Raw genomic sequence first — 60948 nt, 5'->3', positions numbered from 1 at the left:
CGTCCTGGGACTGGAGAAAACATATATTTAATGGAAAGCCAAGATGCGTAGTTTCTGGTGAAAAGTATTTTAATAAGTTGATAAAATCATATGAGTTAGGTTTGATAGCACACCATCTATTAGGCCCCTTCCACACCTATGCGATCTAAAAGTCGTGCGATTTTACCACAATTTTGGCACCACGATTTTGACCGTACTTGAAGCAATGCCTATGTCTTTGGACCTCAAAATGCAATAAAATCGGCCCCATTGTGCAGGGACTACTTTGAAGTCATTGTGACTTGAAGTCTTACAGATATGAACGGTACTCATTGGAAATCATAGAGTACAAGCATGAAAGGGGCCTTATGTGGCGTTTAGTTGTAACAAACACAAAGTAGAATCCTGATGGGAATGGGTTAGACTATGCCCCTTTTACTAAACCTCCTGGAGGGTTTACCACCAAATAAAACAACCTCTGTAATGACAATGGGCATTCTAATAATGGAAGGGTAAAGGGGCAATGAACACTTCATATAAAAGTCCTACTTGTCTGGGGGCTTGGTGATAACTCAGCTAAAAGGTTATATAAACCTAGAAATTACAAACTTATTGAGGCTGTTCCTCTTGGCATGATCGGAGGAACTTAGCAGATGATACGTGAAGTTTTGAGTCTGAAAGGATCAATCCATGGTCAGAAATATCTAGGTTTGGCTCCAAAACTGTGGCTTCTTTTCACTGCTGGTCATACAGAGGAGTGATTGTGCCGTCCTTCCACTCTATCAGGATTTCTCCGTGCCTCAAAGTGGAAGAGTTGGAGTCCAGCCCTGGGTAGTCCGCGAGATCTCCTTTGCTTGTTAATGGTGACTGCTCATACGGTGTACCAAGTTTATGATGAGGTTTACCATGGCTCGGTAAGGCAGAGAGCTTTCTTTTCCTAATAACATGAATTAAAACACCAAAACATGTTTTTAACATAGTTGTTCAGGTTAAGGAAACATCATAATGTCCTGAGAAAAATGCTTAAGAGCCTCCTGTACAGTTTATTTGATAAGTCCTAGGACAACCAACTGAACTGCACAACAGGCACATGTGCCCTTTGCATGACTTGCATGACTTGTGAGTTCTAGAACATATGAAATATACTTCTAAATAGGAATTTATTAGAGATATGCAAAAAAAATGTATTTTAATTTTTTTTAAATTTTGGCAAACATCAGAAGACTTTTCTGAAATTTTACTATTTTGGCAAAATGCAAGTGCAAGACGCTATAAAATAAGGAAGTTATTTTCAACGATACTGGAGCTGGTCTTGTGTTAAAAACAATGGCCCTCATTATCCTTATTATTTCATTTTTTTTTTTTTCATAGAAAAGAAAGGAATGCAAAAAAAAAAAAACAATTGACAGTAAATAAAACAAACTTGACAGTATGCAAATAAAAAAAAAATATATATAAAATCACAAATGCAATAATCATTGAATAAAATACATTTAAACTATTTTAGATACATCGACTCCAAAAACCCTCTCTAAATAAATTATCAAAAATAAATAAAAAGTAGACAAGAAGCTATAAAATAAGGAAGTTATTTTCAACAATACTGGAGCTGGTCTTGTGTTAAAAAAAAAAAATGGCTCCTCGTTATCCTTATTATTTCTTTTTTTTTTTTTATCATAGAAAAGAAAGGAATGCAAAAAAACAAAAAAAAAAAAAAAAAAAACTGACAGTAAATAAAACAAACCTGACAGTATGCAAATAAAAAAGGGGAAAAAAATCACAAATACAAACATTAAATGAAAAAAATTTAAGCTATTTTAGATACATCAACTCCAAAAAGTAGACAAGAGGCTATAAAATAAGGAAGTTATTTTCAACAATACTGGAGCTGGTCTTGTGTTACAAAAATGGCCCCTCATTATCCGTATTATTTAATTTTTTCTTTTTTTTTATAGAAAAGAAAGGAATGCAAAAAAACAAAAAACAGTTGACAGTAAATAGAACAAACTTGACAGTATGCAAATAAAAAAAATAAAATCACAAATGCAATAAACATTGAATAAAATAAATGTAAACTATTTTAGATACATCAACTCCAAAAGCCCTCTCTAAATAAATTATCAAAAATAAATAAAAAGTAGACAAGAAGCTATAAAATAAGGAAGTTATTTTCAACAATACTGGAGCTGGTCTTGTGTTAAAAAAATGGCCCCTCTTTATCCTTATTATATTTTTTTATCATAGAAAAGAAAGGAATGCAAAAAAAACAAAAAAAAAAAAAAAAACAACAATTGACAGTAAATAAAATAAACCTAACAGTATGCAAATAAAAAAAGGAGAGAAAAAAATCACAAATACAAACATTAAATGAAAAAAAAAATAAGCTATTTTAAATACATCAACTCCAAAAACTCTCTCTAAATAAATTATCAAAAATAAATAAAAAATAGACAAGAGGCTATAAAATAAGGAAGTTATTTTCAACAATACTGGAGCTGGTCTTGTCTTACAAAAATGGCCCCTCATTATTCTTATTATTTCATTTTTTTTTTTTTTTTTTTATAGAAAAGAAAGGAATGCAAAAAAAAAAAAAAAAAACAATTGACAGTAAATAAAACAAACTTGACAGTATGCAAATAAAAAAAAGTATAAAAAAAAAAAATCACAAATACAATAAACATTAAATAAAATAAATTTAAACTATTTTAGATACATCAACTCCAAAAACCCTCTCTAAATAAATTATCAAAAATAAATAAAAAGTAGGCTTTTTTTAAATTGAGAGCTCCTGATTGGGTGAAATGTAATCAATGGGAAAATTAGTAATTATGTGGTGAAATCCTTCCGCTTACCCTTATTTTGTATCTTGATTTTTTTTTTCGACAATGGAAAGTACAACAGAAAATACAGTTCACAGATATATTTAAGTTTCACAATGGTTTTGTTGGACTTACTTATTATTGCGGATATTTAACACCAGCATAGCGACCCCTAGTAAGAAAGTTAATGGACTCAGAATCAACATAGCCGTTTTCCAACCAATACCTGTGGAAAGATCAGCTACTATTAGCCTCATTCCTATTTATGTGGTCATCAAAATAAATCTTAAAGTAGAACTATAGACAAAACTTTTTTTTTTTTTTCATTTTAGATAGAATACGAGAGTGTTGTAACCCTGTTTTTTTTTTTTTTTTTGGCCATCTGTGTCCCATTGGGTAGATGTACATGTAGCATCCCAGTCTTAAGGCCCGTACACACAATAAGAAAATCGAAAGGGAGATTTCGTTCGACAAACGATCTGCCAATTTTCAGATTGTTAGTATAGTGCTTTCGACAGCCGATTACGGATTTTCGGATGTCAAAAACTGGATGTGCAGGCTATAAGAGTCACAGTCCCGCTAAAAATCTCTGATCGCTGCCATTACTAGTAAGAAAAAAATAAATAAATAAATAAAAATGACATAAATCTTTCCCCTAGTTTGTAGACGCAATAACTTTTGCGCAAACCAATCTCAAAATACGCTTATTGGGACTTTTTTTTACCAAAAATATGTAGCAGAATACAAATTGGCCTAAAATTATGAAAAAATTAGATTTTTTAATTTTTTTTGGCAATGTTATATAGTAGAATGTGAAAAATATTGTTTTTTTTTTTTTTTTTCAGAATTTTCGCTAAATTTTGTTTATAGTGCAATAAATAAAAAAATCGCACAGGTGATCAAATACCACCAAAAGAAAGCTCTATTTGTGGGAAAAAAAGGACATCAATATTTTTTAGGTACAGCGTCGCACGACCGCGCAATTGTCCGTTAAAGTAACGCAGTGCTGAATTGCAAAAAGTGGCCTGGTAATTAAGGGGGAAAAAATCCTTCCGTTCCAGAAGTGGTTAAGGTGACAGGGTCTCTTTAGCATAACATTAATGCTCAGAGGAATTTGTCTTTTACATTTCATAAGATACTTTGTTACTTACTGTTTTCCTCAAACACATAGATCTGCTCCCAAGAGCTGGCCGATGGCTCATCATCTGAAAGAATCAAATAGATACTGAAGAGAATTTTCCATTTTTTTCTGGGGGGGGGGGGGGCACTGTAAAGAGATTGGAGGGGAGGGGATTTGTGTTGGGAGGGGCAGCAGGGGGTAAGAATTGCTAGGAGTGGTGATTTGGGGTGATTTGTGTTGGGAGGGAGGATTGGGAAAGAGGATTTGTGCAAGGAGTGGGGATTAGGGGGGGGGGGTCGTGCTAGAAATAGTGACATGGCGAAGGGGGAGGAGAATTGTGCTAGAAGGGTAAATTTTTGTTTGGGGGGTTGTGCTAGGAGGGGGGATTGGTAATGGGGGCAAAGATCTGTGCTGGGAGGGGGGATTTCAGCAGGGGGGTGGATTTTTACTGGGATGAGGGGGAATTTATGCTTAGGGGGTAAACATGCAGATTAGTAAGGGATAAGCATGCAAGGGGGGGGGGGTCTGCAATGGGCACTGTGGTTTCATGTGAAGTGGGGGGGGGTGCTGTGAGGAGATTGAGGGGATTTGTGTTAGGGGGGGCAATTTAGGGGGAGGCAGGGGGTAAGAATTGCTAGGAGTGGTGATTTAGGGGGATTTGGGTTGGGAGGGGTGATGGGGAAAGAGGATTTGTGCAAGGAGGGGGGTTTGTGCTAGAAAAATTTATATGGTGAAGGGGAGAGGAGAATTGTGCTAGAAGGGGAATTTTTTGGTTGGGGAGGGGGGGTGTGCTTAGAGGGGGGTGTGCTAGGAGGGGGGATAAGGAGTGTGGGGGGGGGGTGTACTCATAGGGAAAATTTGAGGGGTAGAGGATTTGTGCTAGGAGGGGTGTCTTTTTTGGGGAGGGGCATTTGTGTTGGGGGGATTGGGAATGTGGGCAAAGATCTGCCCTGGAATGGGAGATTTCAGCAGTGGGGGGGGGGGGATTTGTACTGGGAGGAGGGGGAATTTATGCTTATGAGGTAAGCATGCAGATTAATGCTCAATTTTTTTTTCTGGGGGGGGTGTTTGCTGACACATAATACTCATACATCTTGAGGGGAGGGGTGCAGTTTGGCATGTTCAAGCTGGGCTCTAGATGACCTTGTCCCGACACTGTCTGCATGCGTCCCTGATGGGGAAATTTCACCTACTAGACACCAGTGGTCTGAATGAAAAGAAAAAAACTAAGGAGCAGATCCTGTACTAACAACCCAATGTTAGTACAGCGATCTTCCTGCTGAGCTATTATGTTCTGACAGGGGTGTGCTAATTTTTTTTTATTTTTTTTATTTACCTAGCTAGATGCGGCATTGGTCCGATGCTGAATTTGTCCCCCCCCCCCCAGCTCTAACACTGAGACCTGAACGATCAAACGCCGCAAATCGGTTCTCAGGGCCCTCTGAGCAGAGAGCTGGTGACTGTCAGTGGAGGGGACAAGAGTGGCCAGCTCAGGATGTCAGCGGCTCACTGAGAGGCTGAGCCAGTCGCCGGTCCAGGCATGTGGGCGGATCCCGACTTTATTGTCGCAAATCCGAGTCTGGACCGGCTCTGTGATGCCAGCAGACAGCGGACCTCAACCTGCTGTCTGCTGAAAACAGGTGACAGGAGTGCAGAATGATCTGCTCTCCTGTGATCCATAGGAAAAGTACAGGCAAACATGCTTTGGCTATACTTCTCCATTAAGAATCAATGAATTTCCCCCATCTGTGGATAATCCCATCACTAAATCTAGCAGAGTTGTCATGCTGGTCCTCTGTGTGTATGGAGAAGACTCACCCGTCCCAGTAACTCTTTGCTCAGGTTGTTGGGTTGTGGTCCTCATTCCCGTCACAAGCGGGGAAGTTCCCAGAGTCATGCTGGTGTTTCTCAATTCATCTTATGTGATATAAAAAATAAGTTTAGATAGACTGACCTGGACAGAGATACATATAGCTGGGCTTATGCACTAATCTGAGAATACAGTCTTCATCTATTATTATTATTGTTATTAGCCTAAAGCAGAACTCTAGGAAAAAAAATCCCTTGCTGTTGGGCGCCCCGGAACTGCAAGGGTTGGAAGCTCATTATGTCTAGAAGTGCACAGATAAGAAGAAATACTTACTTTACTCCTGGGCAGGGCTGCTGTTAGAAATCACGGAGCCCCAAACAGCCTACCTGGCAGCCCCCCCCCCCCCCAAAATATATCAAGACAATATTTCCACTATAAATACACTAAAATCATTATTAGCAGACACAAACATAACAGAGAACCTGTGTGAATTAGCCCCTTTTAAATATTTTTTACATAAAAAAAAAATATATATATATATATATATATATATATATTTATTTATTTTTATTTTTTTTTTAAGGTTATAAGTGTTAACAATTATATTATTTTACAATTTTTTAAAATGAATTACAATATTTAATTATTATTATTTTTTATTATTATTATTATTATTTTTTTTACAATTAATTTTTTTACAGGACAGGGAAGCCTGCTGCGGGAGGGGGGGGGGGCACAGTGAAAGAGGGCACACAGGGAGGGGGGGGTCAGATGCAGGCAGAATAGGGAGAGCGAGGATCGGTGTCAGCAATTCCAAGAACGATGCCCTGTGTCTCTCTCTGCAGCAGCTGAAAGCTGGCAGGAGGGAGAGAAACTGGCTTTCAGCTGCTGCCTGAAGAGAACCGCTTAGGGCTACCTTCTGTAATTGCCCCTCCGCCCAACCGAACCGGTTCACCGTGCTGTCGGGGGCCCCCTTGTGTGCCCCGGGCCCCCTACAGGAGGACTGGTGGTCCCCCCCCCCCCCTATCAGCTGCCCTGCTCCTGTTCCCAGCAGTCTCCCTTTATTTGTCTTTTCCCCCACAGCCTCCACTCTTTTACATATACTTCAGTTATAAAAACATTTAAATTGTGAAATAGTTAGCTTCACTTTTTTTTTATTTTTTTTAGTGAGTTTTAGGGCAAAAAATTTAAATTTGCAAATAGGCAGGCCCTTTATGATAGAAGAGAAATGTAATGTCTCTCCTGTAATAAAATATACTTACCTAACAATAAAATACACCTGACCTACCTGCCTGTTTGCAATCTCCTGCATCACTTCTGCACTGCGCATGCTCAGAAGTGATGTCATTCCATCAAAATGGCTGAAAACTGGCACCCAGTAAAACCCGGGAGAAGATGCCAGCACTGAAGAAGGACCTAAGGGCATTGGTCTATTGGAGCTTAGGTGAGTTTTTCTGTCCCTTTAGTTACGTTTTAAACTGGAGTGTTGGAGGGCCCAGGGGCCTGAACAGTAGTCCCATAATTGCTGGTCTGTCAACAGCTCTGAGTTTTTCAAAAAGGATCAAAATATAAAAAAATCCAGCAAGTAATAAATCAAAATATTTACAAATACTAACTGGGTAATTTAGTAGAAACACCTATACACCTGATTATTCGTGTCATTAACAATCATTGAGAAGTTGGCTAATACATAAACTCATGCAGGCACAGGTCAACAGCTTCAATTAATGTTCACATCTAACACTAGGATGGGGAAAACATGTGATTTTGACTTTGGCATGAATGTTGGTGCCAGATGGGCTGGTTTGGGTATTTCTGTGACTTCTGATCTCCTGGGATTTCCATGCACACCTGTCTTTGGAATTTACTCAGAATGGTGCAAAAACCAAAAACATCCACTGAATAGCAGTTCTGTGGATGGAAACACCTTGTTGAGAGAGGTCTGAAGAGAATGACCAGACTAAATTAAGCTGACAAAAAGCTATGGCAACTTAATTAAAAACTCTTTACAAAGCTCTAACGAGCAGGGCATGGGCGTCCGCAGAACTTTTTTCAGGGGGGGGGGGGGGCATAATTTTAAGGTCACCCATGCTATGCCCCTTTTCAACAATGTCATGAAGGGGAGGGGCTTAGTCGTTATACTTATTATGAGTATTTATTTTTGAAGAGCAAACAGCAGCATTTATTTTTAAAGCATTTGTTAACCTAAAAAAAAAATATTGATCCTGTTTCCTTAAAGCATGTTATACAGCACAGTGTTGTGCTGTGTAATTTGGCCCCTTCTATCACCTAAAATACTTGGCTGATCCTGCCTAGTTATGTCCTCCCCTCTGTAACCTGACCACGGTATACCATGGCTGCTGAGCCCTGACACTGTGGTCAGTTTACGTGCCTCCGTCATACGCAGCCCTCCTGTCCTCCTCTGTCCTCTCTCCCCCCCTCCCTCCCTGCCTGTCTGCTTCTGTATCAGTGCCCCTCCCACCCCTCCTCTCCTGCTGCTGTAGTTTCATTTAAAGTTTCATATCCTGTCTACAGTCTGTTTAATAATCCTGTGTGCCCCTGTGTCTGTGTTTTATAAAAATAAGCCATTCTTTACAAGTTTTTAGAGTGCCACTCGCCACTCATGTGACTCGTCGCCTCTCTCCTCCTCTCCCCCTCCCCTCCAGACTGACACTGGAGGGGAGGGGGAGAGGGCCAAGGATTCCTCACCAAGGATAGTGAGGAATCCTTAGCCCTGCAGGCAGCTGTCAGACGGGGAGAGGAAAGACCTGGCGGGTCACGTGAGCAGCGCTCGGCCCTTTAAAAACTGTCAAAAAAAGGCTTATTTTTTTTTAAAACACATACACAGGCACACAGGATTATTAAACAGACCAGACAGGATGGTATAAAGTGGCTTAACAACCACTTGAAAGGGGAAGTTGAGATTCCAGAGGGGGGCATTTGTCCCCCCTTGCCCCTATCTGCGGATGCCCATGGAGCAGGGCCCTCTAATTCCTCCTGTATTGAAATGTATTGTAACTGTATTGTCTTCCCTCACATTGTAAAGCGCTGCACAAACTGTTGGCGCCATATAAATCCTGAATAATAATAATAATAACTGTAGAGAACAGAAAGGATCTCAGAATGCACATGGTGAACGTTAAGGTGGGTGGGCTACAACAGGAGAAGACCACATTGGGTTCCACTCCTGTTATCCAAAAACAGGAAGATGAGGCTGGAGTGGGCATAGGATTGCCCAAAATTGTACATTTGAAGACTCAAAATCTGTACCCCAGTCTGATGAGTCTGGATTTCTGCTGAGAAACACAAATGGCAAGCCAGTCATTAGATCTGAATCCAAAAGAACACCACTGTGATGTGGTAGAATGGGGAATTCACAGAATGAATGTGCAGTTGACTAATCTTGGGAAACTGTGTGTTGCAGTCATGCCAACATGTAGTAGAATATAAAAGGAATGCTTGTGGATGGTGGAATCCATGCCACAAAGAATTGATGGAGGCCCTAACCATTAGTATAATGTTCCTAATAACTTGCTCATTGGGTGTGCAATCAAAGGAATGCTTGTGGATGGTGCAATCCATGCCAAAAAGAATTGATAGAGGCCCTAACCATTAGTATAATGTTCCTAATAACTTGCTCATCGGGTGTGCAATAAAAAATATAAAGCTTAACCACTTACCGACCGCCCAACGACGATATACGTCGGCCATTTAAAGCTAAATACCGGTGTTATGGCAGCAGATATCTGCCATAACCCTGGTATTTTTTTAAACGGCGGGCGGCTTTCCGATAAGGGTGGTCCCAGTGGCAGATTTGCTGCGGGATCACCCTTCCGGGGCAGCAGAAGAGGTGCCCCTCCCGCCGTGTCCCAGTCCTTTTCCCCGCTTACCGGACCCGCCGGCAGCAGGGAAAATGATCAGGTCCCGGATCCTCACAGACAGGATGTCGAGCGAGGGCAAGCTTGCCCTCACTCGACTCTATGGTCTTGGAGGACCGGAGCGACGGCAAACGTCGTTGCCTAGCAACCGGTTTAGGTCCCCTTTTTTTTTCTTCATTTTTTTTTTTTTTTCTTATTCATTTTTTTTTTTTTCATTTTTAAGTGTACTTGTGGGATCTGAGGACTTTTTGACCCCAGATCTCACAAAAAAAGAGGTCCTGTCAAACCTATTTCTATTACAAGGAATGTTTACATTCCTTGTAATAATAAAAATGATCAAATGTTTTTTTTTTTTTTTTTTTTAACGGTGTAAAAATAAAAAATAATAAATAAAATAAATAGTAAAAAAAAAAAAAATGTAAGCGCCCTTTCCCCGTTAGCTCATGCACAGAAGCGAACACATACGAAAACCCCACCCACATATGTAAACGGTGTTCAAACCACACATGTGAGGTATCGCCACGATCGTTCGAGTGAGAGCAATAATTTGAGTCCTAGACCTCCTCTGTAACTCTAAGCTGGTAACCTGTAGAAATTTTTAAATTGTCGCTTATGGCGATTTTTAAGTACCAAAGTTTGTCGCCATTCCGTGAGCGTGCGCAATTTTGAAGCATGACATGTTGGGTATCTATTTACTTAACATTTTATCTTTCACATTATGGAAAGAAATTGGGCTAACTTTACGGTTTTCTTATTTTTTAATTAAAAAAAGTGAATTTTTTTCCCAAAAAAAAATGCGTTTGGAAGACCGCTGCGCAAATACGGTGTAATAAAAAATATTGCAACAATCTCCATTTTATTATCTAGGGTCTCTGCTAAAAAAAAATATAATGTTTGGGGGTTCAAAGTAGTTTTCTAGCAAAAAAAAAACCGGATTTTAGCATGTAAACACAGAGTGTCAAAAATAGGCCTGGTGGGTAAGTGGTTAATGAAGACAACACTTACGTTCATAAAATATATCTATGTCTTCCTCTACCCCATGGGTTGAACTTTGCCATATGCCGGTGGTGGTCATAACAACTTCTTCACAGATTGGCAAATCCTTCAGTGTCTTCCATTTACTGAATTTGTCCATTCCTTTAGACAGGATTACTTTTTTGGTTCCTTGCTTGGCACTTAGGTGCAGTTGGTGTCCATAGAGGGATAGATACCCCCTGCTGTCGCAGAACCAGGCCTGGTTCTTCCGGTCTTCGCACAGATCTGTTTTAAGAGTGGGTAGATCTCGTGGCTTGATCACCGTTAGGCACCGTTTACTCTTTACATTGATGATGGATTTGGTGCTCGGCTCCCAGGTCCAGTATTGGTGGTCGGCGTTCACCTTACACTTAGCCAGAGAGACTCGCCCAGTGTCGTCTGCTGCATGAATACACTTCTCCAGTTGCACGTTTTTGATCATGAACATTTGTCCCTGTGTGACTACAGATGAAAATCATAATTATTTAAGGCATGGTTTGTATTCATACGAAAAATTATTCTAACAGGTGTGGGGAACATAACATGGGCAATCACAATGGCTTCAGAGAAGACACAGGAACAATAAAACTATGGCGAAGAAATAATTTAGGCGTATCCAAACCCAGAACGGTAAAATATTACAGCTTACCAGTGTTGGCTGCATTCTTTTCTTTTCAGACTTTTATTCCCTTTATTTTCACCTAGTGATCCTACCAGTAACACACTTCTTATCCCAGGGTGGAGGGTGACTACACTCCCTATTTTTGCTACATCTACAGAGTAAGCAACGATTGTTACTGGAACTTGCCGGACTTCAAACATGTCAAGATCAACAGGGTTTTTTTTTTTGCACTATAAGACCACTGGTCAATGGTATATTGACAAAAAGGAATTAAAAAAGAGATTTTCATTGTTAAGATTTACAAAACCTTTAAAAGGTCCGTCCAAAATAATATAGGTGGATGCTATGCATTACAAACTCAAAAGCAAACTCTCACTTTAAATGTATCTAGCTCTGTGCTGTTGCTAGAGGTCCTGCGAGCTACTACTCGTAAAGGTCTGATATCACGGGCCTACTCTGTATTATCTTCCATCCAGGACCATATTTCATTGAAATGTAGGACCCATTGGACTGCTGATATTGGCGATATAGATGGAGGATCAGTGGGATATGAAGTGCAGCGCAATATTTCTAATAAGGGAATAGTCCAAAAAGTCCCAGAGGATCCGTAAAGTGCATAGAAAGATGGTCACCCAAGTCCCTCCACCAGTGAGGTGTACACCGTGCTCACCTTAGAGAGATACAATAAGCGCCTGAAAAAAGTTATATCCAGATAACCAGGGCATATGCAGGGGGACTCTCCACAGAAAGATCCAGGCAACCAAATACAATGCAGGGGACCTCCTCACAGAATCCAGACTTTGGCCATTCACCAGTAAATCATATAAGGAAAGGACAACATCTAAGTGCTCTCCGTTTGATGATTACTTTATTAAAATACAATAAAATTCACACTCACATAAGATGAACCGAATTCAGCATATAAATTGCCTCTCGGATGGCGTGAGTGGTGCCACTACACAGACCGCGGCTTCCGGCATCACAGGCAGAGTGAGAATGGCAGCGGGTGACAGGCAGCTCCACCTCCCGTTTTATTTTACCAAAAATATGTAGCAGAATACAAATTGGCCTAAACTGAATTTGATTTTTTAAAATATTTTTTATTGGGAATGTTTTATAGCAGAAAGTAAAAAATATTGCGTTTTTTTTCAAAATTGTCACTCTTTTTTTTTGTTTATAGCGCAAAATCTAAAATCCGCAGAGGTGATCAAATTCCACCAAAATAAAGCTCTATTTGTGGGAAAAAAAGGACATTAATTGTATTTGGGTACAGCGTCGCTCGACCGCGCAATTTTTTGTTAAAATAACGCAGTCCCGAATCGCAAAAAAATGGCCTGGTCATTAAGGGGCTAAAACTTTCCGGGGCTGAAGTAGTTAAATAAATACATGAGTTTTTTTTTTTTTTTGTTAATTCATTAAAATGTAAAGTATTTTTTCCACGAAAACAAAAAATTGTGAAAAACCGCTGCTTGACATTAAAAAAGTGCAACAACCGCCATTTTATTTTCTAGGTTCTCTGTTAAAAACACTGTATAATGTTTAGGGGTTCTAAGTAATTTTCTAGCAAAAAGGGCCAGAAAAAGCCTGGTCAGCAAGCAACAATGTGCTTTACAATCTACAATGAAAACTGTATTTTTACTCGGAGTCCCTGGGGAAGATCCTTGTCTGAAGTTCTATAACAAGGAATTGTGGGCGAGTACGGCAAGAAATGCCAGGGCAACATCAGAAGAAAGTGAAGCGTCTTGGGACAGAGGCTGCCGGAATCTGGCTTATCTTTATAACAATCCATCTCTGGAGGTGAACGGCACAAAGTGCGCTAATCTTCACCCTGCACATTCCCAAAACTACAATCAGACCGAACCCAGATCTCTATGCTGTAATATCCTCCCTATGAACCTTCTATTGTTCTGGTTCAAGAACTAAATCCACCTACCAAAATCTCCATGTGACTGTTTAGAGGGTAATTTCCCCCAAAAATGACATTTATCCATTTGTCTACTGCAGCAATTTTTTTATTTTCTCACATACATGTTAAAATCTGCATTTTTTCTTTTTTTTTGCTAAAAGAATGACTTAAAACCCCAAACATTATAAAATCGATTTGAATGGAATTGTTGGGATTTTAAGGGTGCTTTACATCAGACAGCACTAGTTGCATTAACCAGTTCTGGACCGGAAGATTTTCCCCCTTAATGACCAGGCAATTTTTTGCGATTCGGCACTGCTTTACTTTACCGGACGATTGCGCAATCATGCAATGCTGTACCCTAAATAAAATAAATGTACTATTTTCCCCACAAATAGAGCTTTCTTTTGGTGGTATTTGATCACCTCTGCAATTTTTATTTTTTGAGCTATAAACCAAAAAAAAAGCGACAATTCTGAAAATATATATATATTTTTCACTTTCTGCTATATAACATTCCCAATTAAAAAAATATTTTTGATTAAAAAAAAAAAAAAAAAAAACAATAAGCGTATTTCGATTGGTTTGCGCCAAAGTTATCTATATCTTTTTTTTTTTTTTTTTACTACTATTGGCAGCGATTTTTAGCGGGACTGCGACATTGCGGAAGACAGATCGGACCCCTAACTGATGTGTTTGACACTTTTGGGGGGACCAGTGACATTATTACAGTAATCAGTGCTAAAAAATATGCACTGTTACTGCAATAATGACACTGGAAGGGAAGTGGTTAACCCAGGGGCAATCAAAAGGTTTAAGTGTGAGCCTAGGGGGTGCTTTCTAACTGTGGGGGGGGGGGGTGGGCTTGTGAAATCAATACAGAGACCTGTGATCCTAAATAGAAGGGAACACGGAGCTTTGTGTTGATAGCTGAAAGAACAACAGTCTGCTGTGTTTACAACAGCAGACCGCCATTCTCTCTTCACGGGGAGCGATCATGGGTGCCCAGCGGCAATCGTGGCTGCCCGCCCCGTAGATCGTGGTGAGTGTTGGCCCCCAGGATCGCTCCCGCGAACCGCCGAACAGTTACGGGTGTCGTGGTTTTTTTATTGGAATGCAAATATGTTTTTATTGATGTTTTAAAAAATTATACATTTTTAATGGAACCAGTGTTGTCTGATGTAAAGCACCCTTAAAATCCCAACAATTCCTTTCAAATCTTTTAAAAAATAAAGGGATGTGGTGCAGTACTTAATAAGGCGATTCACCCACATTCACGTCCAATCCCCAAAACATTATACTGTATATTTTCTGAAAGCAGAGGTCCTGGAGAATAAAATAGTGGCTGTTGCAATTTTATATGTCACCTGATATTTCCACAACCATTTATCAAACACAAATTTTCAGAAAAAAATACACCTTAACCGATATTAATACAAAACTGGAAAAGGAGACAGTTTCCCCCAAAATGATCTCCAAGTAAAGGGTTGGGGGGAGAGAAAACAAATTGGACTTTCTCTGTACCTAAAGCTTAATACACACCAGATAAAAGTAACAATATCATTATATTTATACAAATCACAAATCTGGACAGATTTTTCAGGGAGTACAAATAATACATAAAACTTTGGACTAAGTCTACTATATAGCCACTACGGAGATATAAAAAAAAAAATACATAATTATATATTTTATATATATATATAAATATATATAAATATATATATACCATTAATACATACTGTATGTGGGCACATATGTATTAATGATACATACATACACATTTATATATATATATTTTTTTTTTCTTTTTTTTTTTTTATATCTCCGTAGTGGCTATATAGCACCTTACTTTCACCCACTAATATCCCTTGCGTCCGCCGTAGGAGAGTTGTTTTTGCCTGACACATTGTCTAATTTAGGCATTATATGTATGTCTTCTATGGTATCCCCTTTCACTGCTGTTCATGATTTTGAACATTGTCTTATATTTTCTGTATCTTATTGTTACATCTCAGAGCATTTCTACAGTTTCTCCTCCCGAAGAAGCAGGTTTCAACCACGAAACATGTAGAGGAGCATGTGCCCAGTAAGGAGCCATTACTAATTTTGCTTCCTCATTGGAGTGCATCAAGTATTAACCACTTGCCGACCGCCGCACGACTATATACGGAGGTGGTCAGCCCCTCCTGGGCAAAGTGACGTAGGGGTACGTCAGTCGCCCTCGAGCCTGTAGGGGGCGAGCGTGCGCCGCCGCCGGCACGCTCCCGACCCCGCTCGTTCACTAACATCCCCGCGCGCGTGACCGGCGGCTCCGATGTCCGCCGGCCACTCGCGATCTCCCTCAGGAGAGGGAGAAAGGCAGACGGCTGATGTAAACACAGCCGTCTGTCATTCTCCCTTAGATCATCACAGAGGCTATGTGATCCTGCTATGTAGGATCATATGTCTCTGTTATGATCTAACAAGCCATGCCCCTTGACAGTTAGAATCACGCCCCTAGGGACACATTTAACCCCTTGATCACCAATAAAGTTAACCCCTTCCCTGCCAGTGTCATTTTTACAGTAACAGTGTACCTCCGTTTGGCCATTTTAGCCACTAAATTTACAGGTACCTAGTGCGACTCACAGGTAAAAAAGCACCTGGTTGTCGAGGACTATTTGAAACACTACAAAAAAAAAAACTGCTAGTGTCCTAGCAGAGATCAGGCCTGACTCTGCTAACGCTGCGGTTTTGTGTGTTGTGTTTTTGGAAGTGACAGTAATCTATTGATTACTGCACTTGCCTGGGTGGGGTGAGCTGGGCTGGGCTGGGCGGAGGGGCTAAATGCAGGTACTGGCAGGTGTTGTGTCCGATCCTTTTAACGCTGCAGTTTGGGAACCCTAAACTATGGGGGACGCTAGTATAGTTCTGATCAGATCAAAGATATTGATCTGTTCAGATACTATACTAGTAATGGAGGGGTTTGGTGTGTGTATGTGTGTGTTACTGGCAATCAAAGGGTTAACTAATATTTCTAACAATGCGGTGGGGATCTGCGCTGTCCTAGGTTGATGCTAACTAGCGTTAACAATAACTAATATCACCTGTGACACTAATAATAGTGATCAGAAAAAAAACTGTACACTATAAAAGTGACACTGTGAAAGGGCAATGAAGGGGTTAACTGGGGGTGATCAGAGGGTTAAATCTTTATTGGGGGGGTGGCGGGTACCCTAAACATACTTGGGACAGAAACTAACTCGCTAGCGCTAAATCAAGTCACAAGGCACACTATTACAGAAATACAGAAAACCGCTATATACCTGTATATAGTGTGCAATGTGACAGGGGGTGAAAGGGTTACATGGGGATGATCAGGGGGTTAAATCTTTATTGGGGGGGTGGCGGGTACCCTAAGCCTAAAACGAATGGTCGCTAGCACTAAATAAAGTCTCAAGGCACACTATTACAGAAATACATAAAACGGCTATATACTGTATATAGTGTGCAATGTGACAGGGGGTGAAAGGGTTACATGGGGGTGAACAGGTGGTTAAATCTTTATTGGGGGGATGGCGGGTACCCTAAGCCTAAAACTAATGGTCGCTAGCACTAAATCAAGTCACAAGGCAGTGGCACACTATTACAGAAATACAGAAAACGGCTATATACTGTATATAGTGTGCAATGTGACAAGGGGTGATTGGGGGTTAAATGTGCCTATCTAGGTGTGTGAGTGTTTGCTGTTTAGTGTACTTACAGTTGATCCTCTCTTCTCTCACGCTGGAATCCAAAAGGACTCGAGGAGGGAAGAGAGGATCGTTCTTTGTGCCTGTGTTTACGTTACACAGGCACAGCTCAGTCTGCCATTGGTCAGAACCGATCACCAGGTCCAGGCCAAAAATCATTGGCCTGGATCTGATGACTGATCGGTTCTGTACCAAATCAGGCCATCGCGGGGACCAGGGGCATGCGGGAGCGCGCCCCGGGAGCGAGCGACGTAGAGCTACGTTGATTCGTCCAGGAGCTGCTGCCTGCCGCAGTAAATCTGTGGCGGGCAGTCGTAAAGGGGTTAAGGAAACCTCAATGATCAACTCTGCTTTCAGGGGACTCCTTTAAGTGAAATAACCCCCGAGAGCAGAGGTAAACACACAAAAGCAACAAATTATATGGTGGATATCAACTCAGTGAGTTAGCTGCTAATTCTACTTGAAGTGGGCTATATGAGTCCAGGCAGGAGGAGGGTAGAGGAATGACCTTGCTTTCTAAGTCAGTTCTCACTCCAGCATCCCAGTCCCAAATGACCAGCTTGAACACAGTAATCGATTCAGTGCACTGAATTAACCACAACTTAAACCCGCTCATATGATGACTAGAGTCCCAAATGTAGACGGCCCATCAGACTTTAGATGACTTTATGGTGGTGCATTGGCTGGTTCTCTTGTGTGGAGACAGAGTACATTCAAAAAGGGCTTGGTAGATAGAAGGGACTCAGCATTGCAGATTCTCCTAATCAAGCGAGGTAGAGCGAGGTTTAGTGTTCTGGGTTAGGGAGAATTGGGCAGGTCCCCTCACACTAATCCTGCAGTTAAGGCCCAAACCGAATGTCCTGGAAAAGACAGGCTCTTCTGGTAACCCAACTGATCATCTCACCCTGGATGCTCTTCACACAGCCGATGCAGGTGTGGCTGGATATGCACCTGGGATCCCCCTCTCTCAGGCTGGAAGTCTGGAACACAGTGGTGGGCTTACTAGGAAGATAGCACCTCTCTCTTGCATCCAGTCCTTTCTCCTGCCTCGTGGTCAACCTGTCACGGAACCATGAACCAGACGTACAACAACAGATAAGTGAAAATAAGAAGGCTTTATTGAAAATCAAGCAGTAAAGCAAAAGTCCAAACGGATGGCGAAACCGAAACAGAGTCCTTGCGAAGCCAGAGGTCAGGAACCAGCAGGGTAGTCAGACGAAGCCAGGATCAGGAACCAGCAGGGTAGTCAGACGAAGCCAGGATCAGGAACCAGCAGGGTAGTCAGACGAAGCCAGGATCAGGAACCAGAAGCAGCAGCAGTCTTAGAAGCATGTGAACACAGGAGGACCAAGCAAGGAACTGAAGCCACAGACCTCCTATATATATGAGCTAGGCATCCAGCTCCTCCCAGTGGGAAGGAGGAGCCGCAGGGTGGGAGGCTACAAGAAACCCAGAAACCAAGATGGCCGCCAGCACATGTCAAACGAAGGAGAACAGCAAGAAGGTAAGACCATGACAGTACCTCCCCCTCAAGGGCCCCTCCTCCGCGGAGTAAAGAACGGTTTCTGAGGGAAGCGTGCGTGGAAGGCTCGGAGCAAGGCAGGAGCATGGACATCTGCGGAGGGAACCCAGGAACGCTCCTCTGGACCATAACCACGCCAATGAACCAAAAACTGCACCCGACCGCGGACCAGGCGTGAGTCCAGGATATTGCTCACCTCATACTCCTCACGATTGCCCACTTGGACTGGACGAGGCCGAGGAACCGAGGAAGTGAAACGATTACACACCAGTGGCTTCAACAGGGAGACATGAAACACGTTGGAGATCCGCATGCCAGGAGGAAGCGCAAGGGCATAGGCTACCGGGTTTACCCTGCGAAGCACTCGGAAGGGACCAACAAAGCGAGGCGCCAGCTTGGGAGTGGGCACTCGAAGGTTGAGGTTGCGGGTGGACAACCATACACGGTCTCCGGCCTGGTAGGAAGGAGCAGGCGCTCGTCTGCGATCAGCCTGGAGTCTCTGGCGCTGCGCAGAGACCTCAAGAGACTTCTGGAACTGTACCCAAGAAGCACGTAGGACGGAAAGGTGATCCTCCACAGCTGGAATATCCTGGGGAGAGAATACCTCCGGTAACACGGCAGGTTGGAACCCATAATTGGCCATGAAGGGAGACGTCCCAGAGGAAGAGTTCACCGCCGAGTTCCTGGCAAACTTAGCCCAAGGCAGGAGGTCAACCCAATTGTCTTGGTGATCAGAGACATAGCAACGAAGGAATTGCTCCAAGGCCTGATTGGATCGTTCTGCGGCCCCATTGGACTGAGGGTGGTAGGCCGAGGAGAAGGAGAGATGAATCCCCAACTGGGAGCAAAAGGCGCGCCAGAACCTGGACACAAACTGACTCCCCCGATCCGACACAATCTCCTTGGGCAAACCGTGCAACCGGAAGACCTCCCTGGCAAAAATCGTGGCCAACTCCTGTGCAGAGGGTAACTTCTTGAGAGGAACACAGTGGCACATTTTAAAAAACAGATCCACAATCATGAGAATGACCGTATGGCCTCGGGATGCAGGGAGGTCCACAATGAAATCCATCCCCAGGTGTGACCATGGGCGCTCCCCGGTGGCTATGGGTTGCAGAAGGCCCAACGGAAGGTGCCGAGGGGACTTACTCTGGGCACAAACGGAGCATGCCGCTACATATGCGGCGATGTCGGAACGTAGGGAAGGCCACCAGAACAGACGTGAAACAGCCCAAGACAGCTGATTCTTTCCAGGATGCCCCGCGGTCTTGGAGTTATGGTAGGTTCGCAACAACCGAGTGCGCAACTCCTCAGGCACAAAACATCTGCCGTTGGGTCTCCCAGAGGGAGCACCAGATTGAGCCGCCAAAATCTGCTCACCCAGGGGAGAGGTCAGGCTGGTACGAATGGCGGCCAGGATCTGATTCGGAGGTATGACCGAAGTCGGAATCGACTCCTCCCTGGACAGGTCGGAGTACTGCCGTGATAAGGCATCCGCCCTGATGTTCTTGGAACCGGGTAGGTAGGAGACCACGTAATTAAAACGTGACAAGAACAGAGCCCATCTGGCCTGACGTGGTGTCAATCTCTTGGCCTCAGAAAGGTAGGTCAGATTCTTGTGGTCCGTCAGGATGAGGACCGGAACCACCGAACCCTCGAGCAAGTGCCTCCATTCTTTAAGGGCCTGCACGATGGCCAATAACTCCCTGTCACCAATCTGATAGTTGCACTCCGCGGAGGACAGTTTCCAGGAGTAAAACCCACAAGGAAGCAGAGGACCCTCTGGTGTTCTACGCTGAGACAGAAGGGCGCCTACTCCCGTCTCAGACGCGTCCACCTCGAGGACAAAGGGCAACCCAGGGTTGGGATGGGACAGAATCGGAGCCGACACAAAGGCGGACTTTAGAGCCTCAAAAGCTCGGATGGCCTCGAGCGGCCAGACCTGGGAATTACTGCCCTTCCTGGTCAGATCCGTGAGAGGCTTTGCTAGCATGGAAAAGTCCCTGATGAACTTCCGATAATAATTGGCGAAGCCCAAAAAGCGCTGCAGGGAGCGAAGACCACTGGGCTGGGGCCACTGTAAGACAGCCGAAACCTTCTCAGGATCCATGGAGAACCCCTCAGCGGAAATGATGTAACCTAAGAAGGTTACCTGGGATCGGTGAAATTCGCATTTCTCAAGCTTACCGAACAGCTTGTTCTCTCGTAACCATTGCAACACTCGTCTGACATCCAGAATGTGGGTCTCCATGGATTCAGAATATACCAAGATGTCATCCAAATAGACCACCACACACTGCTGCAACAGGTCACAGAAAACATCGTTGATGAATTCCTGAAAGACTGCGGGCGCATTGCACAACCCAAAGGGCATAACCAAGGATTCATAATGACCGGTCCTGGTGTTAAACGCGGTCTTCCACTCATCGCCCGCCTTGATCCTTACCAGGTTATATGCCGCCCTCAGGTCGAGTTTGGTAAAGACCGTGGCCCCTTTAAGGCGATCGAACAGCTCGGAAATCAAGGGTATCGGGTAAGCGTTCTTGATCGTGATGCGATTGAGACCCCTGTAATCGATGCACGGCCTCAACTCACCGCCCTTCTTTTTCACAAAGAAAAATCCAGCCCCTGCCGGGGACGAGGATTTGCGAATGTGTCCGCGTGAAAGCGCCTCCTTCACGTACTCCTCCATGGCCTCATTCTCCGCTACCGACAGTGGATAGACTTTGCCACGAGGAGGAACGGCACCAGGTTGTAACTCGATGGCACGATCATATGGGCGGTGCGGAGGTAGGGCAACCGCGCGCACCTTATCGAATACATCCCGGTACTCCTCGTATTCAGGAGGCAACAGAGAGTCCGAGGAAGTACACAGCAACTTGACAGGCCCATGGATGCAACTAGCCCCACACTGCGGTGACCACGAGAGGATCTCGGCCGATCTCCAATCGAAAGTCGGATTATGCTTCTGGAGCCAGGGGTACCCCAAGACCACCGAGTAGTGTGGAGACGAAATAACCTGGAAGCAGACCGACTCTCTGTGAACGGCACCAATGGCTATCCCCACTGGAAGGGTCTCATGAGTCACGTGTGGCGGCAGAAGGGGTCTGCCGTCTATTGCCTCAAGAGCCAGTGGAGAATCTCGAGCCTGCAGAGGAATGGAATTGGCGGCAGCGAACACACTATCAATGAACAAACCACCAGCACCAGAGTCCACCAACGCCTGGGTCGTCACCGAGCCCCCGACCCAGGAGAGGACAACAGTGATCAGTGGTTTGTCAACACGGGGAAACCGGGGACGAGGAGACTCCACCCAAGATCTGCCCCCGACAGGATCTCAGGTGCGAGCGTTTCCCGGACGGTTCGGACATGCCAACCGAAAATGCCCACCGAGACCACAGTACATGCATCGGCCCTCGCGTCTCCGGAGTACCCTCTCCCCCTTGGACAGGCGAGCAAACCCCAGCTGGACATAAGGAGCTTCGCAGCAGAGGCAGCACGAGCCGGCACATCGAATACCCTCCGAAGAGAAGCAACAAAACTGGAAAACTCGGCAACCACCGGATTGTTGTTCTCCCATAAAGGGCTGGCCCAGGCCAAGGCCTTGTCCGAGAGCAACGAAATTAAGAAGCCCACCTTTGATCTCTCAGTAGGAAAGGCATGTGGCAGCAACTCGAAATAAATGCCCACCTGGTTAAGGAAACCTCGGCACTGAGTTGGCTCTCCCCCAAAGCGCTGTGGAAGGGGGGCAGAACCGGTCATACCCCGAAACACTGCAGGCGCAACAACAGGTGTCGGGGTAGATTCTGGCGCAACAACCGGAGCGGCAGTAGGAGCGGACCCAGGAGCGACAACCGACCCATCGGCAACGGGAGCGAAATGAGCCGTGCGTTCAAGCAGGATTTGCAACGCCACGGCGAACTGACCCAACAGGTGATCCTGCTGATCGAGTCTGGCAACCAACGTGGGTAGCGAGGATGGCCCTGTACCGTTAAAATTCATGGCTTGGTCCTAATGTCACGGAACCATGAACCAGACGTACAACAACAGATAAGTGAAAATAAGAAGGCTTTATTGAAAATCAAGCAGTAAAGCAAAAGTCCAAACGGATGGCGAAACCGAAACAGAGTCCTTGCGAAGCCAGAGGTCAGGAACCAGCAGGGTAGTCAGACGAAGCCAGGATCAGGAACCAGCAGGGTAGTCAGACGAAGCCAGGATCAGGAACCAGCAGGGTAGTCAGACGAAGCCAGGATCAGGAACCAGAAGCAGCAGCAGTCTTAGAAGCATGTGAACACAGGAGGACCAAGCAAGGAACTGAAGCCACAGACCTCCTATATATATGAGCTAGGCATCCAGCTCCTCCCAGTGGGAAGGAGGAGCCGCAGGGTGGGAGGCTACAAGAAACCCAGAAACCAAGATGGCCGCCAGCACATGTCAAACGAAGGAGAACAGCAAGAAGGTAAGACCATGACACAACCGAACTGCTTAGCAGACAAGATGGATGCCTCTTCCCCTCCCCTTGTATAAGTTTTTGGGGCCGTTTTTGGTATGGACTACATGCCCCAGAATGCTTTGCTGATTGCTGCTGATTGGCTCTCTTCTCCCTGCCAATGAGGATGCAGGGGAGGGAGCAGAACAAACTGAGTCAGTGTCAGTAAAGAGAAGGAGGGGGGAGAAATCCGCCACAGGTGCTGACAGGCATTCTCTCCCTCAGTGAGAGCCTCGGTCAGATTGGCATGGCGCGGGAGATGCTAGGCACCCGCTACACACTCCCCCCCACCAAAGAACCTTTGGTCCTCCAAAGGCAGGAAAGTTCTGAACCTCTTACATGCTTTAGTCATACATGAGGAAAAAAAACAGGTTAACATACAACAAACAAGTAATAAACATTTTCATGAACCTGAGCTCAGACTCAGACAGCTCATTTCATGACACAGACTTGACAGAGGAACCTCCCATCAATTGTTTTGGGAAGGGAGGTTCTCCTGCCTACAGACCATTTTAATTGGGATGACACAACCAGATATGCCAGGGGGAGAGTTAGGGTCACTCTGCACCAAATCTGTAGTGGAAAGATTAGGCGCTTCAAGAGTCCTTTGAAAGGTGAGAACAACCTCCTCAGAGCTTTCACCCAAAACTCCATATGTCACTCTCTTGGGTGGGTGAATAATTCCCCTCTCTCTCTGTTCTTTGGGTTCAGAGATCACAGGTTTACCAGCCCCTTTTTCCTCTACTTCAGCTTCAACTTCTTCTTCAATGAAAAGGATGAGAGTCCTCAGAATCTGCTGCCTGTAGGGGAGATTGGGAGTCTTCCAGATCTCCCAATGGCTGATTCTGAGGCACAAATTCAGGAGCTTATGGCTTGAAAATCCCAGTGTCTGTCACTTCGGGAGGAGAAAAAGATAGCACCTCTCTCTTGCATCCAGTCTCTTCCCCTGCCTTGTGGTCAACTGAACTGCTCAGAAGACAAGATGAATGTCTCTTCCCCTCCCCTTGCCAGAGTAACCTGGGGTGTGTAATTCTGTCCTCATATAAGTCTATGGAGCCGTTTTTGGTGAGGACTACATGCCCCAGAATGCTTTGCTGATTGCTGCTGATTGGCTCTCCTACATCCTGCCAATGAGGATGTAGGGGAGGGAGCAGAACAAACTGAGTCAGTGTCAGTGAGGAGAAGGAGGGCAAAGAAATCCCTTGCAGGAGCTGACAGGCTCAGTGAGAGCCTCGGTCCGCTTGGCATGGCGTGGCAGATGCGAGGCACCCGGTACAGAAGCTTTACTATGTTAATGCAATTTCAAAAATCATCTTCTGAATTTTTTTTTTTTTGTTTGCATATACTTTTTATTGAATTTAGAATCTTCTGCATTTTTGAAGCTTTTGTTAAAATAATCCCTTGTTTTCCCGGGAAGAGCTCCTTGTCTAGGCAAATCCTATTATAGGGTGACAGCGCTTTGTCTCTGTCCCATACCATGTCCCGGTGTTGTCATCCTGTCACATGGACTTCTAATAGAGACTGCAAATGGGCATTTCAACACACATTATTCAGGCATTGTCCACTGTTATCATCAGGAAACCCGCTCTGAGAAATGCCAGGCAGCTATCACGGGAGGGCATGTAGACAGGAACTGGCTGCAATTAAATCCCAGGAGATGAACAATACAGTGATGTAACAAGGGATGAAAAATGGTGACATTTCTCCATATCTTTTCTAATAGAATATATATTGTCAGCTCCATCTAGTGGCCAAAATACAGTATAGGTTTCTGAAATACCTCAATAGGAAATACAATACACTGCATTTTAGCCAGGAATACAGGAATACAGAGTAGAATGGAAATAAGCAAAAAGACAAGAAGGCATGAGAGACACACACAGGTGCAGTGTGGGGGGGACATGATAGAGGAAGATCATGGACAGTGGCAGTAGGAAATTCACCAACCAGATGGTTATGGATAGCAAAGGTATCATCCCACTAGGTTGCCACATGCTCAGCTTAGGTACTTTATCACATTGTTATATTTTATTGTATATTCTTGTACATGTATCCTTATTATTAATGTATCTTTATTATCATTATTGTACATGTACTGTATTCATATTAATATTGTTGTATATGCATATTATTATTATTATTATTATTATTATTATTATTATTATTATTAATGGTATTATTGTACAATGTACATGTACAGTATCTGTATCATTATTATTATTGTAGTATACTATATGTATCTTAATATTATTATTAAAATTATTCATGTATCTGTATTATTATTGTTGTTGTTGTTGATATTGTGTTACTATTGGTATTGTACCTGTATCTGTATTATTATGATAATAGTACATGTAACTTTATAGTTATACATGCATTGTATTTGTAATATTGTACATGTATCTTTAAATATTATTATTAATACTATTATTATTATTATTATTGTACATGTATATTTATTTATCATATTTGTACATGTACCATTATTATTATTGTACATTTATCTTTTATTGTTATTATTGTACATGTATCTTTTTTATTATTATAATAATAATAATAATAATAATTATTATTATTATCATTATACTTATATCTTTATTAGCGTACTTGTACATGTACCTTTATTATTATTATTATTACACATTTATTTATTTTTTGTGTTATTATTATTGTACATGTATCTTTTATTATTATTACTACTATTATTATTATACTTATATCTTTATTATCATACTTGTACATGTACCTTTGTTATTATTGTACATGTATCTTTTTTTTTTGTTACTATTATTGTACATATATCTTTTATTATTACTACTATTATTATTGTACTTCTATCTTTATTATCATACTTGTACATGTACCTTTAATATTATTGTACATGTATCTTTTTTTTTGTTACTATTATTGTACATGTATCTTTTATTATTATTACTACTATTATTATTGTACCTTTGTTATTATTGTACATTTGTCTATTTTTTTTGTTAATATTGTACGTGTATTTTTTATTATTACTACTGTTATTATTGTACTTATATCTTTATTATCATACTTGTGCATGTACCATTATTAATATTGTACATTTATCTTTGTTTTCTTTTTATTAGTATTGTATCTTTTATTATTATTATTATTATTATTGTACTTATATTTTTATTATCATACTTGTACATGTATCATTGTACATTTATCTTTATTTTTTTTATAGTAACAATATTATTATTATTATCATGATGATGATGACAATTATTTCAACTATTATTATTATTTTCCTATTATTTCTTATCCTTATATTCTTCAAAACTTATCTAAAGGTTTTTTTTTTTTAAATTCACTTAGCTGGACTAAAATCTGTGAAAGATGATTGGTTAGTCGCTTGTTCTTTATTATCACTTTTCTGCTCAGCTCATTCTGTAAGCTAATTATTCAGCTCATTAAAAAGAATGAACAGCAACGTTTAAAATATAATAATACAAAACAACCGATCAACCAATCAGAATTGTTTTTTTTCTATTTTTTTTTCTATTAACTGTTTTTTGCTTCTTTTTTTTTTTTTGCTGTCCAGTGGAGTGACATACTACAACTTATGCACACCTAACACTGTAATAGCTAAATAAATTATTATTAAAATATTAATACATGACATTGGTGATTAAAAAAAAAAAGTACTTACCTTGCAGGAGGACACAGAGGGTCAGAGCGGCCAGGCCTAAACTGTACATTATTTATTTTTATTTTTTGCTACACTGTTCCCTTTTTTTGAATAGTAGTAGCAGGTTCTGTATCTGGCTCAGAGTGATCACTGTGGAGATGGGGGGTCCATTCCTTTTAGGAGGTGGGAGGTGGGGGGGAGGCGTGCACGAATGGCAAGTAAAAAAATCGCCAACAAAGTGCGTAAAAGCCAAAGAGAAGAAAGTTAGAAGTTTCTCCTTTGTGAGCCGGCTGCAGTCTGCCTGTGAGGGGAGAATGTTAATCAGGCCCATGGTCCTGTGTCCCCTCTTCTCCTCCTCCTCCTTCCCGTCCTCACTTCACAGGCAGGACAATAGATCTGGGATCAAGCCCATTGCACTTTACTTATACTGAAAAAAACATCATCCACTCATTTTTCTAGTACATTCCTTCCCTCTTTTCTTTTTTTTAATAAAAGCATCAGATAAAAAAATGACCTCAGTAAAATAATTTAATACCTGCACATTATGGGTGTCCAGAAAATAGCAGGAAGGATCAGCATACACAGCCAAATTACACATCCCATGGTAATGACTTCTCTGGAAGTGAACAATGTATGTATGGTTCAATGAGTTCAGACGATTGACATGGCAGCAAACCCATGGATTTTTTACCGCTAATGCCTGCAATTACCACATTAGAAATTCCAAAGAACATAACTGAGTTCCTTAGAAGGAATACGAAAGAAAAAAAAAAATTATCGCTGTAAGTAAATCACTCTTCTGACATGACACTCCTTAGTGATGTATTTCCAGCAAAAGTTCATATACACTGTACATTCGTTCTGTGCAATTAGGAAAAAAAACAAATGTTGAATTAAAACATAAAATACAGCATTTGGCCACTAGTTGGCACTAAGTATCTCAGGAACCCGCTTCCTGATTGACCAGGAGGAGGATCTGTGTGACAATAGTGAATAATCATTCCCTATTGTCACACCACTGGGTGGGCTTGGGGCGCAGTGCTCTGCTCCCTGAGCCCACCCTTTTTTGAAGCCTATTAGAGCCTCTGGCTCTAATCATGTGCTTAAAAAAAAAAAAAAACGAAAAAAAACCCCATTGAACTCCATTCGTCCGGCGCCCTGCATATAGATTAGAGGGCCGGACGCATGGATGGGGGGGGGGGGGGAGGCGCCCCTGCGCCTCCAATGGACGGGCCGCCCCTGCTCCGGTTTCCTCCCACACTCCAAAAACATGTTGGTAGGTTAATTGGATCCTGTATAAATTGGCCTTACTATGTGTAGGTAAGAATGTGATTTAGGGACCTTAGATTGTAAGCTCCTTGAGGGCAGGGACTGATGTGAATGTACAATGTATATGTAAAGCGCTGCATAAATTGACAGCGCTATATAAGTACCTGAAATAAATTGGGCAGCAAAGTGGTTAGCACTTTCACCTAGCAGTAAAAGGGTCACTGGTTCGAATCCAACCACAACACTACCTATCTGGAGTTTGCATGTTCTCCCTATGCCTGCATGGATTTCCTCCGGATACTCTGGTTTCCTCCCACACTCTAAAAACATGATGGTAGGTTATTTGGATCTTGTATAAATTGGTCTTACTATGTGTATGTAAGAATGTGATTTAGGAACCTTAGATTGTAAGCTCCTTGAGGGTAGGGACTTATGTGAATGTACAATATTTATGTAAAGCGCTGCGTAAATTGACAGCGCTATATAAGTACCTGAAATAAATACTTCAACGATTTACATTCAATGGGAGAATATGTTTAGTCCTCAGCCCCCCTTATCAGCTTTGTGGCCCTTATCTGGACTCCTTCCAGTTCCAGCACATCCTTTCTGAGTTTTGTTGACCAGAACTGGACGGCATACTCAAGATGTGGCCGGACTAGTCTTGTAAATTAGTTGTATTATATTTTTATCTCTTGAGTAAATACCTTTTATAATGCATGCTAACAATCTGCTTGCTTTGCTTGCTGCAGCTTGGCATTGAGTGTCATTGTCCAGACTGTGATCTACTAGGACCCCCAGATCTTTTTCTATCCTGGATTCACCCAGAGGTTCTCCCTCTAGCGAGTAACTTTCATTCGTGTTTTTTGTCCCAGGACAGAGCTTTGGGGTACCCCACTTACCACTAGTGATGGGCCGAACACCCCTCTGTTCGGTTCGCATCACAAAATCTCGAACAGGGAAAATGTTCTAGCGAACATGCAAATTCTATTAAAGTCTATGGGACATGAACATGAAAAATCAAAAGTCCTCATTTTAAAGGCTTATATGCAATTTAAAACAATCATTTTTACAGGAGCAGTGATTTTAATGGTGCTTAAAGTGAAACAACAAAAATGAAAAATTCCTATAAATATGGTGCCTGGGGGGTCCCCTTAATGTGCCTGTAAAGTGGGGCATCTGTACGATGTATGTAGCCTGCTGCAGCAATACTAACATCTCTAAAGGAAAAAATGTCATTTAAACTTGCTCACGGCTGTAATGTACTGTCGGCTCCCGGCAATACAGATAAAAAAATGAAAAAAAAACGGCGTAGGGTCCCTCCCAGTCCTTTCTTGGCCCTTTGTCAAAATGTAAAATAAAAACCGGCGTGGGGTCCCCCCCAAAATCCATACCAGACCCTTATCCGAGCATGCAGCCTGGCAGGCCAGGAAAGGGCGGGACAAGCGAGCGCCCCCTCATGAACCAAACCGACATCATGACATCAGAAGGGGGCGGTGCCACTGGGTGATGTAACCAGATGGCCCCACCCGTTGCCTATAAAAGAGCTGTCAAAGCTGAAGAGCAGCATACGGCGGGTAGCCTCTGGAGAGGCGGAAGCGTTTTTGAATTTTCTTCTATTTTTTGGGTCCGGCGCACGTCATGATTGATGATGGATTTACATCGAGGGACACTATTTTTATTTTTTATTTTTAATAAAGGACTTGTCAAAAACTGTGTTCTGTGGTTTTTACTTTTTTACACTTTTTTGGTGAATGGGTAGGGGTACAATGTACCCGATACCCATTCATATGGGGGGGGGGTGGGATCTGGGGGCCCCCTTGTTAAAGGGGGCTTCCAAATTTCTGATAAGCCCCCCCCCACCCGTAGACCCCCACAACCCCAGCCCAGGGTTGTGGGGAAGAAACCCTTGTCCCCATCAACATGTTGACAAGGTGCTTTGGGGGCACCCCAAAGCACCCTCCCCATGTTGAGGCAAGCGACCTGGTATGGTTCAGGAGGGGGAGGGGCGCTCCCTCGCCCCCCCTCCCTGGCCTGCCAGGCTGCATGCTCGAATAAGAGTCTGGTATGAATTTTTGGGGGCACTCCATGCCATTTTGTTTTTAAATTTCGGCCTGGAGTTCCCCTTAAAATCCGTACCAGACCCAAAGGGCCTGGTATAGATTTTGGGGGGACCCCACGCCATTTTTGTTTTATATTTTGGCATGGAGTACCCCTTAAAATCTGTACCAGACCCAAAGGGCCTGGTATAGATTTAGGGTGGGACCCCATGCCATTGTTTTTTTTTAATTCTGTCATAGGGTTCCCCTTAACCACTTAAATACAGGGCACTTTCACCCTCTTCCTGCCTAGACCTATTTTCAGCTTTCAGTGCTCATTGGCATCTATGGGAAATATTAGTCAGCTTAGCATGGCACTGCTCCCTGTCTTTAACATTGGTGTCTATGGGAAATCTTAGTTAGCTTGGCATGGCATTGCTCCCTGTCTTAAACACTGGCATCTATAGGAAATATTGGTCAGCTTGGCATGGCATTGCTCCCTGTCTTTAACATTGGCATCTACTGTATTGGAAATATTGGTCAGCTTGGCATGGCACTGTTCCCTGTCTAATATTGGTGTCTATGGGAAATCTTGGTCAGCTTGGCTTTGCACTGCTCCCAAACTATAAGTGACAGGGACGCCAAACTTGGGGATCAAGTCTATCTATCTATCTATCTATCTATCTATCTATCTATCTATCTATCTATCTATCTATCTATCTATCTATCTATCTATCTATCTATCTATCTATCTATCCATCTATCCATCCATCCATCCATCCATCCATCCATCCATCCATCCATCCATCCATCCATCTATCTATCTATCTATCTATCTATCTATCTATCTATCTATCTATCTATCTATCTATCTATCTATCTATCTATCTATCTATCTATCTATCTATCTTGTGTTAATATTTTTAGAACACTTACTGGCAGGGGGTACCGACACCGCCAGGAATTTCACCCTCTGCAGGGTCTTTGAGGTTGTCTGTAGAGAACAATAAGTCATTATGATTGTTTTAAAACTTTAGAAAGTTCCCAAAAGGAAATCCTATTATTTGTTTTGGAACGTGTAGACATAAAATTTACATCAAAAGGCATTAGTAGATTCTAGTTCTGCAAGGTAACTTTGCTAATAACAGGAATGTGTTATACAATATTGCAAATGTCTCAATATTCATGAAAGCGTAATAAATAATATCTGTAACGCTTGTAATACTGTATGTGGGTAATAGTTTCTATGTTGCCTTTTGCCAGACAAATGTAGCATTCCCTAACACTCGATCGTGACAGAAAAATAGCCCAGAGGTCATTTGAGCCTTAGAGTAAAAATTCACCAATAAACAAAATAGCCTAACACTATAGACTAAGATCTGTGTACAGTCTATGGAGATTTCTGTGTGAACAGCCAAATGAGCCTGCAGCTGTGTGACAGCTTCCCTCCCATTGTTAGGAAGCCTGGGACATTTAGTTGTCAGCCGAAAATTCCCAACTGACAGCTCCCTAACAACCAGGGCCGCTGATATGGCAGTACAGCCTGCCCTCCTGTACCGGGCTCAAAAGGGGGGCCCCAGGCACCTGCCTAGCAGGAGGGCCCGCTGTACTGCCTTATTGCTGACACTTGCAAATCTTATGGATTCCCCTGCAGTGCTGCCAGCTTCTACTGCTCTTTCTCCCTCTGGCGGTGCTGCAGAGGTAATGGTTCTTGGATCTGCGCCCCCTTTTACCTGCTGTGGAGCCTCTCTGTGTGCCCCCCTTCCCTGAAGCGCTTCCAGCTTCCCTCATCTACTCTCTTGCCAACAGCTGCTCTGGAGACACAGGGGTATGTTTCAGGATGGAGAGCATTGGGAGCCGATAAATATGTCATATTTACTGGTCTCTTCCTTTCCTGAATGAACACAGTGAGTGATCAGGACCGATCCCTCCTGTGTCCATTCATAACAGAAGCATAGTAAACTGTGTTTGCTATGCTTCAGTTTGTGAATTAACAGGAAGCCTCTCAACATAGAGCACTTCCCATTCATTCTCTCTCCAGTGCAGCTGGATCTCTGTCCTCAGTCCCTTTGTCTGTCGCAAAAGTGAGACATCAGGGGTCTGTTTAGACCCCTGATATTTTACCAAAGACCCCCTAGCACAACAGTTACAAATAAATAAATGAATATATAAAATTCTAATAAAAAACATAAACAAAAATTAAGATTACAAAAAAAATGTATAAAAGGAAGGGCTTGTTCACATACCGTATGCTGTGCTCTCTGAACAGCAGTCAGCATTTGGATTGCTGTTCAAAGAACATTTGACAGGCAGTGAAGTGGCATATTGCTTCCTCGCCACTTGGTTTAACCTCAGAGCTATTCATTTAAATGAGTCCTTTTTAATGAGGGTATTATTTTTGCCATGGCTGCAAAGCATAGCACCACCCCTGTGGCATTTTATCAATAATATATTTTGATATTTTTGAGGGGGGGGGGGGGGATTGACAAGTAAAATAAAGTAAAGCACAATTAAAAGAGAAGTATGATATTGTTTTTTTTCCCCTAAATCATACTTTTATAGGTGGATGCTGTATCTGTCCTCCGCGGGCTCTAAGACTCAAGCACCGCAGATCGCTCGGTTCTCAGAGCTCCCCGGGCAGAGAGCTGGTGACTGTTGTTCCCCGCTGTCTGCTCTTCCCCCCTCCTCACCCACTGAAGGGCTGGCCCGGCTCAGGCTCTCAGTGGCTCGCTCTCAGTCTAGGCATGTGGGCGGATCCCGACTATATGGTCGCGATCTTGCCCGAGCCTGAACCGGCTTCAGAGCCGGCACTACCTGTAAAGCGACCAAGGCAGCCGCCTAGGGTGCAACTTAGCAGGGGGCTCCGGCATCCTGCACTCGGAATCAGTAATGGACCGGCCGCCAGCCGGTGCAGCACTCCTTATGCTGTGCCACCTGAGCGCTACAGCAAGCCACGCTATGTGAGGACCTCCAGTGTCGCCGAAATCCCCATAGGAAAGCATTAAATAATGCTTTCCTATGGGGAGGTCTAATGCGTGTGCATGGCCATTGCCACAAATGCGCATTAGGTCTCCCCCGCTGGCTGACGTCGGCAGGGGGGAGGAGAGTAGGCAGGGCATGTCCCAGCGCTGACGTAAGTGACTGAAGGGGTTTTAACGCCTTCAGCAACTTGGGATGGGGGGTGGCGGATAATTTTATTTTGCCTAGGGTGGCAAAAATCCTTGCACCGGCCCTGACCGGCTTTGCGGCTTCAGCTGCTGTATGCTGAAAATGGGTCACAGGAGTACAAAACGAACTGCCCTCCTGTGATCCATGGTAGTAAGGCTAAAAAAGCTTTGGCTGTACTTCTCTTTTAATGTGCAGCGATTTCAAGCAGAACACGGGCCTGAATATGTAATTAGCAAATATGGCTGCTCACTGGTACATATATTTATTATAATCCTTACACAAAAACCAGGTTTCCTAATCATAAAATAAAACAGAAAAGAAACAGGCTGCTAGTTGCTTTAACCACTTTAGGACCGGAAGGATTTACCCCCTTAACCACTTTGCCGCTGCTCACTAGAGCTCTACTGCGGGCGGCAAAGGGGCTCGTTATCGTCTGGCGACGTAGACCTACGTCGCCAGACACTCCCCCTGTACTCAGTCACAGCGGGAGTCGGGCCATGGGAGGAGCAGCGGCGATCGCCGCTGCTCTTCCCCGATCGTTGGGGAATCGATTCTGGAGATCCGCTCGCTTGTGTAAACACAAGCGGGCCGATCTCCTAAGTGACAGGCAGGGTCAGATTGCAGGGTTCAGCATAGCTCAACCTGCGATCTGTCCCTGTGTCACACAGTCCCCTCCCCCCACACACATGTCAGTAAGCACCAGGCATACATTAACCCCTCCCTCTCCAATAAAATTAACCCCTTCCCTGCCAGTGTAATTTTTGCAGTAACAGTGCATATATATAGCACTGATTACTGCAGTAATGTCACTGGTACCCCCAAAAGTGTCAAAAATGTCAGTCAAGGGTCCGATCTGTCCGCCGCAATGTCGCAGTCCCGCAAAAAAATCGCAGATCGCCGCCATTACTCGTTAAAAAAAAAAACACCAAAAACTACAGAAATCTTTCCCTTAGTTAGTAAATGCAATAAATTTTGCGCAAACCAATCAAAATACGCTTATTGCAATTTTTTTTACCAAAAATATGTAGCAGAAAACAAATTGGCCTAAAATGATAAAAAATTTTGATTTTTACATTTTTTTGGGGGGGAATTTCATATAAAAAATGTGAAAAATATTGTTATTTTTTCAAAATTGTCGCTCTTTTTTTGTTTATAGCGCAAAAAGTAAAAATCGCACAGGTGATCAAATACCACCAAAAGAAAGCTCTGTTTGTGGGAAAAAAGGACGTCAATTTCCTTTGGGTATGGCGTTGCATGACTGCGCAATTGTCAGTTAAAGTCACACAGTGCCGAATCGCAAAAAGTGGCCCAGACGTAAGACAGCAAAATCCTCCAGTGGTAAAGTGGTTAATGACCAGGCCCTATTTTGCGATATGGCACTGCGTTACTTTGACAGACAATTGCGCGGTTGTGCGACGCTGTACCTAAATAAAATTGATGTCCTTTTTTCCCACAAATAGAGCTTTCTTTTGGTGGTATTTGGTCACCTGTGCGATTTTTTTTTTGTGCTATACACAAAAGAAGAGCGACAATTTTGAAAAAAAAAAAAAAAAAAAACAATATTTTTCACATTCTGCTATGTGAGATTCTCAAAAAAAATAAAATTTAAAAATCAAACTTTTTTAACATTTTAGGCCAATTTGTTTTCTGCTACATATTTTTGGCAAAAAAAAATTGCAATAAGCGTATTTTAATTGGTTTGCGCAAAAGTTATCTACAAACTACGGGAAAGATTTATGTCATTTTTATTGTTTTTTTTTACTAGTAATCAGGGGAGGACTGGGAAGGGGGGCAGGGTGGCAATCGCCCCCCGGGCCGCTCTGATGCTGGGTAAAAAGGCCACACTCAGGGCTGCATTAATGTAAGGGCCAGACACTGTATACAGCTGCCGGTCGCCGCTACACAATATTATATTTGCAGAGCTGCAGCGGAGTGGTATAAATGTGCAGAGTACGTTCCTGCACCCAGCCGCCACAATACTAATACAGTCACTTCCCTGTCAGGCAGTGATCTCCGCCCGACAGGAGCTTTCTAGGCCCCATCTGGCATGATGTCATGTATTTTTGTTAAACCTCCTTTGTTGCTATTAACATTAAATTATGTTACCACACTTCATCATGTTTTTCTTGCTTCATAACATCAATATCCGTTATAAAACCAGGTGGGCATGGATGGTGAGCTGATTCGATGGTTCAATGGGCAACTTGACTGGACTTGCCCCCCCAGGCCAAAGGCTGCCAGCCCTCCCCTGCTAGTAATGGCGACGATCTGCGATTTTTTGCGGGACTGCGACATTGCGGCGGACAGATCGGACCCTTAACTGACAATTTTGACACTTTTGGGGGGAACAGTGACTACAGTAATCAGTGCTAAATAATATTCACTGTTACTATAATAATGACACTGGCAGGGAAGTGATTAACACAGTAAGTGATCAAGGGGTTAAATGTGTACCTAGGGGCGTGTTTCTAACTGTATGGGGGCGTGGCTTGTGAAATGACCATAAAGACCTGTGATCTTATATAGAAGGATCACAGGGGCTCTGTGATCATTTCAGGGAGAAGAACGGTCAGCTGTGTTTACAACAGCCGACCGCCCTTCTCTCTCAGCGATCGCGGGTGTCAGGCGGCAATCGGAGCTGCCTGACCCGTACATCGGCTTCCCCGCTGCTGGCAGGGCGCGCTCGCCCTCTAGCTTCCCCAGCACGACTGACGTAGGCCTACGTCGGTTTGCGCAGGAGAGCCACCCTGCTGCAGTAAAAAGGCAGGGGGTGGTCGGGAAGTGGTTAATAATGAAACTGTCACGTACCTTATGGCTGAGCCTGATGTGCATAAGGAAGGCCTCTTGTACAACCCCGGCTCTGGGACCACCGATGTTGTAACAGTGGCCACGGGAGCATAGTGGTGTAAGGATGCCTTCTAAATGGTGGGTGTGTCACTAGGGTGGACCAGAAGGTAACAGCAGGTAGGCAGAACTGGCAGACTCCAGACAGGTGGCAGCAGGCAGCAGGAAGCAGGCAGCAGGCAGCAGGAAGCAGGCAGCAGGAAGCAGGCAGCAGGCAGCAGGAAGCAGGCAGCAGGAAGCAGGCAGCAGGAAGCAGGAAGCAGGCAGCAGGAAGCAGGCAGCAGGCAGCAGGCAGCAGGAAGCAGGAAGCAGGAAGCAGGAAGCAGGCAGCAGGAAGCAGGAAGCAGGCAGCAGGAAGCAGGCAGCAGGAAGCAGGAAGCAGGCAGCAGGAAGCAGGCAGCAGGCAGGTGCATGCAGAGCAAGAGACACAGGAAGCGTGGTCAGACAAGCCGGGTCGGTGACAGACGATAAATAGCAGGCAAAGACAGAAGGCAGAGAGTATCCAGGGTTCAGGCAGAGATTGGCAACGTGGATTCAGGCAGGTGGGCAAAGACAAAAGGAAAGTCCAGATATAGGCCAAGGTCAAGGTGGGAGAGATGCAAGCGGAGTCAAAGGCAAGCCGTGTCAAACACAGTAGAAGCAGGATCAGATTTCAGGAACTCAGGTACAGCTGCAGATCAGACAGCAAAGCCTTAGTGCAACTGCTGCACTTATATATGGTGTTTTGGCGCCAACGTCTATTGGCGCGCGCGCATTAGCAAATATTTGTGCGCATGCCCACATTAGCATATCGAAAATGTTGGGCACTTGGGGGATCGTGCATGCGCATTTGCATCCACCTTTGGAAAGTAACAGTACTGTGGCCAGCACGTTCCTGACAGAAACAGAAGAATAAAACTCACATGGAGGACAAGGCTAGTAGGCAGTGGCACATAAGGTAAACCAGTGACTGGAGGTTGTGCAGATCCGCCGTTCGCAGGGTTGTCCTGGCCAGCAGGAAGTGGCTGTTTGATAGTGTGTGGGAACGAGGGTTGGAACGCAGGCTGGGACACAAGTTGGACCGCAACGTCGTCCGTGATGACGTCACCATCGTGCTCACGACACGTTTCGGAGCATGCGCACTAGATGGATACTGCCAGAGCGCGCTCCTTCTTCAAGTTTCTTCAAAGAGCTTGAAGAAGAAAAAAGAAAGAATAAAGGGTAAAGGAAGAGTTACAAGATTGCCTGTGGACTCCTTTAAGAAAGAGGCTTATGGAATAAGAATTCTGCAGCCTCTTAGTATGAGCTGGTGTTCTTGTCATTTGTGTTTTTTGTTATTATTTTATATCTAAATTATTATGTATGCTACATTTGTAGGCATGTTGCCTATAGCTTTATAAGTGTAGCACCCTCCTAGGTAGGTTCTAGAGAGAAAGTATCGTTTTGAATACTTTCTGCTTACCAGAGGGGTTGCAGGTAAATCTATATTGTTCTCTGCCTATCAGAGAGCAGGATCTGTTAGTGAGGTCTGCTCATTGCGCTCAGGTGTAACTTAGTCTGTCTGCCGAGTGTTTCACACTGTTCCAATAGGGAGGCATATTGGACAGTGGGAGGAAACCTGAAGAATGAGTGCACAGGTGTTTGATACAGTCCTGGTGATTTGGCAGAGGGAAGTGCTTCGGTGCATGCTGGGATACTGTATAAATGCCAGGAGCATATGTGCTCGGGGGTTTTTTTGTCTGGATAGCCGAGTCCTGGAAGGAGGGGGCGGCTGCCTCCCCCTCTGTAGAGGTGCCATGAATTAAAAAAAAAAAAACACTGTAAAGTTAGCTGAATTTTTTTGTATAATGTGAAAAATTATGTTACACCGAGTAACTAGATACCTAACATGTCATGCTTTAAAATTGCGCACACTCGCGGAATGGTGACAAACTAGGGTTCTTAAAAATCTCCATAGGCTACGCTTTAATATACGGTTACCTGTTTATTGTTACAGAGGAGGTCTTGTATTAGAATTATTGCTCTCGCTCTAACGATCATAGCAATACCTAACATGTAGTTTGAACACCGTTTACATATGGAGGTGCCACTTACATATGCGTTCGCTTCTGCGCGCAAGCACGGAGAGACAGGGCACTTTACTTTTTTTTTTTTTATTTATTTAATTATTTTTTTTTTTGTTTTAATTTTTTTTACACTGTAGCTTTAAAATTTATTTTTTTGTTCACTCTTATTGCTGTCACAAGGAATGTCAACATCCCTTGTGACAGTAATGGGCAGTGACAGGTACTCTTTATGGAGGGATCGGGGGTCTACAAGACCGCAAATCTCTCCTTTGCACTTAAAAGCATTCAAAATGCCAAGTTTGGCTGTTTTTAATACTGTCATTTTTTTTAAAATCTGGAGCCTTTTAGGCTCCAGTAACTGGAAGTGATGTCATGACATTGCTTCCGGGTTTTTACATCGGAGACCCGATCAAAGCTGAACCTGGCTTTGTTCGGGTCTGCGGCCAGCAGGCGGAAACCCGGGCGAGCCGCAGAAAGCGGCAGGAGGTCGGGGGACGTCCCCTCCCGCTGCTTGTAACAACAGCTGAGCAGCTGATTAGCCACATTGGTTGTTATTACAAGAAAGCCGACCGGCTTTAAAAAAACGGTACTGGGGTGATGCCTCTAGCTGCGGGCATCATCCCGGTACAACCCCTTGAAGCTGAGACCGCATATTTGCATTACGTCAGCAGGAAGGGGTTGAGTAAAGTTTCTGAGCCTGGTCTGATTTGGTTCTGGCATATCAAAAGAACGAGGGTCCATAAAGCATAAGTGGGGTATGAAGCTCAGCAGCTACAGAAGGAATACTCGGTAGGTAAGCAAGTGAAGCAGAATAGTTGCTGTGGGTAACCAAGGGCTAGCTCAAGACACATAACAACCAGTGGTTAGGGGTGGTACCTGGTAAGTGTGACAGGTCCACTAGTATCAAGGGGGTCAATATTCTGGCTCCCTCCCTAGCAGTCGGTTTCCAGTAGCAACAGGGGCTGAATCCATGTTACGGAGATCCACGACCTGGACACATAGGTACGAGAAAGAGTTAACAATTGCACGCATGAGATCCACACTAGGGGCACAATGAGACACCATTCTGTTACTGGGAGTGTGATAATAGAGGTATGCTGGACTGGTGAAGAAGGTGCGGGCTCAGAGGTATCCCTTCTATTCAGTGGCGGCCGGTGTGTTGGGGGCGCAGGGGCGCCGACCCCCTATCCATGCGTCCAGCCCCCTAATCTATATGCGGGGCGCCGGACGCATGGGCTTTTTTTTTTTTTTTGCATCACCTGATTAGAGCCAGAGGCTCTAATAGGCTTCAGCAAAGGGTGGACCCAGGACGCAGAGCAGTGCGCCCCAAGCCCACCCATTGTGTGACAATAGCGAATGAAAATTTGCTATTGTCACACGGATCCTCCTGGCCAATCAGGAAGCGGGTCCGATACGCGCTTCCTGATTGGCCAAAAGGCAAACCCCATGCCATTGGCTGGGGAGGAGAAGCCGCCATGCCGGAGAAGCCGCGAGCCGCCGCTGAGGAGAGAATGAAGAAGCTGCAGAGCCGGCAGCATACTGTTAGGGCCCTGGGGGCTCCCCCAGCTCCGGCCATGTGAAGGACGATGCTGTGCTGGAAATGCCCTCGGAGCCGCTGCTCGCTGGGCGCCTCTGCCCTCACTGTGTCCGTCCTGTGCTGGATCTTCATCTACCCGACCGAGTGGAGCCCCGACCACAAGACTGTCCTACGGGAGGTGCTGCGGGAACCCCGAGGATGGCAGAGGAACGGTACAGAGAGACCGCCAGCTTCAGGTATCCCCCCCCCCCCATATTATATACTGGAATTATTAAAGGAACTTACCCTTTAACCCCCCTGTCGGTATTTCCGAGTGTGGCTCGGGGTTAACTTTCAATACCAAAAGTGGTAACCCCGAGCCACACTCGGGATTACCCCAGAATGTTACTCACCTTCCCTGCGCTCCCCCGCCGTCCTCCCACCCTCTCCCCACTCTGTGCATGGCCGATTGCCGGCACTTGCCTTCCGGTTCCCTTCCCTGCGAGCGTTGCGACGCAGGGGGGAGGAACTGGCGGCAAATTTAAAAATGTAATTACACCAAATGACACGATACAAAGCTGTGATCCTAACGGATTACACTGTATCATCCCATTTCACCTGGTGACTTTTCCAGTGCCCTGCCTGTGCTTTTCCAGTTCTTTGTGCCTGGAAAATTTTGAACGACCATGGCGTCCAAAAAGCATTCTTTTTGCACAAAAGCGCTTTTAGACGAACTGGAAAACAGCGACAGTGAAACGGAGTTACTTGAAGAATTGAGCGATAGCGATTTGTGTGAAAATTCATCATCAGGAACGGAAAGTGACGACAGCGACGATTCTGATGTCTCTTTCTGGCACATCGCTTGTGGAATTTGGGAAGAATATCAAATGATTCTTCAGAATTTCCAACGGAGCGATGTGCCAGAAAGAGACATCAGAATCGTGACTGTCCTCACTTTCCGTACCTGATGACGAATTTTCCCACCAATCGCTATCGCTCAGTTCTTCAAGTAACTCCATTTTACTGTCGCTGTTTTCCAGTTCGTCTAAAAGCACTTTTGTGCAAAAAGAACGCTTTTTGGACGTCATGGTCCAAGCACAAAGAACTGGAAAAGCACAGGCAGGGCACTGGAAAAGTCACCAGGTGAAATCCTGTGGTGAAATGGCATGATACAGTGTAATCCGTTAGGATCACAGCTTTGTATCATGTCATTTAGTGTATTTACATTTTTTAAATTGCCGCTGGTTCCATCCCCCTGCGTCGCAATGCATAGGTGCCGGCATCATCCGAGATCCTTCTTCTACTGACCACCAATGTAAGGAGATACTTCTTCTACTGACCACCAATGTAAGGGGATCCTTCTTCTACTGACCACCAATGTAAGGAGATACTTCTTCTACTGACCACCATTGTAAGGGGATCCTTCTTCTACTGACCACCAATGTAAGGAGATACTTCTTCTACTGACCACCAATGTAAGGGGATACTTCTTCTTCTGACCACCAATGTAAGGAGATACTTCTTCTACTGACCACCATTGTAAGGAGATACTTCTTCTACTGACCACCAATGTAAGGAGATACTTCTTCTACTGACCACCAATGTAAGGGGATACTTCTTCTTCTGACCACCAATGTAAGGAGATACTTCTTCTACTGACCACCATTGTAAGGAGATACTTCTTCTACTGACCACCAATGTAAGGAGATACTTCTTCTACTGACCACCATTGTAAGGGGATCCTTCTTCTACTGACCACCAATGTAAGGAGATACTTCTTCTACTGACCACCATTGTAAGGGGATACTTCTTCTACTGACCACCAATGTAAGGAGATACTTCTTCTACTGACCACCAATGTAAGGAGATACTTCTTCTTCTGACCACCAATGTAAGGAGATACTTCTTCTTCTGACCACCAATGTAAGGAGATACTTCTTCTACTGACCACCAATGTAAGGAGATACTTCTTCTTCTGACCACCAATGTAAGGAGATACTTCTTCTACTGACCACCAATGTAAGGAGATACTTCTTCTACTGACCACCAATGTAAGGAGATACTTCTTCTACTGACCACCAATGTAAGGAGATACTTCTTCTACTGACCACCATTGTAAGGGGATCCTTCTTCTACTGACCACCAATGTAAGGAGATACTTCTTCTACTGACCACCAATGTAAGGGGATACTTCTTCTACTGACCACCAATGTAAGGGGATGCTTCTTCTTCTGACCACCAATGTAAGGAGATACTTCTTCTACTGACCACCATTGTAAGGGGATGCTTCTTCTACTGACCACCAATGTAAGGAGATACTTCTTCTACTGACCAGCAATGTAAGGAGATACTTCTTCTACTGACCACCATTGTATGGGGATGCTTCTTCTACTGACCACCAATGTAAGGAGATACTTCTTCTACTGACCACCAATGTAAGGAGATACTTCTTCTACTGACCACCAATGTAAGGAGATACTTCTTCTACTGACCACCAATGTAAGGGGATACTTCTTCTACTGACCACCAATGTAAGGAGATCCTTCTTCTACTGACCACCAATGTAAGGGGATACTTCTTCTTCTGACCACCAATGTAAGGAGATACTTCTTCTACTGACCACCAATGTAAGGGGATACTTCTTCTACTGACCACCAATGTAAGGAGATCCTTCTTCTACTGACCACCAATGTAAGGGGATACTTCTTCTACTGACCACCAATGTAAGGAGATCCTTCTTCTACTGACCACCAATGTAAGGGGATACTTCTTCTTCTGACCACCAATGTAAGGAGATACTTCTTCTACTGACCACCAATGTAAGGGGATACTTCTTCTACTGACCACCAATGTAAGGAGATCCTTCTTCTTCTGACCACCAATGTAAGGGGATACTTCTTCTACTGACCACCAATGTAAGGAGATCCTTCTTCTACTGACCACCAATGTAAGGGGATACTTCTTCTACTGACCACCAATGTAAGGAGATACTTCTTCTACTGACCACCAATGTAAGGAGATACTTCTTCTACTGACCACCAATGTAAGGAGATACTTCTTCTACTGACCACCAATGTAAGGAGATACTTCTTCTACTGACCACCAATGTAAGGAGATACTTCTTCTACTGACCACCAATGTAAGGGAATACTTCTTCTACTGACCACCATTGTAAGGGGATGCTTCTTCTACTGACCACCAATGTAAGGGAATACTTCTTCTACTGACCACCAATGTAAGGGGATACTTCTTCTACTGACCACCATTGTAAGGGGATCCTTCTTCTACTGACCACCAATGTAAGGTGATACTTCTTCTACTGACCACCAATGTAAGGGGATACTTCTTCTACTGACCACCATTGTAAGGGGATGCTTCTTCTACTGACCACCAATGTAAGGAGATACTTCTTCTACTGACCACCAATGTAAGGGGATACTTCTTCTACTGACCACCAATGTAAGGAGATACTTCTTCTACTGACCACCAATGTAAGGGAATACTTCTTCTACTGACCACCAATGTAAGGAGATACTTCTTCTACTGACCACCATTGTAAGGAGATACTTCTTCTACTGACCACCATTGTAAGGGGATACTTCTTCTACTGACCACCATTGTAAGGAGATACTTCTTCTACTGACCACCAATGTAAGGAGATACTTCTTCTACTGACCACCATTGTAAGGAGATACTTCTTCTACTGACCACCAATGTAAGGAGATACTTCTTCTTCTGACCACCAATGTAAGGAGATACTTCTTCTACTGACCACCAATGTAAGGAGATACTTCTTCTACTGACCACCATTGTAAGGGGATCCTTCTTCTACTGACCACCAATGTAAGGAGATACTTCTTCTACTGACCACCAATGTAAGGGGATACTTCTTCTTCTGACCACCAATGTAAGGGGATACTTCTTCTACTGACCACCAATGTAAGGGGATACTTCTTCTACTGACCACCAATGTAAGGGGATACTTCTTCTACTGACCACCAATGTAAGGGGATACTTCTTCTACTGACCACCATTGTAAGGGGATCCTTCTTCTACTGACCACCAATGTAAGGAGATACTTCTTCTACTGACCACCAATGTAAGGAGATACTTCTTCTACTGACCACCAATGTAAGGAGATACTTCTTCTACTGACCACCAATGTAAGGAGATACTTCTTCTACTGACCACCATTGTAAGGGGATGCTTCTTCTACTGACCACCAATGTAAGGAGATACTTCTTCTACTGACCACCAATGTAAGGGGATACTTCTTATACTGACCACCATTGTAAGGGGATCCTTCTTCTACTGACCACCAATGTAAGGTGATACTTCTTCTACTGACCACCATTGTAAGGTGATACTTATTCTACTGACCACCATTGTAAGGGGATCCTTCTTCTACTGACCACCATTGTAAGGGGATCCTTCTTCTACTGACCACCAATGTAAGGTGATACTTCTTCTACTGACCACCATTGTAAGGTGATACTTCTTCTACTGACCACCATTGTAAGGGGATCCTTCTTCTACTGACCACCAATGTAAGGAGATACTTCTTCTACTGACCACCAATGTAAGGGGATACTTCTTCTACTGACCACCAATGTAAGGGGATACTTCTTCTACTGACCACCATTGTAAGGTGATACTTCTTCTACTGACCACCATTGTAAGGGGATCCTTCTTCTACTGACCACCAATGTAAGGAGATACTTCTTCTACTGACCACCAATGTAAGGGGATACTTCTTCTACTGACCACCAATGTAAGGGGATACTTCTTCTACTGACCACCAATGTAAGGAGATACTTCTTCTACTGACCACCAATGTAAGGGGATACTTCTACTACTGACCACCAATGTAAGGGGATCCTTCTTCTACTGACCACCATTGTAAGGGGATACTTCTTCTACTGACCACCAATGTAAGGGGACCCTTCTTCTACTGACCACCATTGTAATGCATGTTTTCAAATGTGATTCACTGGGTCTGAGGGATTGTTCCCACTGCATCCAATAGGGGGGCCTGTTGGACAGTGGAGGAAACCCAGCCAGTGACACATTTGCTTTTGTGAGAGTCCCAGTGGGAGGGCACTCCTGCAGTGCATCCTGGGATTGCTCATAAAAGCCAAGGGGACATGTGACAGGGAATCTTTGGTGGGAAGCAGAGTCCCAGGAGGAGGTGGACGGCTGTCTTTCCTCCTGCTGTATGAGGAAAGTGGTCATAGGCGGTTGGCCTAGTGAACCAGGTGTGGAGCTGAGCTGCAGAGGATCCAGTAGAGCTGATAGTGGAGCTGCTGGCAGAGTCTTCCGGGAAAAACAGTGTCTGTGAGTACCAGGGGACTTGTCAAAGGGTCTGCCCAGGAAGGGGGACCACTCGAGTGAAGTCAAAGGATCAAGGGGTCAACTAACACAGAGTGTCAGAGTAAAAGGGGTGCCGTGTAGAACCCTGAAGAATAGGGACAAAGGGGATGCCAAGTAGGACCCTGATGAGCGATTCACAATACAGTGCAGTTCATTTAAAATCTTCTTCACTGAAGTGGCAAGGTGAAGCAGCGGCCTTGCCACAGCCAGTGTTAATCACAAGTCCCAGCAATTGTGAATAGTTATACAGTTGGAGAATCCTACTCATCCCTTCTCCTATACCAGTTCTCAAATAAATCAACAAAAAACAAAACCCCTGGACTGTTTTCTGACTGAGCCCAGCACTTAGAATATGCTAAATTGTCAGGTTGTTTCTAATGGTAACCCAGGGGAACCCGTAAGCAGAAGATCCAAAGGGAGTAGTGCTACATGACATAAATATTGAGCTATAGGCGGGGGTGGTAATGGTTCAGGCTGGTGGCGGTGGTGTAATGGTGTGGGGGATATTTTCTTGGCACACTTTGGGCCCCTTAGTGTCAATTGAGCATCGTTTAAACGCCATGGCCTACCTGAGTATTGTTGCTGACCATGTCCATCCCCTTATGACTACAGTGTACCCATCTTCTGATGGCTCCTTCCAGCAGAATAATGCACCATGTCACAAAGCTCCAATCATCTCACCACTGGTTTCTTCACCATGACAATGAGGTCACTGTACTCTAATGACCTCCACACTCACCAGATCCGGTCACTGTTTTCCAATGGCCTCCACACTCACCAGATCCGGTCACTGTACTCCAATGGCCTCCACACTCACCAGATCCGATCACTGTACTCCAATGGCTTCCACACTCACCAGATCAGGTCACTGTACTCCAATGGCCTCCACACTCACCAGATCAGGTCCACACTCACCAGATCCAGTCACTGTACTCCAATGACCTCCACACTCTCCAGATCCGGTCACTGTACTCCAATGGCCTCCACACTCACCACATCCGGTCACTGTACTCCAATGGCCTCCACACTCTCCAGATACGGTCACTGTACTCCAATGGCCTCCACACTCACCAGATCCAGTCACTGTACTCCAATGGCCTCCACACTCTCCAGATCCGTTTTGCGCAAACCAATCAAAATACGATTATTGTGATTTTTTTACCAAAAATATGTAGCAGAAAACAAATTGGCCTAAAATGTTAAAAAAATTTGATTTATACGTTTTTTTTGGGAATGTTATATATCAGAATGTAAAATATATTTATTTTTTTTCAAAATTGACACTTTTTTTCAAAGATCGCACAGGTGATCAAATACCACCAAAAGAAAGCTCTATTTGTGGGAAAAAAAAGGACATCAATTTAATCTGGGTACAGCGTCGCACGACCGCGCAATTGTCCGTTAAAGTAACGCAGTGCCGAATCGCAAAATATAGCCTGGTCAGGAAGGGGGTAAAATCTTCCGGTCTTAAACTGGTTAAAAATACGCTCATTGAGAATTTTTTTGTCAAAGACATGTAGCTAAATACATTTTGGCTTAAATATATGACAAAAATTTAATATATTGGATATTTTTTAACTGTCAAAGTAGAAAATGTCTATTTTTTTGCAAAATTGTCGCTCTTTTTTTATTAATATCGCAAAAAATGAAAAGCGCAGAGGTGATCAAATACCACCAAAAGAAAGCTCTGTTTGTGGGAAAAAAAGGACGTAAATTTCGTTTGGGTACGGCGTTGCATGACCGCGCAATTGTCAGTTAAAGTAGCGCAGTGCCAAGTTGCAAAAAGTGGCCTGGACGTTAAGCAGGAAAATCTTCCGGTGGTAAAGTGGTTAAAGTCACCTATTATACCACATGCAGATATTGCTAAGAAGCATTTTTATTAATCTACAGATTTGCTGACTTTTTTGGACTCACTGCTTGTGGTATTCATCTGTTTTTTTTTTTTTTATTATTTTTTTACACATTTGGTTTGCCACATAGATATTTTTGTCATCCCATTTGATGTTATTTGTATTCACTTTGATGATCATAAGAGCCGGTTCACACTGAGGCAATCCGACTTCGGGGGGGGGGGGGTGACCTGTGAAGTCGCGTGCACCGCGACTTCGGCGCGACTTGCAGAGACTTCACATAATGGAAGTCTATGCAAGTCGCTCCGAGGTCGCCCCAAAGTAGTACAGGACCCTTTTTCTAAGTCGGAGTGACTTGTGTCTCTCCTATTAGAACCGGTCCTGTTCTACTCAATGGACCGCGACTTGTCAGGCTGACAAGTCGCCTGACAAGTCGCGCTAGTCTGAATGGGCTCTTATGGTTTTACATTTATTATTATGAGTAGCGCACCAATTTTCCTTTTTTATTAATCCTATGTTTAGCAAGTTTCACCAATTGTAATTGGTGGGAGCAGCAATTCACGTAGCACTTCAGTTATTTCCCCAACATCCATAGCAGCGCACCTTTCTACCTTTTTCAAAAGAATGAAGGCAGTTCTGGAGGAAAAAAGGGGGTCCAACCCGGTACTAGCAAGGTGTGCTTAACCCCTTGCCAACCGCCCGCTGCAGATATACTGTGGCAGGCTGGCTCGGCTGCTGCTGCGGTACCTGTACGGCGGTGAGCGGCAGCGCTCCTGGGGGTGAGCGTGCGCCGATGGCAGCACATGCCGGACCCCTAGGCAGCAGGGATGCTGATCCACGGGACCAGTGGCAGCGATTGCCGCCGAACATCCACGATCGCTCCCCGCTGAGAGAGAAGGACGGTCAGTTGTTATAAACACAGCTGACCGTTCTTCTCTGTGGAATGATGACAGAGCGCCTGTGATCCTTCTATATAGGATCACAGGTCTCTGTGTTGATTTCACGAGTCCCTCCTCCACAGTTAGCAAACACTCCCCTAGGCTCACACTTAACCCTTTGATCATCCCTGAGTTAACCCCTTCCCTGCCAGTGTCATTATTACAGTAACAGTGCATATTTGTAGCACTGATTACGGTAGCAATGTCACTGGTACCCAGAAAAAGTGTCAAAAATGTCAGTTAAGCCTCGTACACACGCACCGATTGTTGGCCGACCGATCGGCCGTCTTTTGTCCAGTGTTGTTGTGTTGGTTGAAATGTGCTCTAGACTTGCACTGCAGTCTTGTTGGCCGACAGAAACCAACTTCAGAAGTGGTGTCATGTTCTGGTTTACTTTCCGTATGTTTTTTCTTCTCTGAGCATGCCCAGTCTTGCTCATCAGATTTTTGTCTGTCGAAATCTGTACTGACCGACGAACAATCGGCCGTTCTGTTGACGGCCAACAAAAATTTTATAGCCTGCACACCAGATTTTGTTCGGCCGAAAAGTCGCAGTCGGTTGTCGGAAGCATCATACTAACAAGCCGACAATCGGCTGATCGGACGTTGGCCGAAAATTCACGGCCAACAATCGGTGCGTGTGTACGAGGCTTTAGGGGTCCGATCTGTCCGCCGCAATGTCGCAGTCCCGCTAAAAATCACAGATCGCCGCCATTACTAGTAGAAAAAAAAAAAAAATTCTATAAATCTTCCCCCTAGTTTGTAGACGCAATAACGTTTGCGCAAACCAATCAAAATACGCTTATTGGGATTTTTTTACCAAAAATATGTAGCAGAATACAAATTGGCCTAAAATGATGAAAAAATTTGATTTTTATTTTTTTTGGTAATATTATTTAGCAGAAAGTGAAAAATATTGTTTTTTTTTTTCATAATTGTGGCTCTTTTTTTGTTTATAGCGCAATAAATAAAAATCGCAGGGTTGATCAAATACCACCAAAAGAAAGCTCTATTTGTGGGAAAAAAAGGACATCAATTTTATTTGGGTACAGCGTCGCACGACCACGCAAATGTCCATTAAAGTGCCGAATCGCAAAAAATGGCCTGGTCATTAAGGGGGGTAAAACCTTCCGGGGCTGAAGTGGTTGATAAAATAGCCGGTGAGTGTAAATTATTTAATATATTTTATCTTCTATTTTATCATCTTCTATTATAATATGCTATATGATATGAAATGATTGTATATTATATTATACTATAAGATGCAGTCTCGCCAGCAGGTGGCGCTCTAGTCTAATTTGCACATTTTATGCTCTCTACTTCCTGGAGTCCATAGTTCTATGGTAAGAAGCAGTCACATGGACATTTTGGGACTTTCCCTGGACGCTGCGCTCTCTCGCTGCCTCTGGTGTGGCCCTGTATGACATGTGCGGGTCCCGTATTGGTAGTTGCACACACACACACTAGGCCTCACAAAGCCTCCCTATTACACCACAATGACACATGTCTATGACTAATCATTCAGAGTTATGGCTGCTGCTCCGACGGACAGCCCTTCCGTCCAATCAGATGCGGCCAGATACTAACTCTCGCCAACCGCCAATCTCCCCGCCCCTCCGCCGTTAGTTTCAATGTCTAGACCTAGCCTCCGCCCACTCCGTTGGGGCAGCCAGTTAGCCTCCGCGTTGTGTCAGTTGCCAGGCAGCTCTCGGGGTCCGGAGCGCAGCGGACCAATAGGAGACGTTCGCCGGGAGGGAAAGAGGGAGGGGCGCTCCGGGTCTCGTGGTCTTCCCTGGCGCACGCTGATTGGCCGCGGAGCATGTTGCGCAGGCGCGGTGCCGCGGAATGACGCAGCTTTTTGCTGGTGGCGCAGGCTCCTCCCCTTTCGCCGCAGTCAGTCACACAGTTGAGGGGACACCGGGTGTCGAGCGGGCAGTGAGAGCTTGTACCGGAGCTAGGGGGCGGAGCATCCAGCGCGAGCGGCATTCCCGGGACTGGTCAACGGCTTGGGCCGGACACTGAACATGGCTTCCGGATCAGAGTGAGTGCGGGGTGCCGGTAGGCCGCAGTGCCGGGGCCCGGCCAACTGGGAGAGTGGGGAGATGGGGGGAGGCTGGGGAAAGGGGGGGCCGTGTGTCCGGGAGAGGTGGAGGGAGAGGGCGGAGGAGACCGGCCCGGGTATAGAGGGAGGAGGCCGCATCCTGCTGTGTCATGCAGGCCTCATCATTATTACTGCCCCCCCCCCCCCTCTGTACTACAGGCCTCATCATATTTACCCCCCACCTTACTACGGTTCTCATCATTATTACCCCCCCCCCTTACTACAGGCCTCATTATTATTACTGCCCCCCCCCTCTGTACTACAGGCCTCATCATATTTACCCCCCCACCTTACTACGGTTCTCATCATTATTACCCTCTCCCCCCTTACTACAGGCCTCATCATTATTACCCCCCCCCTTACTACAGGCCTCATCATTATTACCCCCCCCCCATACTACAGGCCTCATCATTATTACCCCCCCCCCCCTTACTACAGGCCTCATCATTATTACCCCCCCCCCCCCATACTACAGGCCTCATCATTATCACCCCCCCCTTACTACAGGCCTCATCATTATTACCCCCCCCTTACTACAGGCCTCATCATTATTACCCCCCCCCTTACTACAGGCCTCATCATTATTACCCTCTCCCCCCTTACTACAGGCCTCATCATTATTACCCCCCCCCCTTACTACAGGCCTCATCATTATTACCCCCCCCCCCATACTACAGGCCTCATTATTATTACTGCCCCCCCCCCCTCTGTACTACAGGCCTCATCATATTTACCCCCCCACCTTACTACGGTTCTCATCATTATTACCCTCTCCCCCCTTACTACAGGCCTCATCATTATTACCCCCCCCCCCTTACTACAGGCCTCATCATTATTACCCCCCCCCCTTACTACAGGCCTCATCATTATTACCCCCCCCCCCTTACTACAGGCCTCATCATTATTACCCCCCCCCCATACTACAGGCCTCATCATTATTACCCCCCCCCCCCATACTACAGGCCTCATCATTATTACCCCCCCCATACTACAGGCCTCATCATTATTACCCCCCCCCTTACTACAGGCCTCATCATTATTACCCCCCCCCCTTTACTACAGGCCTCATCATTATTACCCCCCCCCATACTACAGGCCTCATCATTATCACCCCCCCCCTTACTACAGGCCTCATCATTATTACCCCCCCCCCCTTACTACAGGCCTCATCATTATTACCCCCCCCCCCCTTACTACAGGCCTCATCATTACCCCCCCCCCTTACTACAGGCCTCATCATTATTACCCCCCCCATACTACAGGCCTCATCATTATTACCCCCCCCCCCATACTACAGGCCTCATCATTATCACCCCCCCCCATACTACAGGCCTCATCATTATTACCCTCTCCCCCCCTTACTACAGGCCTCATCATTATTACCCCCCCCCATACTACAGGCCTCATTATTATTACTGCCCCCCCCCCCTCTGTACTACAGGCCTCATCATATTTACCCCCCCCACCTTACTACGGTTCTCATCATTATTACCCTCTCCCCCCTTACTACAGGCCTCATCATTATTACCCCCCCCCTTACTACAGGCCTCATCATTATTACCCCCCCCCCCATACTACAGGCCTCATCATTATTACCCCCCCCCCATACTACAGGCCTCATCATTATTACCCCCCCCCCATACTACAGGCCTCATCATTATTACCCCCCCCCCCTTACTACAGGCCTCATCATTATTACCCCCCCCCCATACTACAGGCCTCATCATTATTACCCCCCCCCTTACTACAGGCCTCATCATTATTACCCCCCCCCCCCTTACTACAGGCCTCATCATTATTACCCCCCCCCATACTACAGGCCTCATCATTATCACCCCCCCCTTACTACAGGCCTCATCATTATTACCCCCCCCCCCTTACTACAGGCCTCATCATTATTACCCCCCCCTTACTACAGGCCTCATCATTACCCCCCCCCCTTACTACAGGCCTCATCATTATTACCCCCCCCATACTACAGGCCTCATCATTATTACCCCCCCCCCCATACTACAGGCCTCATCATTATCACCCCCCCCCTTACTACAGGCCTCATCATTATTACCCCCCCCCCCTTACTACAGGCCTCATCATTATTACCCCCCCCCCCTTACTACAGGCCTCATCATTATTACCCCCCCTTACTACAGGCCTCATCATTATTACCCCCCCCCCATACTACAGGCCTCATCATTATTACCCCCCCCCCCTTACTACAGGCCTCATCATTATTACCCCCCCCCCCCCATACTACAGGCCTCATCATTATCACCCCCCCCCTTACTACAGGCCTCATCATTATTACCCCCCCCCCCTTACTACAGGCCTCATCATTATTACCCCCCCCCCCCATACTACAGGCCTCATCATTATCACCCCCCCCCTTACTACAGGCCTCATCATTATTACCCCCCCCTTACTACAGGCCTCATCATTATTACCCCCCCCCTTACTACAGGCCTCATCATTATTACCCTCTCCCCCCTTACTACAGGCCTCATCATTATTACCCCCCCCCCTTACTACAGGCCTCATCATTATTACCCCCCCCCCCATACTACAGGCCTCATTATTATTACTGCCCCCCCCCCCTCTGTACTACAGGCCTCATCATATTTACCCCCCCACCTTACTACGGTTCTCATCATTATTACCCTCTCCCCCCTTACTACAGGCCTCATCATTATTACCCCCCCCCCCTTACTACAGGCCTCATCATTATTACCCCCCCCCTTACTACAGGCCTCATCATTATTACCCCCCCCCCTTACTACAGGCCTCATCATTATTACCCCCCCCCCATACTACAGGCCTCATCATTATTACCCCCCCCCCCCATACTACAGGCCTCATCATTATTACCCCCCCCATACTACAGGCCTCATCATTATTACCCCCCCCCTTACTACAGGCCTCATCATTATTACCCCCCCCCCTTTACTACAGGCCTCATCATTATTACCCCCCCCCATACTACAGGCCTCATCATTATCACCCCCCCCCTTACTACAGGCCTCATCATTATTACCCCCCCCCCTTACTACAGGCCTCATCATTATTACCCCCCCCCCCCTTACTACAGGCCTCATCATTACCCCCCCCCCTTACTACAGGCCTCATCATTATTACCCCCCCCATACTACAGGCCTCATCATTATTACCCCCCCCCCCCATACTACAGGCCTCATCATTATCACCCCCCCCCATACTACAGGCCTCATCATTATTACCCTCTCCCCCCCTTACTACAGGCCTCATCATTATTACCCCCCCCCATACTACAGGCCTCATTATTATTACTGCCCCCCCCCCCTCTGTACTACAGGCCTCATCATATTTACCCCCCCCACCTTACTACGGTTCTCATCATTATTACCCTCTCCCCCCTTACTACAGGCCTCATCATTATTACCCCCCCCCCTTACTACAGGCCTCATCATTATTACCCCCCCCCCCATACTACAGGCCTCATCATTATTACCCCCCCCCCATACTACAGGCCTCATCATTATTACCCCCCCCCCATACTACAGGCCTCATCATTATTACCCCCCCCCCCTTACTACAGGCCTCATCATTATTACCCCCCCCCCATACTACAGGCCTCATCATTATTACCCCCCCCCTTACTACAGGCCTCATCATTATTACCCCCCCCCCCCCTTACTACAGGCCTCATCATTATTACCCCCCCCCATACTACAGGCCTCATCATTATCACCCCCCCCTTACTACAGGCCTCATCATTATTACCCCCCCCCTTACTACAGGCCTCATCATTATTACCCCCCCCTTACTACAGGCCTCATCATTACCCCCCCCCCTTACTACAGGCCTCATCATTATTACCCCCCCCATACTACAGGCCTCATCATTATTACCCCCCCCCCCATACTACAGGCCTCATCATTATCACCCCCCCCCTTACTACAGGCCTCATCATTATTACCCCCCCCCCCCCTTACTACAGGCCTCATCATTATTACCCCCCCCCCTTACTACAGGCCTCATCATTATTACCCCCCCTTACTACAGGCCTCATCATTATTACCCCCCCCCTTACTACAGGCCTCATCATTATTACCCCCCTCCTTACTACAGGCCTCATCATTATTACCCCCCCCCATACTACAGGCCTCATCATTATCACCCCCCCCCTTACTACAGGCCTCATCATTATTACCCCCCCCCCCTTACTACAGGCCTCATCATTATCACCCCCCCTATACTACAGTCCTCATTATTACTCACCCCCCCATACTACAGGCCTCATCGTTATTACCCCCCCCTTACTACAGGCCTCATCATTATTACCCCCCCCCATACTACAGGCCTCATCATTATCACCCCCCCTATACTACAGTCCTCATTATTACTCACCCCCCCATACTACAGTCCTCATCGTTATTACCCCCCCCCCTTACTACAGCCCTCATCATTATTACCCCCCCCTTACTACAGCCCTCATCATTATTACCCCCCCCTTACTACAGTACTACAGGCCTCATTATTACCCCCCTTACTACAGGCCTCATCATTATTACCCCCCCCCCTTACTACAGGCCTCATCATTATTACCCCCCCCCCCCTTACTACAGGCCTCATCATTATTACCCCCCCCCTTACTACAGGCCTCATCATTATTACCCCCCCTTACTACAGGCCTCATCATTATTACCCCCCCCCTTACTACAGGCCTCATCATTATTACCCCCCTCCTTACTACAGGCCTCATCATTATTACCCCCCCCCCATACTACAGGCCTCATCATTATCACCCCCCCCCTTACTACAGGCCTCATCATTATTACCCCCCCCCCCCCTTACTACAGGCCTCATCATTATTACCCCCCCATACTACAGGCCTCATCATTATCACCCCCCCTATACTACAGTCCTCATTATTACTCACCCCCCCATACTACAGGCCTCATCGTTATTACCCCCCCCCCCTTACTACAGGCCTCATCATTATTACCCCCCCCATACTACAGGCCTCATCATTATCACCCCCCCTATACTACAGTCCTCATTATTACTCACCCCCCCATACTACAGTCCTCATCGTTATTACCCCCCCCCCCCTTACTACAGCCCTCATCATTATTACCCCCCCCTTACTACAGCCCTCATCATTATTACCCCCCCCCTTACTACAGTACTACAGGCCTCATTATTACCCCCCCTTACTACAGGCCTCATCATTATTACCCCCCCCTTACTACAGGCCTCATCATTATTAACCCCCTTACTACAGGCCTCATCATTATTACCCCCCCCCCCCCCTTATACTACAGGCCTCATGATTATCTCTCCCCCCCCCCCCATACTACAGGCCTCATCCTGAATTTTTACTCACCCCCCCCCCCAATACTACAGGCCTCATCCTCATTATTACTCACCCCCCTCTATTACTCCCCCCCTCCCCCTCCCCCAATACTACAGGCCTCATCCCTATTACCCCCCCATACTACAGGCCTTCTCCCCCCCCCCCTCCCCCCTCTCTCGCCTCATCACCCCCCCCCCCTTCTCAATACTACAGGCCTCATCACCCCTTCTCAATACCACAGGCCTCATCACCCCCCTTCTCAATACTACAGGCCTCATCCCCCCCTTCTCAATACTACAGGCCTCATCCCCCCCTTCTCAAATACTACAGGCCTCACCCCCCCTTCTCAATACTACAGGCCTCACCCCCCCTTCTCAATACTACAGGCCTCACCCCCCCCCTTCTCAATACTACAGGCCTCACCCCCCCCTTCTCAATACTACAGGCCTCACCCCCCCCTTCTCAATACTACAGGCCTCATATCCCCCCCTTCTCAATACTACAGGCCTCATATCCCCCCCCTTCTCAATACTACAGGCCTCATATCCCCCCCCTTCTCAATACTACAGGCCTCATCCCCCCCCTTCTCAATACTACAGGCCTCATCCCCCCCCCCCCTTCTCAATACTACAGGCCTCACCCCCCCCTTCTCAATACTACAGGCCTCACCCCCCCTTCTCAATACTACAGGCCTCACCCCCCCTTCTCAATACTACAGGCCTCACCCCCCCTTCTCAATACTACAGGCCTCATCCCCCCCCCCCTTCTCAATACTACAGGCCTCATCCCCCCCCCCCTTCTCAATACTACAGGCCTCATCACCCCCCCTTTCTCAATACTACAGGCCTCATCACCCCCCCCCCCTTCTCAATACAGGCCTCATCACCCCCCCCTCTCCTTCTCAATACTACAGGCCTCATCACCCCCCCCCCCCCTACTCAATACTACAGGCCTCATCACCCCCTCTCCTTCTCAATACTACAGGCCTCGTCACCCCCCTTTTCCAATACTACAGGCCTCATCACCCCCCCCACTCAATACTACAGGCTTCGTCACCCCCCCCTCTCAATACTACAGGCCCCCCCCACTCAATACTACAGGCCTCGTCACCCCCCCTCTCAATACTACAGGCCCCCCCCACTCAATACTACAGGCCTCAACCCCCCTCTCCTCAATACTATAGGCCTCATCACCCCCCCTCTCAATACTACAGGCCCCCCCACTCAATACTACAGGCCTCAACCCCCCCCCCAAATACTACAGGCCTCATGCTCCTCCTCCCTTCCTCATACTACAAACCTCTTAGTCATCATCCTCATACTATATGCTGCATCATCCTCATCCCTCCCCCCTTCATACTACAGGCTGCCCTTAGCTCAAGTATGGGCTGAGCTGAGAACCGTCCTGAAGACTTCTGGGATTTATGACATTTGCCTAGACATGCAAACCAGAAAGTAACTAAAGAAATGCAAAAAAAAAGCGTAAAACAAGAAAAAAATCTAAAAATCATTTATCCTACTGCTGCTCTCATCTTCCTTCTCCTTATACTGCCGCTCTCATCATCTTCCTCCTTATCCTACTTCTGCTCTCATCATCATCCTTCTCCTCCTTGTCCTACTGCTGCTCTCATCATCCTCCTTGTCCTACTGCTGCTCTCATCATCCTCCTTGTCCTACTGCTGCTCTCATCATCCTCCTTGTCCTACTGCTGCTCTCATCCTCCTCCTGCTGCTCTCATCATCATCCTCCTCCTCCTACTGCTGCTCTCATCATCATCCTCCTCCTCCTCCTACTGCTGCTCTCATCATCATCCTCCTCCTCCTACTGCTGCTCTCATCATCATCATCCTCCTCCTCCTACTGCTGCTGCTCTCATCATCATCATCCTCCTCCTCCTACTGCTGCTCTCATCATCATCCTCCTCCTCCTCCTACTGCTGCTGCTCTCATCATCATCATCCTCCTCCTCCTACTGCTGCTCTCATCATCATCATCCTCCTCCTCCTACTGCTGCTCTCATCATCATCATCCTCCTCCTCCTACTGCTGCTCTCATCATCATCATCCTCCTCCTCCTACTGCTGCTCTCATCATCATCCTCCTCCTCCTACTGCTGCTCTCATCATCATCCTCCTCCTCCTACTGCTGCTCTCATCATCATACTCCTCCTCCTGCTGCTCTCATCATCATACTCCTCCTCCTGCTGCTCTCATCCTCCTCCTCCTCCTGCTGCTCTCATCCTCCTCCTCCTCCTGCTGCTCTCATCCTCCTCCTCCTCCTGCTGCTCTCATCCTCCTCCTCCTCCTGCTGCTCTCATCCTCCTCCTCCTCCTGCTGCTCTCATCCTCCTCCTCCTCCTTGTCCTACTGCTGCTCTCATCCTCCTCCTCCTCCTTGTCCTACTGCTGCTCTCATCCTCCTCCTCCTCCTTGTCCTACTGCTGCTCTCATCCTCCTCCTCCTCCTTGTCCTACTGCTGCTCTCATCCTCCTCCTCCTCCTTGTCCTACTGCTGCTCTCATCCTCCTCCTCCTCCTCCTTGTCTTACTGCTGCTCTCATCCTCCTCCTCCTCCTCCTTGTCCTGCTGCTGCTCCCATCACCATATAAAGAAATCGTCTAGCATTATAAACAGTATCTATCAAACCCAATCCATCCTCAGTATTCCATTCCATCTTCATGTCCTTCCTTCTACTGCTGATCTCCTCATCCTCCTTATCATACTGCTGGTCTCATCCTCCTCATTATACTGGTTATGTCTCTGCTGTGCTGGTCTTCTGCCTTCGTTCAATACTACAGGCCCCAATCTTTTCCTGGCCCTCCGTACCCAATCACACTACACATTCTACCATCCTGCTACGTCTGCCATGTTACCCCTCTTCCTCCTCCTGTTGTTTTTTCCTTTTCTTCGCTGCACTGTGATTCCTATCACTCATTATTGTCCTTTTTTATTTATATGGTGTCACCTTAAATTTATACCCTCCCTGTATTTGTTTTTCCCGTAGAAACAATTACTCTGTCTGTGCAGATTTGACATCCCCATGTGTGTCCCTCTTTGGTTAGGTTCAGCCATCCAGCCTGCCCCCATGTTTGGGTACTATTGGGCGCCCTACGTGTCCCAAACGTCCAGGTGGATTTGGGCACCCTGTGTCCCCACGTCCAGGTGGATTTGGGCACCCTGTGTCCCCACGTCCAGGTGGATTTGGGCACCCTGTGTCCCCACGTCCAGGTGGATTTGGGCGCCCTATGTGTCCCCACGTCCAGGTGGATTTGGGCGCCCTATGTGTCCCCACGTCCAGGTGGATTTGGGCGCCCTATGTGTCCCCACGTCCAGGTGGATTTGGGCGCCCTATGTGTCCCCACGTCCAGGTGGATTTGGGCGCCCTATGTGTCCCCACGTCCAGGTGGATTTGGGCGCCCTATGTGTCCCCACGTCCAGGTGGATTTGGGCGCCCTATGTGTCCCCACGTCCAGGTGGATTTGGGCGCCCTATGTGTCCCCACGTCCAGGTGGATTTGGGCGCCCTATGTGTCCCCACGTCCAGGTGGATTTGGGCGCCCTATGTGTCCCCACGTCCAGGTGGATTTGGGCGCCCTATGTGTCCCCACGTCCAGGTGGATTTGGGCGCCCTATGTGTCCCCACGTCCAGGTGGATTTGGGCGCCCTATGTGTCCCCACGTCCAGGTGGATTTGGGCGCCCTATGTGTCCCCACGTCCAGGTGGATTTGGGCGCCCTATCTGTTTCCTCTCACCCCCCCCTCCCTGGTACAGTTGGGAACTCCTCATGTCCCCACCAGCCCACCATACCCTGGTAGAGTTTGGCACTCCTCATGTCCCCACCAGCTCACCATACCCTGGTAGAGTTGGGCACTCTACATGTAACCCCCCCCCCCCCAATCTTTGGGTAAAATAGAGCGGCACCCAACATCTCTCCCCTTTTGAGCTTCTTATTGTCTCTGCCAGGTGCAATTTGAGACCTCTTCATGTCAGACACAGGATTTGTCCCTCTATCATTCAGAGTTTAGTATCCGGTTTCATATAATTTATTGCCCTTGTTCTCCTGAGTCCTAGCTCTGTGATCTTTGGCCGCTCTTTATTACCATTGCATTTGTGTATAATTTGACGCCCTGGGCCCCTTTACAGCTAATTAGAATTGCTTTTTGTGTAGGTTAACTTTACACCCCGTCCACACTAGTGCAGATTCTGCTACATCTGTCTGTGCACTGCAGAGCTACAATAGAAATCACAATGGTGCCCATTCACATCAATGCAGGATTGGGGCAGTGCAGTTCATGGAAAAGCGCTGAAGCTCTCTTTTTGGTGCAGCATAGTTTGTTTTGGCCCCATAGACTTCAACAAGATTGTGAAATGTCTGTCACCCCACCCCACAAAAAATAAGAAGATGCAATAAAAAGGCATGATAATGCAGCAGAGCCTAATCCTATTCCTGTTACAAATCAGTCTCTGGTTCCCTGTGCCCTTGTCTAATATCTACTACATTTAAATCCCGGTTGTAACCTTTAGTTTCCCCGCATGCCCATCACTGGTAATTGGCATCATGGGGCCCCTAGAACACGTATATGAAGTTCATTGTCTACCTGAGTCCATATTGCATAAATGAATTGCTATCGCCTTATTATCCTTATTTTAGGCCCCTTTCACACTAGTGCGACTTGTCCCACGATTTTGGACCGCAAAATCGCATTACAAGTTATTTTCATTATTTTCAATCAGCCCCATTCATATCAGTGCGTTTTGAAGTCGCACCGACTTCAAAGTAGTTCCTGCACTACTTTGCCACGATTTGATTGCGTTTTGAGCCATAGCCATTGCTTTCAAAGTCGTGTCGCATAAGTGTGAAAGGGGCCTTGGTGTTTTCTGTTCTGTTTATTATAACTTCACATCCTTACACCTCTAACATTTCCTCCTCGTGTCCATTCTCATTATTTGTTATACTCTCCAGTTCGCACCCACTTTATTCCTTATATTACACCCCGTGTCTTCATTTGGTAAGGTGCTGGGACCCTCGTAATTTATTTAGTTTGATATGTGATCCTTTTGTCCTTGTTCTATGTAGTTGGGTATATAACATGTCCTTGGTTCTCTGTGTCTTTAGTATCTTCAGGAATCCTTTTGTGTAATTCAGAGCCTGGGAAAACAGATTTGGCAATAATTGAGCAACCAGGCTTCTGTTGTCTGTGGAGTGTTTCCTGGTTCATCCTTGTACTTTGAATACCGCACCCCTTCATTGGTTATCCTAGATACATGGAACTTGTTATCTGAGATCTGGCCCAGCCCTCAGCTTACCATGCTCTGTATATAACTTGGGTTACAGGATGAGCCCAGCGATCCATCAACACAGCTGGCGATGGGATCAAAAAATAACAAATACTGTGTTTACAGATTACACATACACTAATAGGGTTCAAAATATCAAGTCCTGCGCTACTAGCCAGGCTTTAAGAGTTGGGCACCTTTCACACAGGTTGGATCTGTTTTGACAGACTCCAATGCTCAGCGAGGATTGCTCCGCTGATCCCCGCTGAGCAGGCGGGGTGACAGGTCAGTCTCCGCTCACTGTGCAGAGAGGGAACTGTCAGAGTCCTGCTCTCCTCTATAAGGAGATCAGATGAAAACGGACTGCCTGTCCATTTTTTATCCGACCCGCTGGACAGATGGCGAACGTATCGCCATCTGTCTGTTTTCAGCGGATCTTGTGGGATCAGATGCCAGGCAGGGGTCAGTGGATACATGTCCGCTGACATCTACCTCCCCATAGAGGAGAATGGGTGGCCCAATCGGGTCCGCCTGAAAACAGGACCTGATCCGTCCGATCCTGTGAAAGGGGCCATAATCGCTCTAGTTGTCCCACCCAACCCCTACCCTGCCCCGCTCCTAAACGTGCCCCGTAAATTCTCATGAAATCACACTGTTAATGTTTTAAA

General features: G+C 45.5%; 2 protein-coding genes across 2 annotated transcripts in view; one reads left to right on the top strand and one right to left on the bottom strand.

Annotated features, from left to right (window-relative positions):
- Positions 1–351: 351 nt before the first annotated feature.
- LOC309546419 (uncharacterized protein) lies at positions 352–26905 on the bottom strand. The gene is made up of 6 exons (XM_082246090.1): positions 26570–26905; positions 10612–11082; positions 5737–5835; positions 3950–4003; positions 2934–3024; positions 352–916 (listed from the first exon to the last, which is right to left on the bottom strand). Exons 1-6 carry the CDS (start codon positions 26616–26618, stop codon positions 715–717), a joined length of 966 nt encoding a protein of 321 aa, XP_082102216.1. The 5' UTR covers positions 26619–26905; the 3' UTR covers positions 352–714.
- Positions 26906–49576: 22671 nt separating this feature from the next.
- Positions 49577–60948, top strand: part of VCP (valosin containing protein) — a 78693-nt gene continuing 67321 nt past the window's right edge. The window contains exon 1 of the mRNA XM_082256397.1: positions 49577–49624. Coding sequence (XP_082112523.1) covers positions 49608–49624 — 17 coding nt within the window. The 5' untranslated portion in view covers positions 49577–49607. The remainder of the gene's footprint in view (positions 49625–60948) is intronic.

This window comes from Pelophylax lessonae, assembly GCF_965119305.1.
Source record: "Pelophylax lessonae genome assembly, chromosome: 1".
NCBI classification, from domain to species: domain Eukaryota; kingdom Metazoa; phylum Chordata; class Amphibia; order Anura; family Ranidae; genus Pelophylax; species Pelophylax lessonae.
The sequence above is the reverse complement of the archived record's forward strand: the minus strand, read 5'-3'. Positions and strand labels throughout refer to the sequence as shown.

Bases quoted from the DNA above. Each gene is read 5' to 3' on its own strand.
- LOC309546419 (XM_082246090.1), bottom strand. From the start codon at position 26,618: ATGTACAGTTTAGGCCTGGCCGCTCTGACCCTCTGTGTCCTCCTGCAA. The intron at 11,083-26,569 runs GTAAGTACTTTT...TTTCATCTGTAG, and splicing joins CCTCTGTGTCCTCCTGCAAG to TCACACAGGGACAAATGTTC. The intron at 3,025-3,949 runs GTAAGTAACAAA...ATCTTTCCACAG, and splicing joins CTATGTGTTTGAGGAAAACA to GTATTGGTTGGAAAACGGCT.